Raw genomic sequence first — 72089 nt, forward strand, 5'->3', positions numbered from 1 at the left:
GGCCAATCCTTCCTCCTGAAATTGACTACCAAGATCCAGCTATCAATGTATTGAAGACCAGCAATCCAAAGCCCACTTTGGCTCACCTAATTAGCATGCCGAATTAAAATTAAACACCTCACCCTAACACACGGTCTCCCCTGCACCTTTATGAACTGCTATTTCCCTAGGTGTCACAATTGTCTCCTCTCTCTCCAGAAGCAGTTTGTTCCCAGGGACAAACACCCCTTATGCCTCTCCTTTGCTTCCCCTTCTTCCTCTTCCTCTATCTTCTGTCTTTGTCCCTCATCCCTGCTCTTTGTCCCTCTGGGACAATATGTCTCCTTTGTACTGAGAACTTTGTGTGAGAACTTGGTCATGTGGGTCCTGGGCTGACACTTTTCCTTTCAGCCCTGTCTCAATAAATAAAGTAAAGGAGGGCTCCCAATGCAGACCTTCACATGCATATGTGCCCATGCACACAGATGTGCTCACGACACGGAAACTTGCATACAATCACCCATGTACCAAAACCAAACTCTGAGTGCAGGCCTGGAGATACGGCTCAGTGGTTAAGAGTTGGAGTTCAGTTCCCAATGCCCATGTCTGGTGGCTCACAACTATCTGTAATTCCAGTTCAAGGAGATTCAACATGTTCCTGGTCTCCATGGGTACCTGCACTCAAATGCGCTCGCGCGCGCACACACACACACACACACACACACACACAAATAAATGTTAAAAAGAATCTGAGGTAGGGGATGGAGAGACGGCTCAGAGGTTAAGAGCACTGGCTGTTCTTGAGGAGGAATTAGGTTTGATTCCCAGCACCCATACAGTGGCTCACAACTGTCTGTAACTCCTGTTTCAGGGGATCTTCTGATGCCTCTTCTGAACTCCCTAGGGACCAGACACATACATGGTGAGTAAACATACAAGCAGACAAAACATTAGTACAATAAAAACAAATAAAAAATAAGTTGCTTTTCAGTTGTTTCCAACACACCGTTGAGGGTGCCATGAGTAACACAGGTAGGTTACATTTCTTAGATTAGTGACCCGCATCTCTTCTGAGTAGCAGGCACAAAAGGATAATTCTCATGCTGATGCTTTCATATTACATGGTACCGACCATATCAGAAGATGCCACTGGAGAGGTTTCAAACAAAAGACTGGTATTTATTTCCCACTTGGCCATTACACTAAGAATCATTTCTCACATTCAAAAGGCTCCAGTTTTTCAGTCACTCATCTTGCTGAGAGTTGATTGTCAAAATTTCATGAATAGTAAGATATTTTCACGTTTCCTAATGTTAAATACAAACAAAGGAGTTTGTGTCAGATTTTATTGAATAGAGCCTTTGCAAAGCTCTCAGAAGATAAAGTAAAACCAAAGTATATGAGAACAGTCAAAGTTGTATAAATAAAAGCACCTATTATTTTTGCAAGTCACAGATCCTCTCTACACATCCTCTCTAGGGCCTTCCTTAAGACACTCACTGTCATGTCTTTAGAGCTGGAGAAATCTGGTTTCTAATGATCATGTATGGCATTCCTGGGTAAATAGATAGGTATGGAGAGCCACATGCATGCCAGTCCTGTTCATCTGAGTTTGAAGGCTGAAAGATTAAACCAGGAAAGAGCAGGGCCAGAGGGTTTAAGGACTGAGTCCCCCTAAGAAAGGCATTGAGCTGAGAAAAGTCATGGGAGAAATAAAAGTAGATGCATAACATTCATTTGGGCCAATAAGTTATAACCTAATGAAGAGAGATAGTGGGGAGCATTATCAGGAAAGAAGGTAAAGAGACAAGGCTCTGGAAAATGGGTCCCACAGAGCCATTTGCCTATCAAGCCTGCGTTCCCAAGTCTCCTCTGTGAAAAGAGAACACACTATTGTAGTTTGGGGTATCTTGCTCTTCCTTGCTCAGCCTCTTAGCGTGCAAGCCTCAGGTGTTAGAGAATGAAGCCAGCATCAGAGAGAAACAGAGCAGGAAAGGGCTCTCCTGCCCCACTTCCCACCACTATAAAAGATTCCAAGAGCTGAACGGGGCATTGTATATTTCATTTACAATGACTGTACAACAGCTGTATAATCGATGTTGTTGAAGATGTGAGTGTTGCTCAGAGTGAAGCATAAATGTCCACAGCGAGCTGCAAATGTGAATAAGAATGGCCCTGCCTGCATAGTAATTGGTATTATTACTGGAATGAATGAGAAAGCCACATATGGACGGATGGGTGGGGCTGCAAAAGGGTAAAACAGGAGAGACTAATGGTAGCTTTATTTTCTCTTACCCATGTCCCTTCTTTCAGTCATTGTAGGTAGAGGAAAAGGGATGAGAAGTAGAAAAACCAGCAGGCAGAAGATAAAGCAGTTTATCTGTAATATGCCCTTTCCACTCCTATTAATTGTAGTAAATTATAACACACATCCCCTCCTGCGGGGGGGGGGGGGGGGGGCTTTTTTAAAAGGGGGGGGAAAGAGGGATTGGGGGAAGGGGGGGGGGGGGGGGGGAGACATAGGAAAGAGAAACACTTCAGGTTAATTGGAGCTAAGAATATAAAATACTCATCGTAAAGTGTGTGCTTCAGTTACGAGAAGGAAAGTGTTGAGATCAAAATGTTTTCTTTGCAGGATTCAACACAGCATGGGTGTTTTGAAACAAGCGGTAATCATTTCTCATGGAGAAATCAGAAGCAGCGGCTCCGGGCAGGACAAGCGCAAGAGACCAATTCTCCTCTCCCTGGGGACCCTGGGAGACACACAGGCAGGCAGCAGAGGAGTCCCTTGAACCAAGCGGCGGCAGTAGTGACAGACAGTATGAAACAGTTCAATTGCTTAATCCTTTATTCATACAGAAGAAATGATACAGAATTCCCTAAAACTCCAAACATTAGGAGGGAAGAAATTTTCAGTTTGGAAAAAAAAAAAAAAATCAGTGTGGCTCCTACACAGTTCTCGAAGCAAATGAATTGGTCAACTCTGTCATCAGGAATAAGAAAATGTAGCGATGATTCCCTTGGCAAGCCGGCTCTCTGAAATGCATTGAGAATTTTGAGCCTGATACAGAGACAGCCTGTGCCCAGCTAGACAGAGCTCTGATTTGCTTGCTCTCACCCTGACGGCATCTGTGTGGCATCGGAACCTCCATCAGGACTCTGTTTAAATATTTCTTTACTAGAAATAATTTCTCCAAAGTAATAAACAATGCACCAAACAACACCAAGTTAAAAATTCTTAGACAGAAATACCGAAAAACGTGTTACAATTTTCACATAGTTCTCCAAAATGGTAGCACATGAGAATAAAGAGGGGTCCCTCTACCCTTTTCTTTGAAGACCATCTTTGTTTACTTCATTCCCAAGTATGAAGAGATTGCGTGATCCATTTGCATAGGATAACTAACATATACCACATCATTTGCACGTCTGCAAGTACACGTGAGTAACCGTAATTACACGTGACACCAATTACTCTATTACTTTGTATTAAATTATAATGGAAAATTCCACTAGAGAATTGAAGCCTAATTGCATCTTAATTTGCATAATTTTGCATATTAATTACATCTCCGATGAATAATAAATTTCAGCAGATTTTTAATTTATGCATAGACACAAAAACAAGTGGAGAAATAATTTAGAAAAAAAATACCAGCAACTATTACTTAGGGCATTCAACTAATTTTGCTTAGTTTAGCAAAACAAAACTTGGTTTGTTTGATATAGCATCTTTAAGGCTGATTGCTGTTTATTGCATACTATGTCAGTCTAAAGCATAGGTGCAGACATGGCTTTTCTTAATAAAAAAAAAAGGGGGGCTCAATTATAGCATTTTAAGTTTAGTGATTTTATATTTTGATAAACCTGTCTTGGGGGACAACACCGTTTAGTTGAAAATCTTTTTAATTGTTATTCCTTTTTTAAAACTGAAGATTAATTTCTGTTGTTGCTATTTTAAATGCAAGAGATTACAAAACGTAGAATGTAAAAAATGCTTTAGTGAAGGTGACCACTTATAAAATGCATCAAGTGCTTTCACTATTTCAAGTCTATGTTGAAGGAACCCAGAACTGTTTTTGTGATTTTATGTGAACAATTCAAGGAAAGAATTCATACGCAGGTTGCTGTTTTGTTGGTAATTCACAACGTAGAAGAATGGCTTTTAAGGTGAAATGTTATTTTCTTTGTTTATCACTGTCTTTATGTAAGCAGTAAATTTGTTCTTGAGACCTCGATTTTAAATTTCTTACCCTTTGCTTTGCATTTGTTAAATAAATGAAGTAGTTTTCTATAATTATCTAATACATTTTAGGCATAAAGCTTTGCTTACATCAAAAGTCACAATAAAACATGACTTGATATTTTTCAAATGATAACATGCCCGTGAAAATTCAATTTGTCCACCTTTGCCTAAAGCCTTCCTGTTTCACTGCTGAAGCGAATACTAAAGGAGAGGCCTGGGGTGCTGCCTGCTTAGGTCTCATACTATGATCATTTGGCAAATTATACAAAAGGAGAAGATGACAACATCCCAATAAATCAGGAAACTGTCAAGATTAATAATCTCAGCCGTCATCTGCTTTTCTATGAAAGCTACACCGGCATCGAGCACTTTCCAGTTTATTCTGCAGTTCTTCTGGTTGGGAAACTGGACCTGTGCCAGCTGGGTGGCACACGGCCTCCAGGAAGCCATCCTATATGTCTTTTATCACATTAGCCTGCCTTTTGCCATCGTGCTGGTTCACAGGGCTGTAAGCAAGAACTCCTTGCGACATATGCTTGCCTTCTCCAGTTACTGAGCAGGGTTATTGCTAGAGACGGCAGACACTCGGAAGCTTAAGAGTCTGCGTTTGTCTTTGTTCCCTTATATTCTAATATTTGCTGTTTGGTTTTAAAATTTAGCCTTATTTTAGGCAAAGTGGAGCCAATGGGAGGAATAAAATATAGACCTGTCACCGCTATTGTGAGCACATGAATTCGTACCAAGGCCTGACTCTTCGGTCTCTGTTGGGTGACAGACCTTTGGTTATTCAGGTATTTAAAAGCTGATTGTTCAGCCATCCAAAATAGAACTGTGTCCATGATCACATCTGTCTCTACTTTTTTGTTCAAGCCTTTTGATCAGGTTCTTGCATTAAAGAGGGATTTGAGCTGGCTGAGTTCCTCGGGGAGGGAGGGAGAGGAAAAAAAAAAAAAAAAACAACCTTCCAACATTTGAACAATGGTTCCCTCTTGTGGCCACTCTTCAGGACTGCAGTTTGGGAAACTGAGGGACAGGAAAACCCTCTGCTGAAGCTCAGACTTATGAAGAGCCACCAGCTGTGTTAACATACTGGCACCTTGTTTGAAGGCCTTCCTCTAGGTCCCAGTTACTGATTCTATTTTTAGGATCAGTAAGCTTTGTAGATTGGGAAGGCAGTGGAACAGACACTCTGTTCATCCTTACTCTTACATAGGAAAACTCTTCCTTTAGAACATAGTGTCCATATTATAGGAAAAATTTGAAGTTGTTAATGAGCATTTAGGAAAAGGCTGTCTGGCTTTCATTATAGGGTTGAAAAATGTATTTAGACTTCACAACTCAAAGCATTCATAATCTCCTGAGGGAGCATTTCTGGTGTGGAATTAAGTCTAGACTGTGCTTATTCACTCAGGCATTTTTCTCTTTGAGGGTAAAAGTTGCTCACAGGGACACTCCCAAGCACCTTTCATCTCTTCTCCCACAGACTTATTTGAATCTGACTTCTTGAGGGGACAAAGCCTGTCCTAATGCAGCTTCTGTCAACAGCCCTCACACTGAGCCTTGGTGTTGAGTTATGCTCAGAGCTGTGACTGCCAGAAGAAACCCCTTTATGTAGACTTTTACCCCTTAAGATCATAGTTACGCAGAAGTGAGCTATTGTGACATAGACAAGAATCTGTCCCTGCATGTGTGATACTTTAAATATCGAGAAAAAAATTGTACCTATCCATGCAAGATAAATATTTATTCATATTGTGCATGTTAGAATTCTGGTATATAGAATTCTGGGTATAGAAACACCCTCTTTCAAAGTTGCTCTAAGGATCCCATTTAAGGAATGAAAGCATTTGTATTTGTCAAGGCATTTCCAAGGCACAATTCTCATTTATCTCAGAGTTTGATTGGAAGTTTAACAAGGTAAACAGTATTCAGGGTGGAAATGGATGCAGTTTTGCTTGTCCTGAACAACATGCTCAGTTGCTGAGAATCAAGAATACAGAGCATTGGTAATTATTATTTTTTAATTGTATCTTTGAACATGTAATGCATGTGTATGTGCATGCACAGGGGCCGTGGTATGCATGTTTACGTCAGAGGGCAACTTTAAGAGTCAATTCTCTCCTCCTAGCATATGCATAACAAGGACTGAATTCAGATCCGCAGTCTTGGCAGCAGATGCATCTACCCACTAAGCCATTTCACAGACATACCCAGGTGTAATTGTTAATGTATTACTTTTTCTTTCGATTCCAAACAAAGCTTTCCTCCTCTCCCTGGCCTACCTTGGATTCAGGCATCAAAACATGAAGGATCTCTTGATCTCCTTCACTTTATCGCCAAGTCTGCTCAACTCTTCTCCACGTTCTCTAAAGAAGGGCGCACTTCTTGTTATTAAGATAATGACAGCAACAGAGGCCTCAAACAACAGAGGGCTATGATTTATGTAGAAAATAAGACTACTTCACTTTGATAGTTAGCACAAACTTCAACATTGGAAAAAATGGCTTTTTTTTCTTCAAATAGTGAACTTAAAAAAAAAAAAAAAGACTTCCTGTCATTGTTTTCATTATTTGCTCTCCTTTGTTTTACTGCCTGCTGAGAGGTGTCCTATGTGTGCTGCCTTCTTCAGGTAGCATGTGCCTGGCCAGATGCTCCTCAAAGAGATGATGCCCCATCTCCTCTCACTGCTTGCCCTTTTGGTTCTACCTGTTTGTTTAACAGAGCAGTGTAAGACTGAACGGAATCATCGCTATGGCAGATTCCCCACACATGCGTGGTCATTTAAAAAAAATAATTGCCATCATCTGAACTTCACAGGAAATACCCCCTCAGACCTAGTTTCTTCCTTTGTTTGTTTGTTCCTCTTATCTGTCTCTGCCTCTATCTACTTCTCCCTCTCTCCTCGTGTCTCTGTCTCTCTTCCTGCCCCTCTCGTGAGATTAGCAATCTAATTCATTTGCACAAGAATAATAACAAACACAAATCCATCTGGCTCTTCATTTTCTTTCTCTTAAGAGAACCCCTGAAGGCCGCGGAAGTTAGCAAAAACAAATAAGGGAAGAGAAAAAGTGTAATTTGGAGGAACCAAATTTTTATAGGTAATGATTCAATCAAGTTTTTAGTGAAATATTCAGGGTTTGGATTAATAGGTATTTTCTGGTGCTTTACTTTGTCAAATGAAGTTTAGAAAGAATTCAGAGACTGACCACTCAATAATTTAATAAAGGATAGTTTTAAAAACAGAAAAATACATAGAACAAAAGAAGCATAAAAAGAAATCTTTCTCTCTTGCCTCCTAAGCTTTAGAAAATGGCAGGTACATCTCCCTCGTGTGTCGCTCCTTGTTGTGATTGGAGCAACCGAGCAGATGTCTCCTAGCCCACTCTGCTGGAGCTCACCCTGGCCGGTCTGTCCTTCAGGAGCTGGTCAGATTCACCTCTTCTAAGAGACTTCCTTGATTTCCCATACAAGCATGAACAGCTCTGTCATCTAAGCTCTCATTAGGCATTGTCTGATTTTCATCCGCTTTATTTTGAATTTGATTGCTTTTTAACATATCTCTGTCTCCAGGTTGTAACTCCCATGGGGTCAAGAATTCTTAGCACTGGCTTGTCTTTTAAGCAGCACTCCACAAATGTCAATTGACCAAACAAACCCAAATTTAGGAGAAAGTAGTATGATTGAAACAGGAGTTGATTATTTTTTCCCAACAGACCAATAATTTCTTATAGAAATAGAAAAAGGAGATTAGAAGTGCTGAGAGGAACAGCTGAAAGTTTCTATCCTGCTGGAGATAAAGGCAGAACTCTCCCCACTCATGCTCGTAAAGTTTCCAGAATGTTGATATAAGACCATAATCTTGGGTTTATGTATGAGGAGGAAAGCATGGATTTTTTTTTTTAACTGACATTCCTTTGTCCTGCTAGTTCCTTGCTTCCTGTTCTCCTTGATGAATGAACTTCTTGGTAGTGTGGTGATCAGAAGCCCCTGGAAGTCACAGGTTTATGGTCCTTTATCATGACAAAGATAACGTTCTGAATAGAAGAGGGGGGGTCAAGTCACAGACCGATCTAAGACTGTTTTCTGACTGCTCCACTCTCAACTAATCCCCAGGAGGAAAATCAAGTAACACAGTCTATTGTAAAAGAGGGTTTTACCAACATCATCATTTTCATTTCACCTTAAGAGAGGAAGAAGAAAAGACAAGCAAGTGACTAAACCAGAAAGATGGCTATAGAAAACCTGGTTGCCATCAGCTGGCTGTGACCTCGAACACCAAGTCTAGGACCTAGAGAAAAATCCACCACTAATTTATTCTTGGCAAAAACTGTTCTTTCGAGTGACTAAGAAGCCGCCTACTAGCCTTTTTTTTTTTCCTTCCCATCTTCTAGATAAAAATGAGTGTTTAAAAACTGTGCTAAAATTTTCAAAAACACCTTAAAAAGATTCCATTACTTAAAGTGATTTGGATAATTGTGTTCAATGGTAGCCATTATTTAAAAATATAATTAGTTGCTGAACTCAGAGAAGGAGGGAAATTTCTGCAGGTGTTTCCCATTATTTGCTATGCATACAAAATATCTGCATAAATTACCATTATTATTCCAATGTATACTAAGAGACAATAAAGCATTAGCAAGCAAAGAAGAATGCTGTTGACCTGCAGACTGTGAGGGAGGTCTGGAAGCGCAGGAACAGTGTGCTGGCCTTCCGGCACTCCTGCTGAACATGTGCAGCCATTCAGGATTGAAAGGAACAATTTTGCACCTGTAACAATATTACGTATGGAATGTAACTCCATCAGAAAGATATTGAAAACAGAAAATGGGGGCAGGGAACAACAAAACAAGCAGACAGGAGCAGGGGGAGCTGCCATTGTTTCCAGAGGTTGGCACACTCTGCAGGTAGATGGCAGTTTGAGTTTCGAGCTCCCATAGAGCACACACCTGATTTTTTAAAGGATATGGTACATTTCACATATATATATTTTTATACTATTTCTGAGGTTTGGTGGCAGTTGGCTGGTGTTAGCACGGTTCAACAGAGGTTTCGGGGTGATGGAAATGTTCTGTGTCAGCAGTCCCAGCGGCTTGTAGAAATCGTGTCAGCACACAGGAGACTTAACTCTACTGAATTTCTCATGTCAATAAAAACAGTAGTATCTTTTTAATCCCCGCTTTCTACCAGGCATGAGGCTAATATTCCATTACTATACCAACACTGAAGTCAGGGCTCTTGTGGTGGAGATAAAATTCTGTAGAAATTAAATGTTTGGAGGGCTAGGAAGATGACTCAGTAGTTACAAGAACATAGTGCTCTTGCAGAGGACCTGAATTCTGTTCCTAGCACCAACTCAGGTGGCTTACAACAGCTTGTAACTCTAGCTTCAGAAGATTCAGCATCTCCTCTTTATCTTGATGTCACCAGGCCAGCATGTGAAGAGTCAGGGTAAAATCAGGACATTCTCAATCCTGTTCTCTCCCATGACCTTTTTTTGTGCAGAATGAAGGAACAGCCCTCGAGTTCATTCTGCTTGCCTGCTATGTGTGGATGCCTGTAGGCCTACAGCATGTGATAAGTGAATGACATAAAAAGGTTTTTCATTGCAGGTGAAGATTACCGAGTAATTGTTCCAACTCTTTAAAAACAAAACAAAACAAATTTTATTTTTGTTATTTCATTGGTTTTATTTGTTGAAACAGAATTTTACTGTGCTTCACAGCTACGCCTGGAATAGCAATCCCACCTCAGTCCCTTCAGTGCTGGAATTATAGGTGTGCCTACTCATATTTGTCTTGATACATTCAATTTTTGATAAGGGAAAAAAAGAAAAACAAGGTCTAGAGGAGTTGAGTTCAAACACATGAACAATCAGCAAGCTGAGAACCAAAGTCACTGTGATATATAAATGTGCCAAACATCCCAAGTAATGTGTCACAAAACAAACACTCATGAAACGGTGTGACTCAATCAGTAGAGACATCAACCACAGCATCCAAAAAGGGAGCCCATGATTTGATGACAAATAGCAAGAAAAAAAATCATGGGTCATTCTACTTCCTGCATGGTAAAAAATAATGTGCTGCCCTGTATGGTCCCTAGACTCCTGCTTCAGCAATCAGCAAACTCTCCAATTCCAAAAAAGGAATGAAGCTAAGGTGTTGGTCCAGGAAACAAGAAAGGCAGAAAACTGATCAACTCCAGTTTGGCACTTCCATACTGCTACCAGATAGTAACAAAGACATGTTTGGGTCTTGTAGTCATGGTCTTGGGTATTTTTTGAGGTTCCATACCTGTACTTTTTTTTTTTTTTTTTTTTTTTTACTAGAAGGAAGACAGAGTTCAGAAAGTAGAAGAAGTTTTCTTCTACTGAACTATGTTCTAGTCCCATTTATTGTATACATTAAGTAAAGTTTGTTCTCATGAAAGTTCAGAAAGGTTCGATAACTTGCCCAAAGACACACAGCAACTCCATTAGGAAATCAAAATCTATGCTCAGCCTTATCATGTGTAAACAACGGACATCCTATTACTTGATATTCTGAAGATAATCCAGCATCAATTGTCATGAGCAACACAATTAGAGCTTTGAGAACCCAAACTTTTTTTTTTCTTATTAGTTACATTTTGTTAACTCTGCATCCCAGCTGTATCCTGCTCCCTCATTCCCTCCCCAATCCCACCCTCCCTCCCTCATCTCCTCCCTGCCCCTTTCCAAGTCCACTGATAGGTGAGGACCTCCTCCCCTTTCATCTGACCCTGTTTTATCAGGTATCTTCAGGACTGGCTGCAAAGTCCTCCTCTGTGGCCTAACAGTACTGCTCCTCCCTTGGGGGGTGGGGAGGTCAAAGAGCTTGCCATTGAGGAGAACCCAAACTTTTAAGTTTCATTTTCTTTGCTGTGATAAAACACTGACAAAAGCAATAAAAGGGTAAAATTAGCTTATTTGGCTCACAGTTCCGTGTCACAATCTATTATTGAATGGAACTCTAAGTAACAGGATCTTTGAACGGGTCATATAAGACAAGAGCACAGAGAATTAATGCATGCTAATTTGTGCTCAACTGGCTCTCTCTACTCTTAAACAGTTCAGGTTCCCCTGCCTAGGAAATGATGACACCCACAGTGAGTTTTCATGCATCAATTAACATAATCAGAGTAACATTGGGAATGCCCACAAGGCAGTCTAGTCTACACAATATCTCACTGAGCCTCTCTTCCCAAGGGAACCTAGTTTGTGTGAGGTTGACAATGATAATGACCCATCACACTAACCAGTTCATCAGACATGTGTAACAAGCCTCATAATTTTTGCTGTCACTCTTTCTCCAAAGCAAATAAATATCTACACTCTGTCCCTGTTTACAACCCTGTTCCATTTCCCATAAAACATGCTTCATATATTATTCACAGCAAATGTACTCCTCACCTGCCCTGACGTCATAGGGATACTATATCAGCCAGCCTAGCCATTCTTCTGTGTTCAGAGCTGTCTACTGCCTCTCAGTTATCTGTTTAGGTGCTGTGTCCTTTGCCCAGCACTCAAGGGTTTATTCTATTTCTGTTCTTTTTCATGTTTCCTGAAACTGACAAAGCACCTGCATGATGGATGCTTAAACATTGGTTGAACCTGAACACACTAGAACCACACAGCAAGTTCACACAAGTCTCTCCTCACATTGAAAGTGCCATGGAGTGTATTTAGTACTTAATATTTATTGTAAACAAAATGCTTGACAGAAACAATTTGAGGGAGAACAAATTTATTTTAGCCCATGACCCCAAAGGATTTAGCTCACAGTAGCTTGGCCCTGCATTTGAATAAAATGCCATGGCAGCACAAGGAGATGGCCAGGGAACAGAAAGAATAACAGGAAGTCAGATGAGACATAACTCTCAAAGGCCTGCTCTACAGACCTACTTATACTATCCAGTTTCTGCCTCTCAAAGATCCCACAGACACCCAAAACCCCTGTGGAACAAGTGTTCAAGTCATGAGCATGTAGAAGGAATTTCAGATTCAAACCACACTAGTAAGCTAGCCACAGCAAGAGGACAGTGACCTATTTCTTTATAAGACTCTACCTTTCTCTCCACAAAACTATTAGCCTTTGAAATACGTGTCTCATTCACATCCAAGTGGTGTGTATGCCAGGGCCCAAACCCTGCGGACTAACTCACATCCTTAGTCATACTTTCACTCACTGGAGTACAAGTCTTAACTTATAAAATGGACTGAGTACTGACCCAGAAAGATGAGTGCCCTTGGAAGGGAAATTTAGCATTGCTTTAAAACGAGAGGCATGGCTCTCACAGAGCTACAGAGGTTGGATTCCTATACAGTCAGGAAAGTTCCTATGGTGTCAGAAGAGTTGGGCCAGAACTTTCACTGTGGCTTTTGTGGTAAAGCCAGTGGGGTTAGGTAAAGGGGTTAGGATTGATGAAATGTGAATACTTGCAGCAGGCTTTTGGCTGCAGGAGTGGTCTCTGTTGCTTGACACCAGGTTCTGACGGAGAAATATTACTTAGGGTGTGAGGTAGCTAGAAGGGATCCCTGGGAGAAAAGCATAGGGATTGCATGCTGAAGGGACACACTGCTAGCTTTAACTCCTTGTTAACTCTAAAAGTTACCGTCCCTAGAAAGGGCAGTCTCCTTATAGGCAAGATCCTTAAGACTAAAAGCATTATAAGGCCCAGGGAATAAAAGGCATGGCCAGTGCAGTGACAATGGACAAGGTGGTCAACCTGACTTACTTTACTCCTCTGTAAACTGGGTACAGTAATAATCATGACATCATAGGGCTACTGGGAGTACTAAAAGAATTAATATAAAGAGCACAGAGAACAGAGTGTGACGTGTGGGAATACGATATTAAAATCATCAGTAGGTGTTAATGTAGCACCTCTGAATGCCTCCCAAAGGGACAAGGATGCTCTGAGAGTTCTGTGTGCATGCTCTCATGGCTACACACGCGCCTTTCTGTTAAGGAACTTACATTTTTAACTTCTTAGAAGGAAAATAATGAGTTCTTGAGCTAAGTCGGAACCAAAGTAAAGGCAATCACTCTGGAGAAGGAGACTCCCAGGTTCTGCAGCCCGTGCTGCCGTCTTCTTACAGTGTTGCTTCTAGGCCATCTATCTCTGTCCTGACATTTAAGGCAGACATTTGTCTTTCAGGTTTCTTCTGGCATCATCGCAGTCACCAAATGAAACCTAATTTCTCCCATCCATAATCCAGTGAGGTTTAGTTGGACTGGGTAGCATTCCTAATTTGAAAGAGAAAATTTGCATCTTTAGACATCAGCATCACAAGGCACCTGAGAAATAAGTGAGTATTATTGAGGCCTCTGATAGGCTCTCCTCTATTAGCATCTATGTAATGAAAAACGAAGCAACATCATCTGTCTTTTCTTCTGCTGTTACAGTGAAATCTAGCAGAGGCTGCCTGTTTTGGGCCCAGGGCATATCCCAGTCTCTACATTTTACTTTTTTGAGAGAGGCTTTGCTGTAGTTGGGGCTGGTGCCAAGCTCCTGAGCATCCTGCCTTTGCCTTAGGTGCTCGCATCATATGTGTGCACGCACCTCCCCCGTTCTCTACTTCCAATGAATCTGGCATTTCGGGTGTCTAGGCTAGATAACTGGATGCTATTTAACCAGACTCCCCTCCCCCCGGATTCCCAAAGAAGAGAATAGTTTTCATGCCTCCACCAGCCAGCTCTTGTTGGTGATCTCTAGAAAGGATTCATCTGTATAGATTTAGAACACCTCAATTCCTTAGGTACCCATGATATCTAGATCAATGCAAGCAAGCATTTTATTACCAGTAAAAGTAAAGAGCCTGAAGAGATCTGTCTCCCGTGTCTTGATACCAGCAGCAGAGACCGTCTGCATATCAACCGCTTTTCCCCTTCACAGGTGTCATAACTATTAGAGATAATATTCAGGGGATACCCTGGGTGCCTAGACCTGCTAACCTCTCCCTGTATAACTTTATATGTAGAATTTAAAATGTCTCTGTTTTCCTTTAGGCAAAGAAGGTTACAGTCTTACATCTCATGGTTTTATGAGGGTCTATGCAATGCTACTTCCTTCTGCCACTCACCTGCAGGGCACTGTAGCACATCCGACTGATCATGCCATGCCACATGAGCCCAGGACAGAGGGAAACCAACTGCTTGGTGACCTTATAAAGGCACTCTTCAAGTACTTATAATCTTTCTAAAAGTTTTCAAGTTATTTCCTATAACAAGAGGCTTAATTTAAAAATGAGTTGCGTTATAGGCCTTTACATAGCATTCATTTCTACACACTTGAAATAGGAAATGTTAGCTATTTAATCAGTCAGGTTTGTAATTTAGTTTGTAAACTCAGAGACCATATCTAGGTTTTACATAATATTGATTACATGATCAGGGCTCATTAAAGGATAATAATTTAAAAATCACATCTAAGTGTTAACATTTTCTAGCTAATTTCCTTCCATGTGAATGCTTCATATTTTAATATATCACCATTTCTCCTACTTATTTATTTATTTGCTCTAGAAAACCGGTGAGAATTAATCTAGAATTATGACAAAATTAATGGAAATTTAAATGAAAGTATAATCTTATTGGAATTTCATTTTTGATGACATAATAATAGGCTTATATAGCACCTTTCATCTATGGACCTCTAAGCACTTTACAAACATTAGTTAATTCCTACAACAATCCTGTGAGGTTGGCAATTATAATCAGCCCATTATGTAAATTAGAGAAGTGCATCACAGGGAGGTTAAGTTCCTCAGGCAATAGGAAAACCAATGGCAGAGCCAGCATCAGACCACCAGCTCAGTGAGCCCAGAGCTTCACGCTAAGAGAACCTCATAGGAAGCCTACCACCCTTGTTAGGAGCCAAGAAAGGCCACCGTTCAAAAGATATGTCTCAAAGGCACATTTAAGGTTGTCACCTTATCACTAGCCCACAGTGACTGTGAAAGACCAGGAACAGAAGAGCAGGGAAAAGGGGAGCTGCTTTGAGACATGGGAAGAACTTGTTTCTTTCTGCATTTTCTCAGCAGTGTTAGACTCCAGCCAAGGAGGCTGTGAGATGTCTCTTTCGTCAATTATATGTCCCTCTTTCTTCCATACAACGGAAGAAACATTAACCCAAATACAAATGAGGAGATTGCTTGTATTAACAGAATTCCTTAAGCAGTGCTTTTTGTGTATTGGGAATGATGTACAGTATTTTGTAACTTCATATAATCTTTATAATAATCTCTGTGTAGTATGCTAGTTAATCATTGCTGTGTAACAAGGTCTCTCAAAGTCCAATGACCTAACGCTATATTCGTTCTTTCTTACATGCATATGAGTCAGGAGGCTTAAGCTACAGATTGGATCAGGCTCTGCCGTACCAGCATTGCCTACTTCTTACGTAGCAGGGTAGCTGACTCCTCTTTCGTCATGGCCAGCATCACATCTGCAGCTACCCCAGTGGCTATGCAAATCGCATGGCCAATCTCAAAGCCATGTACAAGAACACTCTGCACTTCATGAGGCCAACCAACTTGAACCACAAAACCCAATATATATGGTGTAGAAAGGTTGATTCTGCAAACGAAGTTGATGGGGCAAGGGTACTTTCAAACTGTAATCTGGGCTGAACAAATGAAGGCCACGCACAATCACACTCAAAGCACTGTTGTCAGGGTTTTTAATTTCCATCATGTAGATGAGAAAGCAGGCTGGGGCAAGGCTGATCGGCAAGTTACGTTTCTGTGTTTCCCAGCCCCAGCTCCATTGCTGCCACTCTTTAAGGACCACATGCATGATGGGCTGCTTTCTCATTGCTCAGATCATACTCTGACGTGGTATACGTTCTGCTCCCCGTCTTCACTGGAGACTGATGAAGATCTAAATTACAAGGTCACAGACCTCTTTGTCCTAGTTACAGCTTAAGTAGGACTAAATAGCCTTTTTTAATTCCATGCCTACAGTTCCTCATGGCACCAAAGAGCCCTGAGCCATCCTCAAGCCTTCATCGCTAGAGCATTTAAACCATTAAACCAGCCTGCTACATTTCAAAGGGTGACGCCAATGATTCACAGAAAGTGCTTTGGCTTTGGATGTATGAATTAATCATTCCAGCTAACTAGACATAGAGTTCACCTAGGGTCTCTGACCTCCTCCAGATAAATATTAAATGGATCAGCCTTTCTCAGTGGGCTCAATGCAAATTACCAACAGTTCCTGGGTCAAAGATCTAAGAAACGATCAGAAGTTTAAATGAATCAGTCCCTAAGGGCAGACAAGAATTTTATTACTGGAGTGAATATTGCACATGGGTCCACAGGCTGCACTCTCCTCCGGCATCAGCATGGATGACAGGAAGTGTAACATGGAGAGTTTCAAACCCTGTACTTTTTCCAGCTCCTGTAGTGTTTTACCTCTAGTTACTCTGTAGAATTATGAATTTGAGAAAAGACTAAAATTTATAATGTTATTAGCATAGATCTAACTGGTTTTGAAGGAGCTAATAAGATTTATATCTGGGAAGCTGTGAGATGCATGAGAGCTGAAACATTCCTGTATTTTCTTTTCAAATTCCATGCTGCAAAGTGCAAGGATTCCATGGCAGGGTTACATGAGCAGCTGCAGGGCAAACACTGAGGCAGAGGTGCCATGCCCTTGACCTCTCCTTATTGAACCAGAGCAGCTGCATTTTGATCTGCTTGAACAAATGAGCGCCGTGCTCCATCACACTCAGATAAAGCACTCTGCTCCTGAGAAACAAAATGGGTAAAAACCTGTTTAGTTTTGATCATGTCTTCTTCTAATATATAATTCATACTTTTCATTCTAGATGAAGCAACTGTGCTTATCCCAAACATGGGTAAGATTTATTTGTTTAATGCTGAGCTCTTCATATATCAGCAAAGTGTAGGACACTCATTGCTATGTTGTCAGTGTTGTTTTTTTTTTCCTTTTTTTTCTAAAACATCCCATTTTGTTTTGATTGTTTTAATCTTTGTGTTCTCATTTCCTTATGTTCAGGATCAAAAAATTGCTATTTCATTTCTAGCCTAGGGATGAGCATGTTTGATATCATTGCAAACAAATAATCTAACTTGATGTAGGAGAGGAAAAAAATTCAGTTTCTCAGATTTAGGAATGAGTGAGTGTGTTATACTGAAGTTCTGACATTTCTGTGTCAAAATCCTTGTAGGTTTTCCTTCTGAAGCTTGACAACTATTCTTTAGGAGATAAGAATTTCCTGGCACACACAGTAAGGCTGAGTAAAACATAAGGGGCCCTTTCCACTCACTTCTAATTTTCTTCTCTTCTAAGAAGATGGCTAGAGGACAGAGGCCCTTGGCATAAGGACTTTTGTGGATACCCTGAGATCCTTTAGAGCAGTAGTGTTCAAGCTGTGGGTCACGACCCCTTTGTGGTTGAATAACACTTTCAAGAGATTGCCTAAGACCATTGGAAAACACTGATATTTACATTAAGATTCATAACAGTAGCAAAATTACAATTATGAAGTGGAAGCAAAAATATTTCATGGCTGAAGGTCATCACAACATGAGAAACTGTATGAAAAGATCACAGCATAAGGAAGGTTGAGAACCATTTCTTTAGACAGATATGGTAGGTTTTCATGGAGAATCATCTGCTTTCCCTTTCTCTACAATGTTCTAAGCCTCTCTCTTCTGTCACCACACAAATAATTCCTAACATTGATATACCCTCAGTTTTTCTGGTGTTCTGAACTATGTCATTACTTTATATAGTAACAGTCAGAACAAGGAGCATCAATTATCTCTGGTGCTATCAAACAACTTCCACCTCTTTGGTGCTCTAGCTGGTGAAAACTCTGAAATACGTAAGTCACTGTCTTTTTTTTTTCCTTTGCCTCATTGAGTTCGTTTGTTTGTTCTCTTACAGTCTGATCCCAGCTCCCTCCCTTTTCTCCTCCCAGTCTCATCTTCAAACATCTGTTCCCCTATTCTTCCCTCTCCCTTCACTCAGAGAAGAGGAGGCCCTCAAGGAATATCAATTCATCCTGGCACCTCAAGTCCCCACAGAACTAAGCACATCCTCCCCCACTGGAGCCTGACAAGGCAGCCCAGTTAGGGGGAAGGAATCCAGTAGCAGGGAACAAATTTGGGTTCATCTCCTACTTCTATTGATAGGGACCCACATGTTGACCACCCTACAAATCTGCTATATATGTGAAGGGGGTCTAGGCACAGGCATGAATGCTCTTTGGTTGGTGGTTCAGTTTCTGTGAGCCCCCATGGGCCCAGGTTAGGTGCCTCTGTAGGTCTTCTTGTGGTGGCCTTGATTCCTCCTGTTCCCTTTATTCTTCCTCTCACTTTTATATAGAACTCCCTGAGCTCAGCCTTTTGTTTGGCCGTGGGTCTCTACATCTGCTTCCATCCTGTGCTGGGTGAAGCCTTTCAGAAGATAGTTATGCTAGCTTTCTGTCTCCAATCATAGCAGAGGATCATTAATAGTGACAGGGGTTGGCTCTGTCCCACGGGGTTGGTCTTAAGTTGTCCAGTCATTGTTTTGCCATCCCTCAATGTCTGCTTTATCTTTACCCTTATACTTCTTGTAGGCAAGATAAATTTTGGGTCAAAGGTTTTATGGGAGGGTTGGTGTCCCCCTCCTTTCACTGGAAGCCCTACCTGGCTACAGGAGGCTGGCTGCTTCAGGCTCCTTAACCCTGCTGCTAGAAGCCTCAGATAGGGTGACCCCATAGACTCTCGGGAGCCTTCTGGGTACCAGAGATATCCCCCCACAGACATCTGTTCTCTCCCCATCTTACACCCCACCCCGTATCCCTGCTCTCCCACCCCTGCTACCCTCCCCACACCCCTCCCACCCAGTTCCTTCCCTCTGTCTACTTCAGATGTCTTATTTTATTTCCCCTGCTGCATGAGATTTGACTTTTTTGGGTCTGTGAGTTGTAGCATGGCCATCCTGTACTTTATGGCTAATATCCACTTATAAGTGAGTATATACCATGCTTGTCTTTGGTTACCTCACTCAGGATGATTTTTTCTGGTCCCATCAATTTGCCTGCAAATTGCATGATATCTTTGTTTTTAACAGCTGAATAGTATTTCATTGTGTAAATGTGCCACAGTTTCTTTATTTGTTCTTCAGTTGAGGAACATGTAGGTTGTTTTCAGTTTCTGGTTATTAAAAATAAAGGTGCTATTAACACAGTTGAGCAAGTGTCCTTGAGTTTCTTTTGGATATATGCCCAGGAGTGGTATAGCTAGGTCTTGAAAATTCCCAGTTTTCTGAGAAAACTTCAGATTGATTTCCACAGTGGTTGTACAAGTTTGCACTCCCACTAGCAATGGAAGAATGTTCTCAATTCTCCACAATCTGCCTCCCTGGGATGAAGCCTATTTGAACATGGTTGGATGATATCTTTTATGTGTTCTTGTATTTGGTTTAGAAGTATTTTACTGAGTATTTTTTGCATAGTTCATAAGAGAGATTGGTCTGAAATTTTCTTTCCTTGTTGAGTCTTTGTGTAGTTTAGGTATCAAAGTGTCTATGGTTTCATAGAATAAGTTTGGCAATGTTCCTTCTGTTTCTATTTTGTGGAGTAGTTTGAGGAGTATTGATGTCAGCTCTTCTTTGAAAGTCTAGTAGAAATCTGCACAAAACTCAGCTGGACCTGGGTTTTTTGTTTGTTTGGTTTGGTTTCATTTTTGGTTTTTTGGCTAGAATATTTTTGATGACTGCTTCTATTTCCTTAGGGGTTATAGGATTATTTAAATAGTTTATCTGATCTTGATGTAACTTTGGTAAGTGGTATCTATCTAGAAATTCACCAATTTTCTTTAGATTTTCTGATTTTGTGAAGTATAGGTTTTTGAAATAAGACCTAATGATTCTTTAGATTTCCTCAGTCTGTTGTTACTCCCCCTTTTCATTTCTGATCTTGTTAATTTGGATACTCTTTCTCTGCCTTTTAGTTACTTTGGCTAAGGGTTTGTCTATATTGTTGATTTTCTCAAGGAACCAGCTCTTGGTTTTATTGATCCTTTGTATTGCTTTCTTTGTTTCTATTTTACTGATTTCAGCCCTGAGTTTGGTTATTTCCTAAGATTCCTCTTCTTATTGCATTTGCTTCTTTTTGTGCTAGAGCTTTCAGATGTGCTGTTAGGTCACTAGTCTGAGGTCTCTCCAATTTTCTTATGAAGGCTCTTAGTGCTATGTACTTTCCTCTTAGTACTTCTTTCATTGTGTCCTGTATGTTTGGGTAGGATGTACCCTCATTTTCATTGAATTCTAGAAAATCTTTAATTTCTTTCTTTAATTCTTTCCTGATCGTCGAGTAGAGAGTTGTCAATTGCCTTGAGTTTGTAGGCTTTCTTTTGTTTCTATTCTGTGGTTTGCTCTGTGATTAATTTTGGAGAAGGTTGCATGAGGTGCTGAGAAAAAGGTATGTTCTTTTGTGTTTGGATGCAATGTTCTATAGATATGCAATAATCATAATGTATGTTAGTTTCATTATTTCTCTGTTTAGTTTCTATCTTGATGATATGTCTGGTTGTGAGATAGAGTGTTGACGTCTCCCACTATTAATGTATGGGGTTCAATGAGTGATTTAAGCTCTTGTAATGTTTCATTTACAAATGTAGGTGCCATTGTGTTTGGGGCATAGATGGTCAGAATTGATATTCACTTTGCTGGATTTTTTTCTTTTATGAATATGAGGTGTCCTTACCTATCTTTTTTGATTAATATTGGTTGAAGGTCTATTTGTTAGATATTAGAATTGTTATTCCAGCTTGCTTCTTGGGTCTGTTTTTTTAGGAGAAAAAAATTTTTCTAGCCCTTTATCCTGAGGTAATGTCTATCTTTGTTGCTGAGTTGTAATTCTTTTATGCAGCAGAATACTTTTTTTCTCATCCATTCTGCTAGTTTGTGTCTTTCTATTGTGGAATTGAGTCCATTGATGTTGAGAGATATTAATGAACAATGATTGTTAATTCCTGTTAATTTGATGGTAGTGATGTTAATGTGTATTTGTGTGTGTGTCTCTTCTTTTGATTTTGCTATTGTGGAATTATTTATTTCCTGTGTTTTCTTGTTAACATTGTTTCAAGTTAACCTCCTTGTGTTGGATTTTTTCTTCTAGTATCTTCTGTAGACTAGGCTTATGAATAGATACTGTTTAAATTTTGTTTTGTCATGGAATATCTTGTTTTCTTCATCTATGGTGATTGAAAGTTTTGCTGGGTATAGTAGTGTGGTCTGGAATCTATGGTTCTTAGGATCTACATGATATGTTCCCAGACCCTTTGTATCCCAGCTGTGGCCCCCTCCCTCACCCCCTCGCAATCTTACCCTCCCTCCTTCCCTCTGTTTCTCCTATGTCCCACCCCTATCCCAATGATAGGGAGTCCTCCTCCTTTTCCATCTGACACTAGTCTATCAGGTCTCATCAGGACTGGTAAGGCTGCTTCCCCCTCAGGAAGAGGTGATCAAAGAGCCAGCCCATGAGCTCATGTCGGAGACAGTCCCTGTTCCTATTGTTGGGGAACCTACTTGGACACTGAGATGCCATGGGCTATATCTGTGCAGGGGTTCTAGGTTATCTCCATGCATGATCCTGAGTTGGAATATCAGTCTCAGAAAAGACCCCTGTGCCCAGATTTTTTTTGGTTCTGTTGCTCTCCTTGTGGAGCTCCTGTTTCCTCCAGGTCTTTTTATCTCCCCCTTCTTTCATAAGATTCCCTGCACTCTGCACAAAGTTTGGCTATGAATTTTAGCATATGTTTTGATACCTTATTGGGTAGAGTCTTTCAGAGGCCCTCTGTGATAGGCTCCTGTCCATTTCCCCATTTTCTCCCTCTTCCGATGTCCTTCCCCTTTGCCTTTCTGAATGAAGATTGGACATCTTACCCAGGGTCCTCATTCTTGATTACCTTCCTTAGGTGTACAGATTTTAGTATGATTATCCTATATTATATGTGTAATATCCACTTAGAAGTGAATGTATACCATGTGTGTCTTTCTGCTTCTGGGATACCTCACTCAGGATGATCTTTCCTAGATCCCACCATTTGCCGCAAATTTCATGATTTCCTTGTTTTTAATTGCTGAGAAGTATTCCATTGTGTAAATGTACTACAATTTCTGTATCCATTTCTCCTTTGAGGGGCATCTGGGTTATTTCCAGGTTCTGGCTATTATGAATAAAGCTGCTACGAACATGGTTGAACAAATGTCCTTGTTGTGTACTTGAGCATATTTTGGATACATACCTAGGAGTGGTATCACTGGATCTAGAAGAAGCGCTATTCCTAATTTTCTGAGAAAGCACCAGATTAATTTCCAAAATGGTTGTACAAGTTTACATTCCCACCAGCAATGGAGGACAGTACATCTTTCTCCATATCCTCTCCAGCATGTGCTTTCACTTGAGATTTTGATCATAGCCATTCTAATGGGTGTAAGGTGAAATCTCAGAGTTGTTTTGATTTGCATTTCCTTGATTACTAGGGATGTTGAGCATTTCTTTAAGCTTTTCTCTGTCATTCGATATTGAGAATTTTCTGTTTAGTTCTGTACCCCATTTTTTAATTGGGTTACTTAATTTTTTTCTTTTTAACTCTTTGAGTTCTTTATATATTCTGGATATTAGCCCTCTATCAGATAAAGGGTTGATGACTATCCTTTCCAAGTCTATTGCCTGTAATTTTGTTCTGACAACAGTGTGCTTTGCTTTACAGAAGCTTTTCAGTTTCATGAGGTCCCATTTATTGATTGTTGATCTTAGAGCCTGTGCTGTTGGTGTTCTGTTCAGGAAGTTCTCTCCTCTGTCAAGGAGTTCTAGGCTCTTCCCCACTTTTTCAAGAAATGCATTTTCTATAACAACAAGGAAAATCAAACCTCCATAAATCTTGTTACCTAGGAAGCTTGTCAATTACTCAGGAAAATATACTGTGTGGCTTTTTCTATAGTAATAGATGAAGCTTACTAATAATGTTTACTGTAACTGGCTTCAAGTGGCTTGTAATAGGTTCTGAACATGTAAATGCTCGTTGCTCACAAGTCATACATCAACTATTTCCTAGATCAAAAGACCAACACAGGCTCTGAATCTTACTTTGAGTGTCCAAAGTGGAATTTACAAATTCATTCGAGGACCAGCTAAGGTAGATGACGCTTTTCAGTAGAAGCTGTACTCAGAGCTGAAGAGATCTCACCTAGATTTTAGACATTATACTGTTTTTTTTTAATGTTGATTTTTCCAGTCTAAACTGAAAAAATTAATTCAGTGAAAACATTGAAAAGCGGAGCCTCATCTGAGAGGTTAGTGATTACTGGGGCAGCGAGGCAGTGGCAGTTCTCTTGCCGGTTCTCAAACCTTACTATTGTCTAGAATCTGAGAATGGTTCATGAATATTGTCTCCGACTTCTTCAATCCTCATTGCATATTCCGCGCTTCCCCTATGTCACAACACCGAAGACAGTGTTTCAAATAATTAAAACTAAAGCTTCCTCTATCACACAGGTTCTCCTACAACACAGAAGTAAGGCACAGCACCACGTGATCCAAGAGTCCTGTTCAGAGGATTCCACAGTGAGCAGCAGAATACAGTGATGGCCTGGTGATATGTTCTGAAGGCAGCCTTCGTTCTAGTGCTTACCACAGCCTGATCTTGACGGTGACACTGGACCTCTGAGGGACACATCTGCTGCCATGCTATAAAGAGGACCTCCTTTTGATGTTTTTGTTTAACTTGTACACATCCTGCATACTTCTGGGTGTCTTGAGTTAGAACTTATCTCCCTTCAAGGAGAACCTTCAGCAACAAAATGTATTTGGGAGCTAAGAGGTGGCTCAACTGGCAAATAAAATGTTTGCCATGAAAGCGTGAGAACCCTAGTTCAGATCTCCAGCACCCATGTAAATAGAAAGGCGTGGCAGCTTTGAGAAGTTCTACATAGGAAAACCCTTGAGACAGTCTATGCAAATCAGTGAGCTTTAGGCTTGTGGGGAAATCTGATATAAAAAAATGTACATATGACGACACTCAATATCAGCCTTCATGTATACACACACACACACACACAGTGCAAATGCACCTGGGCAAGCTTCTTCTGGGTAAACAGCTAATTTCTGGCAGTGGGTTTCTTCTCATCATGGTCTTATGATCTTCATTGTACTGAAGTAGAAGAGGGAAGACCTCCCGAGAATGAATACTGCCACTACCATCCACTACGTATGAGATGTGGGCAAGTTGCTTATTTCATTCTTCATCAGTTTCCCAGGCAGTAAATTAGGACAATGGCAATGTCTATAGAATAAGGTCATTAGGGAGACCAAAGGAATTCATAAAAAGTACTTAGAATTGTGTTCGTTGCCTAGTAAGTACTTTATAACTTTTATGTGGATAAATGTATAAAATCGACATAACATTATGACTGCTTAGTAATGATTTTATTAAAATGATATGTTTTCCTCCTAACTTCATACTGAGTCTGTGAGAGGGTTTACAATCAGTGAGATCTGGAAATCCACAAAGCCCAGCATATCAGTTATTTTTATTTTTCCTGTGTCCAAACACCAAAGAAGAAGCAACTTAAATGAGGGCTTATCCTGGTTTATATTCCAGGAATCCAGTCCAGCATGGTGGGAATGGTGTGGCAGAAGCAAATAGTCACATTTCATCCACAGTCCGAAGCAGAGATGGACAGACGAGTGAGCTATGAAGTCTCATGTCCTACCCTAAGTGACCCACTTCCTCCAGCAAAGCACCACCTCATAAAGAGGTTCTATAACCTGTACTAGCAACATCCACCGGGGACTAATAATGTGTTCCAACATGTGAACCTACGGGAGACATTTCCCATTCAAAGCAACGCCCAGTAATTAAAGGAACACTGAAAATAAGCAGTGTGAAAACGGCTAGAGAAAATGGAGGTAAAATGCACAGAAGGTCAGCTCAGGGCTTCTTATTAGCCAAGGCTGGTCATCAGAGGCTGAGCGTGAAACTGACTTGCACTTTATACTTCAATAGGCAGATGGAATTCTGAGAGAGTTGAGGAAAACTGCAGGTGGGGCTTGTCTCTGAGTGCAGGCCTGGGTCACTATCCTGCTGCACTTTCCTGGCTGTGCTGTCTGCTGGAATGAGGAAGAAAGGTCAAGGTCTTCCTCATTGCCCTTTCCAGAAGGTCTCAGAGTAGAGATTTTGGACCTAACACGAAACAGATGGATGGAAATCCTGCAGAGACTCAGTGGCTTCATGGGCCTGGTGGGACATGTCCGCCACCCAGGTAAGCAGGGGGCTGAGACCAAATCGCAAGTTTTTAGCCAGCTAGAGCTTCATAGCAAGACCCCTTTTCAGGAGAAAAAAAAACAAAGCTTAAAAAGAGAGATAGAAAATGTTAAACTACTGTGTCTTCAATGATATCTATAAAAAGCTAGTTCCATGAAATACATGTTATTGTGCTGTTTGCGTTTTTATATTTTTCTCCAAACTGTGAAGTTTTAACAGCAAATAGTTTTCAAAAGAGGTTCAGTTGTCACTGACAGGAGGTAAACACAGAGGTAACCAAAATGGAACAAATGTCCTTTTTTTTGTCTGTTATTTTGAAGTAGTAGATATTAGTTATATCCAATGGGCTTTAACATGTTCATGGCCTTGTATAATCTATTTTTGTCCTGTCCATACACTTACAAACACCCCCATTACACTTAGTTCCCTTCCACTTTTTGGTGGTCCCTTTCCCCTTCCCTTCTGGTCCTACCTGTGTGTTTGTAACCCAAATGAGTTGCATGAGCATTACTTGAAAGAGCACCTGGGTATGAATTTACAGGAGCATAAGTGTATTATCAAGGACCTCACCACTGAAGAAAATCTGCTCACACACTCCAGCTACAATTAGGTTCATATAAATCCTTAGGGAGGCATGGCGGCTCAGGAGCTCCTGACCTCATTTCAGCAGCATGTCCTGTCCACAAACCAGGTCTTATGCAAATCTCATGCTGATAATCATAGATGCCTGGAGTTCAGATACAATGACCACATCATGCCTGGAAGTCAGCATTCCACGCCACTCCTCACTTTCGTTCTGCTCTTTCATTCTTACTGCCTCCTCTTTTCTGTCATTCTCTGAGCTTTGGTGGTGTGCAGGGCTGTCTACATGTCCCACTTATGGCTGAGCACTCAGGTGTCACTTATTCTCACACTTTGACCAGCTCCAAAGCTACCACTTTTCACTGCAGGGGAAAGATTATCTAATCAAATCAATAATCTATGGGTATGAGCATAGTTATTGAGAAGGCATCTTGACAGACACATGTGTCTTTTATGCAGTTTTTTTATTTATTGGTTGCACAACGTACTAGGTTTATTATGGCATCTTCTGACATACACATATGTACTTTCATCATACCCACAGTTTTTTTTTTTCCAGTAAACATCCCAATAGGCAAAAGGTCCTCTTCTGAAAGGAGTCAGTTCTTGCTAGACATACCTGAGCACAGCAGTGACAGCCTCTGTGGTACATTGTGGAGTGGGAGAAGGAACAGCAGAGAGCCGACTGCTACAATATTTCATTCCTGTGGGTAAATAGATGGAACAGCTGACTAGTTTCACCCTCTGTACTTTCCAAAAACTTTATCTTAAGTATTATAAGCTCCAATCCCTCAGAGACAACAGGAAGTAGTGAGTGAGGTCATTCTATAGACAAATAGATCCTTGCAGGTTGTGGGTTCTTGATGTTACATTGAAGACCCGGCCCCATCATTGCACTCCGTATTCTGTCAACTACCCACTTATTAAGGATCTATGTAGCCCTTTCGCTTTATACAGGCTGAGCCACCCCTAGATATGTGTGACATCTACTGATCCGTAGCACCCTGGGTCTTGAGGATGGGGTAAACTGGCAATGCTCTTTTTAAAGGCCCAGCAAACAAAGCGACCACATCTGCAGGGCAGCCATAAGACACACCTTTTAGTGTGGATAGATAAGGGCTGCTAGTGAACTGTACCTCTGAAAACTATCCTCTGTTGAGAAGGTGACCAATAAAAGCTTTATTGGCTGAAAATCACTTGCACTCATTGGGGGATGTGAGGCCCGTGGATCTGTAGAGTCCACTAGTGTCAGTGAACTAGCGCCCACAAGCTGATTATCAGCTTCCAATTCTGACAGGCCACGAAGCGTTTGGCTGGGGTGAAGGCAAAGTAACTGTGGGGCTAACTGTTTTGACTTCATTCCCTTTAGAGTGCTAAGGAGAAAAGCATCCTCGGTGACGACTGCTGGCTCCACCCAGCACAGTAGGATAATTGAATTCAGCACAAGCACATTTCTTATAGGAATCCACCTTCTCACCATCCAAGTCTCCAAAGCTGAAAGGAATGCACACAAAGTCTAAACCACAGCTTCAGGAAAAAGAATTCTATGCAGGCAAAAGCCAACTAATCTCATAATGTATTTTTGTATGCTAAGTGATATTTCAGGTTGTAAGTTGTCTCAGCCACATGCACTGGATTGCCACCAGCCTCCAGAACGGTAAGAAAAGAAAATGATCACTTATGTATCTTGGTGGCTTATCACAGAACATGGAAGAATTAATGTATTTATTCTTTCTTCTGAGATTAAATGTAATTACTTTAAAAAGATAATCATGCCATTGTTTGAATTGTATGCATTTCTTATGAAGTGCTAAGACATTTTCCTGTAGTCTGACAAAGTGTATAGTCTCTTATCCGCATTTCCCTGTGGATAAATACTTTGTTAATTAATAAAGTATTATGTGAGCACTTAGTGTCTGCATTTAACAGTGCAAGGATTTCATTCAGATTATGGTAATAGATTGTTCACATCATTTCTTGCATTAATTACAACTTCTTTCTGTGGTTTCATCACAAAACACTGTCTCTGTGAAAACAGAGGGCCTTTGGATTATAGCCTTGTTTGACTGCAGAGCACCACCAAGAAAATATTATTATATGGAAGACCTCTTTCTAGGGCTTGGATCAAAAGACAGAAACTGAGATTCAATTATTTCAAATCTTAGAGGCAACACAATTAGTCTGCTCTACTTGAATAAAAACCAAACAAGTTGGTAATTTTTCTAGAAGCGGATATATCTTAGGAACAATTTATGAAATTGGTATTCCACATCATGATACCTTAGGCATAATTATGAGAGAAAAATTAAAAGGTTTCCTTGTAATTGGAAAACGAGGAATTCAAATGAGGCAGGTATGTGGTGTGGGTTTAAATCTCAGGACTCAGGTGTGCAGGAAACTTTACTTTCTTTAGTTCCCCAAATTAACTTAATGCGACTCCTGCTGCGCTGGTAAGAATCTAATCATAAGTATTAGGCCAAGCCCCCGTGTTGAACAAAGGTTCTGAGGTCTTAGGTAACTGTTAGAAATGAGGGAAACTTGTATCATCTGCTGTCCGTCTGTCGTGGGTACTACTGAAAGAGTGTACAGTGCAGGGGGGCCTCAGATTTGACTGTGTTGCATCTGTGTTTGGGCAATTTGATAATCTGTGGAATGAAGGGAACATCACATATATTCTGCAAGAGCGAGCCTCCTTCTACCATACCTCTCACTGCCCTGCTCTGCATGTCACCTGTGCTGGAAACATTCCCTTCTTCCCTGCCAATTGCCTGGGAAGTGCTTACATTCTTTAATTCTTAAGGCTTTTCCTGGTCAAGTGAACAAGTCCCAATGGAAGATATCTGCCAGGCCAAACATCTCAGAAGAATATTTGCAAGAAAATAAACTTTACACTTCAAATAAAGTCAAGAGAACTGAATATACGAGGAAAGCACATACAAATGCTTATCTTGATAGAAAATCCTAGAACACAATTATTTTCCAAAGGCATGCAGTTTTGTTTTTTGTTTTTGTAAAAACCACATTTTATACAACAAAATTCTGCTATCATTATTTCATATAAAATGAGGAATTATTTGTATAAGCAAGACTATTATAGATTCAGAATTTACAAAGGCCCTAATTTGATGTTTAAGAGCCATGATTCTCAACCCGTTGGTCACAATCCCTTTAGGTGTGGAATGATTCTTTCACAGGGATTGCCTATGACGACTAGAAAACACAGATATTTGCATTAGAATTCATAACAGTAGCAAAATTATAGTTATGAAGTAGCAGCAAAAATAATTTTATGTTTTGGGGGACACCATAACATGAGGAACTACTTTAAAGGGTCAGAGCATTAGTAAGGCTGAGAGTTAGTGTATTAAAGAGTCATGCAATAAAACATTCCTGTATAATATTTTATGTGATGATATTTGTTTATAAAATGACTGATATTTTATTTCATTCGCCGAGTACCCCCATGAAGTATAACTCCTGAAATTAATAGCATCCTTTCCCTTCGTGTATATCCGCCAATATTGTCATACTTCTTGCTCCTGCCTTTTGGGAACCCCTCAAGGTGGACCCATGTCACAGGCATCTCAGTCACTGGGATGTGCCTCTTGTCCATCATGTCAGGATAGCACCCATATCTGTGGCTATAGATTTAGAAAACAAAAATATGGGAAAGTTTGCTAAATTTGAGTGGTAGATAATTGATGAAGAAATTATTAGTGTCTCGTACATCCTAGATATCGCCTGGATCAAACTTGATTACAAAATGATATTAAATGCCCTCAAAGGCATGAGTGTTACAGGCCTGGCATCCAAGATGGTACTGGTGGAAGATGGAAGGTCCTTTTAAATGAACAGCCTTATGGAATCTCCCTGTGCCACAGAGGATGGGGTTGTGAGGCCCTGTTCCTTACTCTCTGCTTTGGCCATGAGGAAGCAGTTTCATTCTACTCTCTGGTCCCTCCATGGTGCCCTGCTTCATTACATGCCCAAACAACCTCTAGTGTTTCCCTCAGAGGGAAATATTCCATGTGAATATTTTTCTCTGAGGTAATTCTACGTTCCTGACCATCTTTAACTGAGTGCCTTCCTACTATCCCAGGCCCCTGCTTCCTTTTGCTCCTAACCTTTCCTACCTTCTGCCACAGGAAGCCATGCTGTGTTACTGGTCAATGAACATGAAGTAGTAATGAAGCAGGTAGAATGTGTGCTGGTGGCTTATGAACCTGAAACTCATCATACAATGATATCAAATGCAATTAAAGCTTAAGGTAGCTGTGTGCCATGATAAGAGCTATTAGAAGAATAAAATAAAATTAGAAAAAAAAAGCTATTGGATCTCAGAATCTTGGAAATAGTCCTCAACCATGCTCTGAGGAGCTCAGCCATCTTAGAAGAGGAAAGGAAACTGCTCAGAGGGCAGACCATGAGAGCGTCAGGACTACGCACTTTGGGTGCCAATTGAGTCAAGATGATGAGAGTTTTCTCACAAGACAGTTTGTGTCAGATAAGAAAGGAGCTTGAAGAGTTTATAATACCAGGCATTCTGAGTTGAAGAAATGAAATGAAGACACTTTCCACAGGACAGTTGAAGTGTGTGTGTGTGTGTGTGTGTGTGTGTATTAAACTTAACATTACTAGATGTGATGGGGTAGAAATATTGACTAGTACTATTTAGAAATCATCCCATTTGGAATATAAATGTTTGTTGTGGAAGAAAAGCGTGACTGGGGAGGCAAGTGAGCAGTTAGGTTTGTTGAGCCATTAATATGGCTGAAATGTTGACTCTATGTAAAGACACTCATTTGGTATATGTGGGGCCCTGTGTTTCAAACGTATATAAAGTGAAACATCTTCCAGAGAAAGAGACTGTCTACTCAATGCTACAAAATCTCTGCTGGGCATTTAACTGGAACAGGACTAATATTTAAAACACATAACAATGACAACAACAAAAACCCTACCAAAACAACAAATAGTTCAATCAACATGTGGCCAATTAATTCCACAGAATATCTTTTTTAATTTTAATTTTTCTTTTCTTTTTAAATTTATTTCACATCCCAAGGGTGCTCCCTCCCTCCTCTTATCCCAGTCTACACTTTCTCCTTTCTTTCTTCCCCTCTCTCTTCCCCTGCCAGAAAAATAGAGCCTCGTCTCCCCATATCAACCCTCCCCAGCACATCAAGTCACACCAGGACTAAGCATATTCTCATCTCCTGAGGATGAACAAGGCAGCCCTACCAGGGGAGGTGATTCAAAAGCAGGCAATAGAGTCCGTATTGGAAACAGTGCCCCATACTCCTCTACTAGTCAGGCAATCCGTATGAAGACCAAGCAACCCCAGTGGGTTGCTTCATCAAAACCTGTGATCCAAAAAATTACCCTGCCTACAAGAAGTACAGGGATAATGAGGGAACAAAGACTGAGAGAAAGTCCAAACAATAATTGGCCCAACCTGAGACACAACCCACAGTAGAAAGCCATCCCCTGACACTAGCGATGATATTGTGCTATGTTGGCAGACAGGAGCCTAAATTGACTATAGTCTGGAAGGCTCCAACCAGCCACAGATCAAGATAGATGCTGGGACTTACTGCCAAGCCCCAGAAGTCCTGTAGAAGTTTGGTGGGAAAGACCACAGAGGACAGGAACCTCACAAGAAGGACAACAGGAACAACTAACCCAGTCCCATGGGGGCTTTCAGAGACTGAGACATCAACTAAGGAGCATGCGTGATCTGGACCTAGGCCCCTGCACGCATGTAGCCAATAGGCTGCTTGGTCTTCAACAGAATATTCTTAAAGAACAAGTGTAAATAGCCAGTCATGTGGATTTAAAAATGGTCAACACCTTTAGCCATCAGGAAACGAAATGCAGCTTAAACCTGCTTTGAGATTTCTTCTCACTAGCTGACTCATAAATATTCAAAATCAATAAAACAAGCAACAACAGCCTGAGGATGCAGAAAAAAAGGTGAACCTCTATCTGCTATTAGATTGGTGAGATTGTTAACTAGTCCATTTACTGTAGAAATTAGTAGGAAGCTTCAAGTCTTTACTAATATTTAGCAAAAATTTCAAGAACTTAGAACTTATCTATTTTTATGTACAAGCACCAGTTAGTACTTAGGACAGGACTGGTTTTAATATGACAGGCATCACTTCATCTTTGTTTGCATTGGGGATAGAAAGAGCAAGCAGAGAGGAAGGGTAGCTATACTGAGAAATCCAACACTTCCCAGAAATCCTCATAGTCTTTATTGGCTATACTTAATGTTCTAGTGCCAGCCATAGGTGAATTATTTTTTAGCTGGGTTCATTGCCACCCAGCACAAAGAAGAAGGGATTGAGGGTTAGTTTGAAGTCAACATGGTCACTGTCTTCCATGTGAGGGGATTATTTCTAAAACCTCAGGGCTGCCTGAGAACATCCCTTAAAGGTCATCTGCAGAACCAATTTCTGAAGAATAGACCGCAGGGATGTGTATGTGGCTCTTCTAGTGCCTTTATGCAATCCAAGACCACCAGCTTTGATGGGGAAAGGCAATAACCGTAACCAGCATGTGACTATTATAAAAATAAGACAACTGTAACTCCCCAGGAACATATTAAGAACAGAAGGAACTAGAAACAGACAGAAGGGGACAGAAATAGGGACAGAAGTTAGACTTCAAAACAGTAAAAGAAGCTATAGAGCTAATTCCCCAGAATCAAGTAAAAAAAAAATGATATTTCCACTCACATTCACAGCTGTGAAACTTAAACACAGAAAAGAGGAGCGTTTCCCCACAAACCTCCAGAAATTCCTATCGGTTGTCTAGGATTGAGGCTGAGAGACTTTAAGGAGGGAAAAATGAAGTTCCACCTTAAAACTTCCCACTTTAATTGCAGAAAGACTGTATTAGCCATGGCTTCCTGCTGTGCTCACATGGGGTGTGCCCATACTCCCATGTGTAAGTGTGTGGGAGGGCACCTGAACCCTCCAGTGAGTGGTATTTTCTAGGTCAGTCATGCCAGTGTCAACACACATTGCTTTTACCTTTCTGTGAAAGCAGTCGCCTCTGACAAACCATTCTCTTGAATGCCCCTCAAAAATTCACCTCAAAGTAATGAATTACACCTCCATTAAGATAATTGCATCAAGTCCACTGATAGGGGAGGACCTCCTCCCCTTTCATATGACTCCGTTTTGTCAGGTATTTTTAGGACTGGCTGCAAAGTCCTCCTCTGTGGCCTAACAGTACTGCTCCTCCCTTGGGAGGTGGGGAGGTCAAAGAGCCAGTCATTGAGTTCCTGTTAGAAATAATCCTTGTTCCCCTTACTATGGGAAACCAATTGATTACTGAGATATCACGGGTCACATCCAAGCAGAGGTTTTATCCTCTCATGGTCTTTGGTTGAGTGTCCATCTCAGAAAAGACCCTGTGCCCAGATATGTTTGGTCCTTGTGGAGCTCCTATTCTTTCCACATCAAACTCTCCTTCTTTCATATGATTCCCTGCACTCTGCCGAAGGTTTGGTTATGAGTCTTAGTATCTACTTTGGAACACTGCTAGGTAGAGTCTTTCAGATGCTTTCTGTGGTAGACTCCTGTCATACGTTCAATGCATATCCCATTTGTCTTTCTAAATGAGGATTGATCATCAAACCTCATGTCTGCTTTCTTGATTATCTTCTTTAGGTGTATAGATTTCATTATGTTTATCATATCTTTTAGGTCTATATAAGCGAGTATATTCCATGTTTGTCTTTCTCCTTCTGGGATACTTCACTCAGAATGATCTTTTCTAGATCCCACCATTTGCCTGCAAATTTCATGATTTCCTCTTTTTTTATTGCTGAGTAGTATTCCATTGTGTAAAAATACCACAATTTCTGTACCCATTCCTTCGTTGATGGACATCTGGGTTGTTTCCAGGTTCTAGCTATTACAAATAAAGCTGCTTGGAAAGGGGCAGGGAGGAGATGAGGGAGGGAGGGTGGGATTGGGGAGGGAATGAGAGATACAGCTGGGATACAGAATTAACAAAATGTAACTAATGAGAATAATAAAAAAGAAAGAGAAAAAAAGATAATTGCATCATTATGCTTCTGATATTTTCTATTTTTTGTAATGTGTACAGTAACAGTTTAGACCTCCCAAATGGACAACAAAATCCCTATGTTGTGAGAAACTCTCCTCTGAGCCAAGCAGCCTCCACCTTAGGGAGTTGAGCTGGGTCCTCTTTTTATTATTTATTTATTAATAATAATAATAATAATTATTATTATTGTTTGGATTTTGTTTTCTGGAGACAGGGTTTCTCTGTGTAACCTTGGCTGTCTTAGACTCACTCTGTAGACTAGGCTGGTCTTGAACTTGACTCATCCTGCAGGTCTGTCACCAAAGATCCTGAATGGGGGAGTGGAAATAAAAAAGAGAACAAGGGCGCAAGAAATGAAGACCAAGAAAGTTTCTCTGATCAAAGTCTCCGTTTATTATTTTTGGTATATCCTTTATATAGGCAGGGCGAAAGGAATGTAATTGCCTTTGGCAGGGTTACTAAGTGACTAGAAATCACAGGATGGCCCACCAAGATGTGTGGTTGTTTGGAAAGTTCCCCAGAAGTGTTACTTAGGAAGCCCTGAGGGAGAGGAGAGTTTAAGGTATTTCAGGAAGATGATCTTATCGAAAACCGCACTTCAGCCAGGAATGCACTATTGTATCCGAGCAATAGGCCGTCAAGCCAGACGCCAAAATTCAGGGGGCAGCAAGGTGCCAGAAGGTCCCCGACATGAACTCACAGAGATCCACCTCCCTCTGCCTCCCCAAGTGCTGGGATTACATGTGTGTGACAGTTGTGTCCTCCCATCTGTATTGGTTGACTGTTTGCATCCCTTGAGAGAGAAGTGCAAAGGATTATGGGACTTTCATCTGAGCATCAAGAAGCTCCCAGCTTTCTATGCAATTCTGCCATAAGTGTTCATGCCCTCAGGGGCAGGGACAGAAAATATAGCTCTGGGAAGCCTAGAGGAGGGTGGCTGCATCTACACAGCTATTTAGAAGTCCCATCCTTGCTGGATCAAGGCTTTCCAAGTTTGGCCTCATTCCTATAAGTAACCTATCACCTGTACTCTGTAAGGAAGCCTGATGAACTCATTGGTTCCCAAGAGTGAACTTTGGCAGAATTATGCCTTGGTCTGCATTGGTAGACATGTAGGGGATAGAACTGATAGACCATTACCGTAGGAAAGGGATTTTAGCAACAGATTATGACAGAACAATAATTTTTCTGGCTTTCTAGCTTATCTTTGTTCTGCATACATGTGTGTCTCTTTCTCATAGCATGCACAGCAGAAGGTGACAAATATACACTTTCTAAGCAGAATGAAAACTCCTCAGGACAGTCATTGGGACAATGCTGGGATGTGCATGCCCAAGCATTACTGCTCTTGCTGTAAGGATGGCATTTAGAGTTACATGATGATTGCTTGTTCTGAGAGGTGGGAGCTTGCACCTCTTTCTGCCAGGTGCTTTCAAGCAGAACTGCTCGATAGCATGCTGGAAGCATAAAGAAGCTTCCAAACTAATTTCTAGATTTTATTATTAAAAAAACTGATCTGCCCATTAGTATGGCTTTTCATATTACAAAATGACAACAGGAGCTGCTTCTATAGGAAGGTCTCACAGAATACAATGGTGGTTATAGACTATTACAGTTCCATTGTGTTATCTCACTATCCTTAAAGACAACAACAAACCCTAAAATGAGGATGTATTGTTGCTTCCTTCTGTTGTTCAGCAAAGGAAGTTCTAGAAGATTTGCATTTAACGTTTCCTTCTGGGATGGTTGAGTAAAGTTGCATGGAGGCTTTTGGAGCACTAAGCAGGAGAACAAATGCCCTAGGTCTCCTGTTGTGTCACCTGCATTAATTGTGATCTCACACTTGACACAAATTTCCACAGGAAAAAAAAATCACAACCCAAATCTCCTCTGCATTATGCTATCAGGATCGCTGCCGAGCTGGTATAGATTCGTTGTTCAGGGCTAACTCTTCTATCTGAGAAGCAACCAGAATACCACAGTCTTCATTCTTCAGTCCCTTTCCTTCTCCCCTCTACAGTAGGACAAATGATTATATCTGCTTCATTGGTTGTCATGGAGATTGAGATAGATTGACATACATGAAGTATTTAGAATACTATGGGTGTCAGAAAAAACACTTTGCGTGTTCGCTATTATTAGTCTCTACTCAAAAGCTTCCTGTTAGGCGAGACTGCACTTTGATGGAGCTGGCACCTGAACTGTATCACAATGAGCTTTTCGTACACAAGAAAATAACAGTATAAAAAATAGAACAGGGAGTAGATGCCGGTAAGGTGTACCATCCTGCAGGTAGGGAGGCCTCATGTGTCACCATGCAGGGACTCCATCCACATTGCTCTAGGTTTATATTCTCCAGTGGGCTTGAAGAGTAATGTTAGGGAAGCACAGGAACGCCAAAATGTTTATCACAGCACCTGGAAGCAAGCATGCTGTGGGCAGGTGCTGAGAAATGTTCTCCATCCCGGTGCCAGAACACCTTAGCCCTGCCACAGCCACCAAGCTGGACTTGGACCCCACAGCGGTAGCCCCTGCCAACCCAGTATGCCTGGTTGCTGGTGCCATGTTGCAGGAATGGAGATTATAAAATGAGCGTTCTGGCTACATCCCACAACCTGAGCTTTCTACACAGCATGTGGGATCTGAGCCCATCTCTGAGCTCATTGTAGAAGGGCCAGGTATGGAATACTCAGGCTGGCCGACTTGGGGCCACAATTAGCAAGAAACTATTCCTAAAGATCACACACAGTACCTAAGGAAGACTGTTGTCAGTCCATTAGGATATATCTTGTCTTATGTAGAAGGTCACATGTACTTTACCAGCTATGTATCTCACCATTTAATAGATCAGTCACCAAAAATACTTGATTCCCAGGTGACCAACACTTTTCTTCTGGGTTATAATCTGTGAAGTTGAGGCTCTTTTGGGGGAGAGACCCCTGGAAAGCTGGAGAGTTGGACAGATGATGGATGATGGAGTCTCAAAATATCAACACTAGGGTCAGGGAAAGGAATCATGGCTGGTTCATTGCTGTCTTATGCAGCTGCTTGTCCTTAGTTACTTATGGAAGCAGAGAACCTAGTTGGAAAAGATAGAAAGCTTGCAAGCAAAAACAATAAAACAGTGCATTATGGTTGGGCTGGATGACAAAGTACAGTGAGGGTAGCAATCAGGGACATTTCAGAGAACTAGACAAGATTCTCAGTGCAAGTCTGTGCAACCAAGATCTACATCTAACCAGGCTGAGAAAGCAAGGTGTTTCGTTCATAAAACAAGGGCTTGGGATTTTTTCATGAATATAGATATAATAAATCCCTAAATTAATCAAACCAGACAAAAATACTTCAAGCTTCCATTTTTTTACACAAGAAAAAATACCAGCATTAATACTCATTAATATAATTTTAACAAATGACACTTACTGTGAAGTTCATCTTTTAAATAAAATTGGTATTTTAAAAAGAATAAATAAAAATATGCCTAATAATGTTAAAATTACTGTAAGAGACATTTGTGAGTAAGCAGAATTAATCATTATGGAGCCCTCTTTACATTTACATGTTTAATATATGTTTTATTTCTTTAGCACCTTAATATATACATATGTATGTATACATATATAAATACACATAATATATGTATATATGCATGTATATGTTTATGTTTTATATATAAACATATGTTTAATGTTTTATAAACATTTTTGTGTGTGTTTAATATATATTTTGTGTTTATTTCTGTAGCATCCTAAGACATATATACACATACATCATTCACATACAATATACACATAATTATGTGTATATATGCCTATATACATGTGTGTGCTTATATATATACACACATGTGTGTTTATGTCTGTATATGTTTATATATGTCTGTATATATATATATATATATATATATATATATATATATACACATACACATATGTATATATACACATATAACCTTAGGGTGTGTGTGTGTGTGTGTGTGTGTGTGTGTGTGTGTATCCTAAGTCTCAAAGAGGAGAATCTCTGTGGCCTCTTCGTAATACTTCTCTAGAGTTGGTGAAGGCTATAATTACCATTGATGCTTATTGTGGAATCAGTGTATCTCTGAAAACTCATTTGTTGGGAAACGAACCTGGTGAAGGGCTGGACCCTGCTCTCCTGCTCTCACACTCTAGGGGCTGGCTCACTTTTTTGCTTTTGACATCAGGACCAGCTCCACTTGTTGCCCAAGCTAGGTGCAGGGGTTGCTCTTCTGATTGCTGCAGCAGTGTGAGGGCACGTTACCTCTCTTAGTCTTCTCGTCTCATGCCTAGGGCCCAGCTCTCCTAACTACTGCAGGTATTGAGGGGTGTGGGCAGCGGAGAGAGGGCATCATGGCCACACCCACACCAGAGAGGTGGAACTTTTAAGGGGTGCTTAACCTTCTTAAATGTCATTACCTGGGGAATAGACTTGTCATGAAAGGATGAATTTTGTGTCCCTTCACAGACTTTAGAAGTGAAAGCTACATAAGTTAGTTCTGTTCTGTGTATTCTATTACTGTAATAGGAAACAGTCTTCCCTAGTTTGCCTTAGTTGTCAATTGGACATGGACTAGTCACCTGAGGAGGAAATCTCAATCACATTATCACACAGATCCTATATCATTGTGGGCCCGACTGTGGGAGGCTGGCTTGATCGTTAGTTGATTAAGGAAGACCAAGGTCACTGTAGGTGCACCATGCGCTGGCATGTGATTTTGGGCTGTATACGAATGTTAAGTCAGGGTTGGCTCCTGGGAGGATACAAGGGGGACTCAAGCAGAGACTCCTAGTAGCAGAAGCCATAGAGACTGAGGACACCCTCCAACTAGACTAGTCTCCTAGCAGAGGGAGGGGAGCACCAACCCTTCGCACAAAAACTTGGACAAGATGTGCAGTGATAAAGATAGAGCAGGTGGAACAGAGATTGAGAGAATGTCCAACTGATGCCTGGCCCAACCAAAGACCCACTGTATCAGAGAGTGCCACCCTGGACACTATGAGAAATACTCTACTAAGCCCGCAGGCAGGAGCCTGACAGAGTTGTCCTCTGAGAGGCTCTATCTAGCAGCGCCTCACAACAGATGAGACTCACAGCCAAACACTGGGCGATGCAGGGAGTCTTGTGGAAAAGTGGAGAAAAGAGAAAAGGACCTAAAGGTGACAGGAGCGCCACAAGAACACCAATGGAGTCAGCTAACCAGGGCCCAGAGGTGCTTGCTGAGACTGAAGCACTAGCCAAGGATCATGCATGGACTGGACCTAGGCTCCCTACAAAGATGTAGCAAATGGGCAGCTTAGGCTTCATGTGGGTCCTCTAATAAGGGAAGTATGAACTGCATCTGACAGGAACTCACTTGCCAGCTCTTTGATCCCCCTGGCAGGACTGCCTTCCCAGGCCACAGGGGAAGAGGGAATGCTCAGTCCTGATGCAATTTGATGAGCTGGGGTAGATGGGAAAGGGAGCTCTTGAGAGGGAGGAGAGAGGGAAGAAAAGAGAGAGGGAAGGAGGGTGGGACTGTGGAGGGAGAGGGATGGGGCTACAAAAAGGATGTAAAGTGAATTAAAAAAAAAGAATGCTAGCTAAGCAAGGGTGAGAGATGGTGCTAAAGAAATAAACCCAAAACATATTAAACATATATATTCATATATACAGCTTCATACTAATTAGTTCTGCCTATTCACAAATGTCTTTTACATTAATTTTAACATCATTAACTATATTTTTCATTTATTCTTTTTAAAATACCAGCTTTATTTAACAAAATAACTTCAGAGTATCATTTGTTAAAATTATATTAATGGATATTTATGCTGATGTTTTTTTCTTGTATAAATAATAGAAGCTGAAGATATTTCTGCCTGATTTGATTAATTTCTTTAAGGACTTATTATAGCTACGTCCAAGAAAAACTGGCAAACCTTTGTTTGTGAACGAAACACCCTGCTTTCCCAGCTAAGCACGGGTCTGAGAACGAGCCAACATTCCAGTACCGTCTTTCCTTTTGCAGTGAGTTACTTCCTTGCCTGAAGGTTATGTTTTATAGAGAATCAGCAGACCTTCTTTCAAATTCCTGCTTGAGTTTCTGCCCTGCTTTCCCTCGCTAATGGACACAGCTGATGAACAGAAATAAACTCTTCCTTACAAGAAGCTGCGTATGGCCAGAGTATGTTACACCACAACAGGATGAAACCAAAAAAACAGATTAAAACCACACCCCACCCAAGGATGCAGGATGCCACAGCCCGGGGTACTCGGAGTTAAACAGACTTTTTCATTGTTGTAACTCTGCTAATTCTTCTCAGAACCTTTAGCCAATGAGTTTTACTGTCTCTGACAACAGCTGGTAATTTAGAAAATCCGTTTTCCAAACTTGTTTGACAATACATCGTTTTGAAGAGGACCAACACAGTTTGAGAAATGTTAAAAAGAGAACACAGAGATTCTCTTCTTTGAAGTTTAGTATATACTAATAGACTTCATTAAACAGTAGGTATTGTTGTATATGAAGCACTCTAAAATACTATATAAAAACTTTAACTGTCATGTATGGAAAGCATTTTATTACATGTAATAATTAAAGAAAAAAACTCAAAGTATTACCAACTCTAACCAAATCTATGTAGTCAGTATATTATTGAGATAGATTTTTAACAAACGTCTATTTTAATTTTGTGTCTTCTCTGTTGTTTTATATAATAAAGACCTCTTTCTGCATAAATATTATTGACTATCCAAGGTCCTCTCTGTACTTATTCTTATATTCTATAGAATTAATGACAGTAAAGGATATTCCTGTTACATTTAATGCTTGCTTTTAGAGGCTGGTGTAAAAGTCAGACTGATAAGAAAAACAATGGAATGAAATTATTCCATACAAAGCAGGAACTAACCAGATTTCGTTGTTGAGTAAGACTTGAAAATTCTGTTCTTGACTATAGTAAAATACCAGCTTCTGGCTTCTCCCACTTTGTATTGTTACCTAGCCAGATTCAGGTTTGATTTAACAGGCAGCAGCTAAAGAGAAAACACCTATGAGCTATCTCTGCAATGCTAAAGGTCCCGGACACATTTTGTACCCAAGTTACATTGGCACAGACCTCATTTTGCCATCCAAATAAAAACCTATGTAACTCTAGTCCTTGAGCAAATCTCAGTTTCAGCTTGTTTAGTGGTAGGAACAATTCCTACTCCCCCCTTTATTTTTATTTATTGACATGAGTTACACAAAGCAATGGATTTCATTTTGATATTTTCATGCACCTCCTTCTGAATCTTTTAATTCTTTTAATTTTATTATTTTTTATTTTGTGTGTGCGCGTGTGCGCGCAGATGTCAGTGGCTGTGCAGACAGCATTAGATTCCCTGGAGCTGCAGTTAGATTTAGGCATAGGCTAATGACCACACTGCTCAGCATTCTACTTGTTAGGCCTTTATATCAGCATCACGCGTTAGGAAACCTTCCTTGAGGAGGAGGCTGTAGCCTTCCAATTTAGCTGCATTCTGGCCCGCCCCACTGTGGCGGAAACTCACTAGTGGATGTGATTCGCAGTGAGCTGCAGGAAAGGCAGAGCATCTTTTGTAATGTATTTGGGTCTCAAATGAACAGTTGAATGCTCGGACAGAAGAAAGTAGACACTCAAAGACGAGGGTTTTTCCAGCAGAAAGCTCTCAGAATTATCTACTCCCCCAGGAACCAGGGGCTCTTGGAACCCAGACTTTTCATTGCAACTGAGCCATTAGCTCTTTGTTTGTTTTTGCCTGCCAGTCTATACTGCAGATACAGACTTTTCTGCTCTCTAATTGTGCGAGCCAATTTCTCTTGATAGACAGATATAATGTAAATAGAGTGTTTTACTGGTTTTGTTTCTTTAGAGCCTTGACTAATTCACCAGCCAAAACAGTTTGTGAACCAGGCCCATGCATTTAATCTTTCCAATTATTAGGTAAATTCACTTTAATTCTACACCCATGTGTTAAAAACAAACCTCAGGTATGTCCAGAGAGACACAGTAGGATTTCTGAGATAGAGTTACACCAGACTCTGTCACCTTTGGAAGTCCCTTTTGCATCAGAGGTGATACAAAGACGCCACTTTGTAGCTATTTGATTTCAGTGCTATCTGTGATTGTATACAAAAGAGCTATCAAAAGACCTTAATGTGTTTTCCAGAGTCACTTTGCCAATTAGCCATAAGGCCCTTTAGGGAATGACTAGGTAAATTGCTACTGCATGTCCCGGCTACTGAATTGCAGGATAGTTCATCAAGGGATTTGGAAAATCCTTTTATTTAGTAGTAGAACTGCCACCTGCCTGATGGTAGAACTGTTCCTGTGTGAAACTATACGAAGTTTTTTTTTTTTTAATCTTTCCTGTTTTTCATCAGTTTTCTGGATACTCACTTTTTTGAGACAAAGACTCCTGTAACTAGCTTTGCATTTATTATGTATTCAAGGCTGGTCATAAACACTTTCTCTTCTTGCCTCACCTCCCAAATGCAGAGACTGCAGATGTGCACCACCATGCCTGGCCTGACTGTTCACTTTTGATCTTTGTTGTTCTATTAGGCAAACAACTCTCTTATTGACTGCCACTCTGCCTCGCTCTTGTGTGCACCTGCCATGTATACTTTTGCTAGAGATATAGAGTGAAGCCATCTGATTCATACTGGCCTTGATGCTTACCTTGCGACTGCATCTAAGTTGGCGTTATCCTCTCTGTCCTGGTTCCCTGTTATTCCTGATGTCATAGACAAGTCTACTCCAATAAGTAGCAGGAAACCATTCCCCTGAGCTTCTCAATGATACCAGTGTCCCTCTCCCAAGATTTTCCTTACCACACTTGTGATGAAATGTTCCCAAATCCCTTCTGAGGAGCAGTTAGCCAGAAGGTTTTGTGGTCTGCCAGATTAAATTTAATAAATTCATTTTAACACAGTTTCCTACACTTTTAAATCCTGCTTGGTATTTAGTTTTCGACATCTGCCTTATGTATGCATTATTTCTGGCCTCACGGAGCCATCCTGGTTCAGGAACGGTAACAACATGAAAGCCAAGAAGAGAGAGAAATTCTTCCCATTTTTTATTGATTCTTCATGTGGTTAGGAGAACCACATGACAAGTTAAGTTTAAATGATTTTTAATTAAATCAAATTTAAAAGTCATTTTTTCAGTCGTTCTAGCCTCTTTGTAAGTGCTCAGCATCCATTTAGTACTAACAACTGCTTTATTAGACAGAGAAAACAAGATTTTCTTCACAGAAAATTCTATTGGAAAGTACTGCTCTAAAGCACATTATAAAAATCCTTCTTGTCTAATGCTATTACTAGTGACCATTTATTTGGCCACGACACTATTACCAGTTCTTTAGAATTCTTTCTTAATAATAACCCTCTAATAAATACAGCATCATCAATACCAGAGGGAAAAATCTCAACTGTATGAAGATATTGCTCTGATATGATATGCTTGGTGGCCCAAAAACTCATGGGTAGGAATCTTGGCCCTCTTCTTAGTGATGCTGAGGTTTAATGGAACTTATAAGATAGTTAAGATAGTTTAATCATTGTGAGCAAAGCCTTCAGTACAGAATGACAAACTGATATTTATCTTGTGGGTTAACTTAGCACTTACAAAAGAGGACGCTAAAAAAAGCAAATTTGATTCCTAAAATACTTCTGACTTCCTGTGTGGTCCAGAGATTCCTCTCACGTGCATTTCCACCATAACAGAAAGCACCATAATGGTGTCACCAAAGCCCCCAACCCCTGCACAATAATAAACAAACAAACAAACAATAGAAAGTAGCCACTTGATTTTGGAATTCTAGCATCCAAAACTGTGATATCTTTTGTTTACATGTTACTCAGTCTCAGGCATTTTGTTAATAGCAACAGCAGCGGACTCCATGGGTTTGCATAGACAATAGCATTACCCCTGAAATACAGTCATTTGTCTTCAACAGCAGACTTTTGAATTGACTCAGATTTCTCACTTATCATACACTGTTATTGTTGGGATCCGTAAGCAGGCATCTCTATGGCCAGCCCCAAGGGACCTGACAAACTGGTTATCTGGCATCTGTGAGGCCACCTAGAAGACCACCCACTGACCACTGGAAACTACCTGCGCATGCTCTGGGTTGCCTTATAAGAGAACTCAAAGCTCCTTCTCTCTCTCTCTCTTTCTCTCCCTCCTGCCTAGTCCAGAGATGGCCTCAGCGACCCGGTCTCATGGCGTGATTTGTGAACCCGCCGTGTAACTCTCTTTCGCATGATTCTAGCAGTTATTACTTCAACTAGACCTCTCTGGTACATCACAACAGCCCACACAGTTATGAACCCAGCAATTGATCAGTCCCTTAATGCGGTCAGAGCTCTTGTGACATTCCAAAGGCTTCACCTTTGAATACTTCTGTATGAGGGACAAAGCCTCTACCCCTCTGAACAATGCCCCAGAAAGGCAGAGCCTTCCATCCCACTGAACACTGCCCTGGAGGACAAAGCCCAAACACAGGAGTTCTGGGAACCACAGTATCAATTAAATAGGCTTTTTTTTTCTACTAGAAAATCTTAGTACCAGATGGGGTTGCTTGAGAATTGTGCTGAACAATACTGCATAAACTCTCCAAAGAAACATTGTACCTTATTTGTGAGGACACTTAAGTTCCTGTCACCTAAACTGAAGATATTACTCAGAACAGTAAAGGTAACTAAGACTTACTATAGACTCAGAAATTCTCAACTGAATTTCAGCAGTCAATTTTAGGAATACATAAAAAGGTGGGATTAAGGGGGCTGGAGAGATGGCTCAGCAGTTAAGAGTACTGGCTGTTGTTCCAGAGGACCTGGGTTCAATTCCCAGCACCCACATGGCTGCTCATCACTGTTTGTAACTCCAGCTCCAGGAGTTCTGACTTGTTCACACAGATTCACATGCAGGCAAAACATCAATGCGCATAAAATAAAAATAAATCAATAAATAATTTTTAAAATGTGGGATTTATATCAGGAGGACTTGCATTTCTTGACTTTAAAACTTAGCAATCAAGATTGTGTAGTGTTGTGACAGACATGCAGACAGACAGATTTTTTTTCCTGAGCAATATATTAACCATAAATGCATCTAAATTTAAACTTTAATTAATTAAATGGGATATGATTAAAAATTCAGTTCTTTACGTGGAGTTATCACATTTTTAATTACTGACAGAAATTTTATTATATTTTTAATCTTTAATTAAAATATAAATACATCATTTCTTCCCCTTTGCCTCTCTTCAACCCCTCCCACCCTCATTCGCTCTCAAATTCAAATTCATTACTATATATATATGTGTGTGTGTGTGTAACAATAATAATTTTTAAAATATTTTTATATAAAATATATATGCAACTTACTGAATCTGTTTACTGTCTCTTGTTTGGTTTTAGAACGAAACACTGGGCATTTGGTAACTAATTAAGGATTCATCCCTGGCAACATTTATTGCCCCCAATTGCTTATGGCTCCTGAGGTAGGGATGGGCCCAGAAAGATTTTCCCCATCCACATGACATGGCAAGGGAATTAAGTATCATAGTACCAGAAGGTGCTTTGCAAGATGCCAGAAGAGGAAAGCAGTGAGATGTGCTACCCAGCTGTGTAGCCTATGAACTCCAAGGAGGTCCAGCATGGTAACATACCCCTTCATGTACAATAGTGGCACTCATGTCTTGGTGGTAACCAACATTTGTCTAATTGGACTTAAGGCATGCTTAACAGGAAGGAGATTATGCCTGGTACTATAAACCGGGCCGATTACTCCTGGCTTCGAACTCATGGATCTTAGAGTAGAACCGACTACCACCAGTTTTTAAAAGCAGTGTAAGTTGCAATTGCATTCTAAATTCTCATGCTTACATCCCCACATAAGGGAAGCTATCATCCTTCATCAAAAAGCTTCCTTTCCAGCTGATAGAGCTATCACATTTTAAATTCTCACTACCTACACATGATAGCAACTGACTCAGTATTGAACACTTCTGCATAGCATGTATCCATCATTCCCAAAGTCCTCTTGGGCAGCACTGACAGCTACAAAGGCTGGTACATATAGAAATGTCACAGTCCACAAACACTGAGTCCATTTTAAAACAAGGGTGCACGTTAAAGATTTTTATTCTTTCTTGCTTAAATGGTTTACCTGAATGCATATTACCTAAAACAGACACAAATAGATTTCGCCCTGAGAAAAGACCACTAGTTTATAGTAATGTCCATTCCTCCTTTCAAATCTGCTCACAACACGTCTGAGACTCTGAAGCACAGTGCCCTGGGTGCCTAGTGCCCTACTGTGCAAATCTGTGCAGAGAAAAAGTAGTTTCTGAGAGTGAAGGGTAAAGAAAGACAGGAGCTGGGCAAATTGGTATGTAAATATTGGGTATTAATTTAGAAAGAAAGGTAATTTTGACAGTAAAGTGCCAATATTTCAAGCTCATTTAAGGATAAAACATACAGCTGATTGAATCAAAGGCATTCAAATGGAGGGTTGTTTCAATCACCAAGACACTAGAGAATAAGAAAAAGGTAAAAGAAAATATTCTATTGATATGTGTTGTCACTTGGGTCTGCTTTTGTGCAGTCATCTCTTTCATGGATTTGATTGTTTTATGTCACCCTAGTGAACAATACTGCAAATGTTAAGACCACTTAGAATTCAAACACAAAGAAGCTAAGGAAAGAGTCTGGCTTTCTTGTCAATCAGCATCTTCTGCTTAGATTGGAGGCTTCAAAATTAACTCAAACAGTGTAAAAAAATGTCTCAGACACAATGTCTCACTCGCAGCTTCATAAAAGGCTTCTTATGGCTCATCAGAGTAAATTTTCTGTCAAAATACTCCCTGCACCAAGTGGGGTTATCTATTCACATGAACACCTGACTCAGAAAATCAACCAGGGCACAGTAAGAAAGATGCCTGACTTTTGCATCCATTTGAGTTGTTGCCTCTGTTAACTTCCAAAAATATATTTAATTTTTTTCCGGTCTGCTCCACATAACTCATTAACATCACAATCGCCAGAAATAATTACCAGAAGTGAGCAAAGAAAATCATCAAAGAGTTGAATTACCACTTAATGGAAGAAGAGAAGGAACACAATTTGAATCAACACTCTTAGATGTTGCCAAGATCCCTCCTTGAGAGAGAGAGAAAGAAACATATAGCAATTGTATTTCCTGGAGTCTGTGGGGCTTATAAATGAGGGTCCTCAGACAGAAAATTCTTAGAATATTTGTAGTTTAACTGATGGTTGTGAATAGGAAAACTTAAGAATATCTGCTCAGCAACACAAAACTTCAAATTATAAAACGTATTTCAAAATCATCCTGTGGTAGTTAGAAGACCCACACAACAGAATATTTCTTGGAACTTCAAAGGTTCAAGGCTTTCTAAGGTATATCTGCTCTGTCTGAGGAATCTCATGGCTGCTTATTTAGTATATGCTTCTTAAATGGAGTTAGTTTTCACTTCCAGAGAAAACTGAATATGCCAGAAAAAAAGCTTTGTCGCAGCTTAGAGGGTGATGGTGGGAAGTGGGATGGTTCCCTGCAACAAAGAACCTTTAGCTCAGTGTGTCAGTGAACCAAGGTTGAGGAGTGATTTGTAACATCAAAAGAACTGAAGAGATAATTATGAAAGACAGCAAGAGTTGTCTCTTAGATGGCTAGGGTAGCTCAGTAGTAGAATACTCGCCTGGCATGTGCCACATCCTAGGTTTGATACCCACCAGTGCAAGAAACAAAAAAACAAAAAAACAAACAAACCAAAAACCAAAAAAAAAAAAAAAAAACAAGCAAAAGAGACACAACCCCCATTAACAAAAACAACGTGAGAAATCTGAACAAGGCTTTAGAAGTGAGAGCACTGTTTTATGAGCGAACAACTTCTTTTGAAATTCTGAGAGCAAGCTGAAGACAGGGAGATGTGAGAGTGTACAGAGAGGCGTTCCTCCTGCTGCTGCTAAAGGCCAAAACATGTGCTCATTTATTGGCACATGTTTTGCCATGTGTCAAAATACTGACAAATGTGAAGTACTCTGGTCTGCAGCCAGAGCTTAGGGCTGGTTTCTCATTGCTATTTGTTAAATCTTTAACCTGAACTATTATGGGAAATGGCACAGGAGCTACCAGCATTATCCAGATGTGCATAGTGTGGGATATATAAGAGTTTCTTAAATAAAAGGTTTCAGGTCAGTGGTTCTAAGGGGAACACTGAGGCAGATTATCCTTTTGGGGTGAGAGATTTATTGGTAGACTTATTAACAACAGTGTTCCAGGACTGAGCAGAACATTTCTCCCTGCGAAGTCAAGAGCTGTAGCATGAAGATCAGTGCAGCAATATTGATCCAAAAAGGAATGTCTCACTGTGTGTGGGTCTCTGTACATGTCCTCTCCTCGGAGTCCACCCACAAATGTTCTCAGCTGGCCATAGTTGTGGCCCTTCCACGAGAGAGCTCACAGCAAAACATCACGTGTCCTCTCACAGCCAGCCTCCAGCTCAACGTCACGGTGCCCAGCTTGCAGCAAAACATCGCATGGCAAAACTGAGTCTTCAAAGAATCCAGAAACTTCCACTTCAGAGAACAGTTGGCCAGATGAACAACAAAAGACTTGAGTGGTCAGTGCCAGAGAATTAATCTGCATTATTGCAGTTCAGGAATGAAAATGAGTGGGTGAGTGTCAATATGTAGCAGTTTTGGCTTCTACCCTAAGGAACCTGCAAGGAAGAAAAGAACATTAGCAAGGTATCATTGGGTTCACAAAGATAAGAAGTGGTGTATCGGCTGTAATAAAGATGTTTTTTCTTCATCAAGGCAACGACCAATGACAGAAGAGAATAGTCTTTCTCCAATGGCCCACTTAGTGATTTCAAAATTTTCATGTCAAAATACCTACCAAAGTACAAGGGCATTCCTTTGAGGAATATTTCACCTTACTCCATCTTCTTTCCTCTCTACTGAAAAAGTCAGTTCCAAGAAAAAATGTTAGACAAATTAAATGTCTATTTAGTTCAGTTTATTGGAGCACAGAGTGATTCCTCTACTCAATGTACACATAGTCCTGTTAGCTAAGACAACATGAGTAAGAGAGCTTTCCTGAGCAGCTCCAGCCTTGACATAGAGATAACCTCACAGCTAATGTTTGACGGCCACAACTGAGAGCACTGTAGCAGGAACTTGGGATTTGTAGGATTTTTAAAAATACAATACAATATTGTTGTTTTATAGAAAACAACAATATATGTACATAAAAACAAATCATCAAGGGCTTAACAAGAGACAGACTGAAGAATGGACATTACCTTGAGAAAAACACCCTAATCTTTTCTTTAAAAGTTATATTTTGTAAACTCTCATTAAAAGCCAATTTATTTATTTATGCATGTGATGCATATCTGTGTAGTTTGCATACATGTATGCAGAGGTGCATGCTTTTATGGGCACAGAGGCCACAGGAGGACACTGAGTGTTCTGCTTTATTATTCTCCACTTTTTTCTTTAGGTAGGGTCTCTTATTGGACCTGAATGTATGAGTCAGGCTTCTCTAGAGTAGCAGAACTTACAGAATAAACCCCTATTATCTATCTGTCCATCTCTCTGTCTGTCAGTCTGTCCATCTGTGTGTCTGTCTGTCTACCTATCTGTGTAAAGGGGATTTATTAGAACTACTCACAGGCTGCAATTCATCTCTACCAACAATGGTGAACTATGAACAGAAAATCTAAGAACCCAGGAGTTGTTCAGTTCACAAGGTTGGATGTCTCACCTGGTCTTCAGTAGATGCTAGAATTCCAAAGAAATAGGCTTTAATACCAGTGAAGGAGTGGACTCTCTCGAAAAGAAAGAGCAAGCCTGCAAAGAGCAAAAGCTTCTTTCTTCCATGTCCTTATATAGGCTTCCAGCAGGTGTGTCCTACATTAAAGGTATGTCTTCCTGCCTCAGAATCAGAATCAAGATCCTGATCAAAGGTATGTGCATTCCTACTTCAAAGTTCCAGACTGTAAGTGGATTCACTCAACCAAAAATAACCTCTTACGGGTATGCCTCTGTAATGGAAGTTTTGTATGGTTTTTTTTTGTATGTTATGTAAAAATATTTTTACATGTGCAAAATATTTATTGCGTTACTGTCTCACTAACATGTTTTTTATTTTTATAATAATTTATTTTTAAAATTTATTTATTTATTTATTACAGCTTATTCATTTTGTATCCCAGCTGTAGCCCCTCTCCTGTACTTTCCCAATCGCAGTTTACGTCCCTTATTTCCAACCATGCCCCTCAGCACGTCCACTGATAGGGGAGGTCCTATTCCTCTTCCTTTTAACCCTAGCCTTTCAGGTCTCCTCAGGACTGGCTGCATTGTGTTCCTCTGAAGGCTGCTTTCTACTCTGGTGGAGGTGATCAAAGAGCCAGCCACTGATGTTGGTATAACATTCTTTTAAAATGTATACACCTTACCCTTGTTCATTCAAATGCTGATTTCTACCCCCACTCTCTGGTTTGAATTCGGATATTGCATTGTGATACTCATTCTAAGCATCCTGTCTCAAGTTGGTGCAAACTTCCAAAGAAAGCAACTAGACACAATGTTGAGCTGGGAAGAGCCAAAGGACAGGAAATGAGTGGGAGGAGAAGGGGTGAGAGGAGAGCTGGAGAAGAGATCTTGGAACTACGTGGAGAGATAGATTGGACCTAAGATATCACAAAAAGCAAGTATAATGTGGGGAATCTAAATGTTAGGAAACTAAGAGGGCTTGGAGGTTTAGGATGGAGTAGCTATTGCCCAGCATTGTGTTCTAGGTTAACTAAATAAACCCAGTGTCTGTGTGGTGATTTGGTTATGCAGCTGTTTAGGACTAACAGCAGCTTTACTAAAAGATAATTATTAGTAAATATTAATCACCACTTAACAACACACTGAGTTCATGTCAGAGACAGTCCCTTACTAGGAAACCTACTTGGACACTGAGCTGCCATGGGCTACATCTGTGCAGGGGTTCTAGGTTATGTCCATGCATGATCCTTGGTTGCAGTATCAGTCTCAGAAAAGACCACTGGGCCCAGATTTTTTGGTTCTGTTGTTCTCCTTGTAGAGTTCCTGTCCCCTCCAGGTCTTTCTATCTCCCCATTCTTTAACAAGATTCCCTGCCCTCTGCGCAAAGTTTGTTATGAGTCTCAGCATCTGCTTTAATACCCTGCTGGGTAGAGTCTTTCAGAGGCCTCTGTGTTAGGCTCCTGTCCTGTTCCCTGTTTTCTCCCTCTTCCAATGTCCATAGCATTTACCTTTCTGAGTGAGGATTGATCATCTTACCCAGGGTCCTCCTTCTTGATTAGCTTCTTAAGGTGTACATATTTTAGCATGATTATCCTATATTATGTCTAATATCCACTTATAAGTGAGTATATACCATGTGTGTCTTTCTGCTTTTGGGATACCTCACTCAGGATGATCTTTTCTAGATCCCACCATTAGCCTGCAAATTTTATGATTTCCTTGTTTTTAATTGCTGAGTAGTATTCCATTGTGTAAATGTACCACAATTTCTGTATCCATTCCCTCCACAGAGGGACATCTGGGTTGTTTTGAGATTCAGGCTATTACAAATAAAGATGCTAAAAACACAGTTGATCAAATGTCCTTGTGTACTTGAGCATATTTTGGATACATACCTAGGAGTGGTATAGTTGGATCTCGAGGTAGCACTATTCCTAATTGTCTGAGAAAGCACCAAATTGATTTCCAAAGTGGTTGTACAAGTTTACATTCCCACCAGCAATGGAGGAGGGTTCCTCTTTCTCCACATCTTCTCCAACATGTGTTGTCACTTGAGTTTTTGATCTTAGTCATTCTGATGGGTGTAAGGGGGAATCTCAGGATCATTTTGATTTGCATTTCCCTGATGACTAAGGATGTTGAGCATTTCTTTTAAGTGTTTCTCTGCCATTCGGTATTCCTCTATTGAGAAGACTGCTTAGATCTGTACCCCAATTTTTAATAGGATTACTTGATTTGTTGCTTTTTAACTTATTTAGTTCTTTATATATTCTGAATATTAGCCTTCTGTCAGATACAGGTTTGGTGAAGATTCTTTCCCAGTCTGGAGGCTGTAATTTTGTTCTGATGACAGTGTCCTATGCTTTACAAAAGCTTTTCAGTTTCATGAGGTCCCATTTACTGATTGTTGATCTTAGAGCCTGTGCTGTTGGTGTTCTGTTCAGGAAGTTGTCTCCTGTGCCAATGAGTTCAAGGCTCTTCCCCACTTTTTTCCTTTTTAAAAATATTTATTTATTATGTATACAAAGTTCTCTCTGCATGTATGCCTGCACGCCAGAAGAGGGCAACAGATCTCAGATATCCGTGAGCCACCATGTGGTTTCAGGGAATTGAACTCAGGTCCTCTAGAAGAGCAGCCAGTCCTCTTAACCTCTGAGCCATCTCTTCAGCCCCCCCACACACACTTCTTTTTCTAACAGGTTTTCGGTGTCTGGTTTTATGTTGAGGTCTTTGATCCACTTGGACTTTAGTTTTGTGTAGGGTGATAAATATGGTTCTATTTGTAGTTTTCTATATGTAGACATCCTGTTAGACCAGCACCACTTGTTGAAGATGCTGTCTTTTTACCATTGTATGGTTTGGCTTTCTTTGTCAAAATTCTAGTATCTGTAGGTGTGTGGGTTTATTTCTGGGTCTTCTATTCAATTCCATTGCTCCACCAATCTGTTTCTATGCCAGTACCATGCAGTTTTTATTACTATTGCTCTGTAGTACAGCTTGAGATCAGGGATGGAGATACCTCCAGATGATCTGTTGTTGTACAAGATCGTTTTAGCAATTTTTGTTTGTTTGTTTGTTTGTTTTTCATTATAGAGCAAAGCTTTATTCATCCTCAGCGACGAGAGAAAGGCAAGCTCACTGGTGAATCACTTCAAGATGCTGTCATCTTCAGCTTCCGCCCGTTATCTCTCAATGCGTTTCAGCTCATCTAGTCGCTTCTTTTTTTTTTTTTTAATTTTATTTTTTTCTTATCAGTTACATTTTATTAACTCTGTATCCCAGCCGTGTCCCAATCCCTCATTCCCTCCCAGTCCCTCCCTCATCTCCACCGTGCCCCTTGCCAAGTCCACTGATAGGGGGAACCTCCTCCCCATTTCATCCGATCCTGTTTTATCAGATATCTTCAGGACTGGCTGCAAAGTCCTCCTCTGTGGCCTAACAGGACTGCTCCTCCCTTGGGGGGTGGGGAGGCCAAAGAGCCAGTCATTGAGTTCCTGTTAGAAATAGTCCTTGTTCCCCTCACTATGGGAAGCCAATTGGTTACTGAGTTACCACGGGCTACATCTGAGCAGAGGTTCTAGGTTACATTCATACATGGTCCTTGGTTGCATGTCAGTCTCAGAAAAGACCCTGTGCCCAGATATGTTTGGTCCTTGTGGAGCTCCTATCCTTTCCTCATCAGACTAACTCCCCTTCTTTCTTATGATTCCCTGTACTCTGCCAAAGGTTTGGTCATGAGTCTTTGCTTTGAAAACACTGCTAGTTAGAGTTTTTCAAATGGCTCAGTAGACTCCTGTCAATGTTTAATGTGCATCCCATGTCTTTCAAAATGAGGATTGGGAAAGAATCTTCACTAACCCTTTATCTGACAGAGGACTAATATCGAGTATATACAAAGAACTAAAGAAGCTGAAAAGCAGCAAACAAAGTAATCCAATTAAAAAATGGGGAACAGAGCTAAACAGAGAATTCCTTGACAGAGGAATATCGAATGGCAGAGAAACACTTAAAGAAATGCTCATCCTCATTAGCCATCAGAGAAATGCAAATCAAAACGACCCTGAGATATCACCTTACACCCATCAGAATGGCCAAAATAATTGGTTCTTTTCCTCTGCTGCTATTCTCCTTTCCTCCTCTGCCCGAGGTTTCAGGTAACTGTAGTGCTTGGCGCCATAGGCCATGCCAAGGATCAGGGCGGAGTATCGGCCGAACTTGATGAGCTGAGAGACCTGAACAGGGGGCACCATCTTGTCCATGACCTTCGTGTTTGTTTGTTTTTCCATGTGAAGTTGAGAATTTTTCGTTCAAGTTCTGTAAAGAATTGTGTTGGTATTTTTTTCATTTTTAATATTTCTTTATTTTAATTTTTATTAATTACACTTTATTTACTATGTATACCCCCGTAGCCTCCTCCTTCCTTCCCTCCCAATCCCACCCTCCCTCTTCCTTCTCCACGCATGCACCTCCCCAAGTCCACTGATAGGGGAGGTCCCCCTCTCGTTCCTTCTGATCCTAGTCCATCAGTTCTCATCAGGAGTGGTTGCATTCTCATCCTCTGTGGCCTGGTAGGGCTGCTCCCGACTCGGGGAGGTGATCAAAGAGCAGGCCAATCAGTTCATGTCAGAGGCAGTCCCTGTTCCCATTACTATGGAACTTTGATGGGAATTGCATTAAATCTGTAGATTGTTTTTGGCAGGATGGCCATTTTTAATATGATAATTTTACTGATTCAAGAGCATGGGATATCTTTCCATCTTTTGATATCTTCTTCAGTTTCTTTCTTCAGAGACTTGAAGTTTTTTTTCAACAGCTCTTTCACTTGCTTGGTTAGAGTCCCACCAAGGTACTTTATATTATTAGTGGCTATTGTGAAGGGTGTTGTTTCCCTTCACAAAATATGGAATATATACAATTTTTTTCTCAGCCCTTTTATACTTCGTATATAAGAGGGCTACTGATTTTTTTTTCTTTTAGTTAGTTTTGTATCCAGCCACTTTGCTGAAGGTGTTTATCAGCTGAAGGAGTTCTCTGGTTAAATTTTGGGGGTCACTCATGTATACTATCATACAGTCTGAAAATAGTGATACTTTCACTCCTTCCTTTCCAAACTGAATCTCCTTGATCTCCTTTATTTGTCTTATTGCTCTAGCTAGGACTTTAAATATTATGTTGAAGAGATATGGAGAAAGTGGGCAGCCTTTCCTTGTCCCTGATTTCAGTGGGATTGATTTAATTTTCTCTCCGTTTAGTTTGATGTTGGATATAGACTTGCTGTATGTTGTCTTTACTATGTTTAGGTATGTGCTTTGTATCCTTGATCTCTCTAAGTCTTTAAACACGAATGGGTCTTGGATTTAGTTAAATGCTTTTTCAGCATCTAAGGAGATGACCATGTGGTTTTTCTCCTTCAGTTTGTTTATGTGGTGGATTATATTGTTGGATTTCCATATATTGAACCACCGTGCATGCCTGGGATGAAGCCTATTTGGTCATGGTGGATGATATCTTTCCTGTGTTCTTGGATTTAGTTTGCAAGTATTTTATTGAGTATTTTTGCATTCGTGTTCACAAAAGAGATCGGTCTGAAGTTCTCTTTTTTGTTGTTGGATCTTTGTGTGGTTTAGGTGTCAAGGTGACTATGGCTTCATAGAATGAATTTGGTAATGTTCCTTCTGTTTCTATTTTGTGGAATAGTTTGAAGAGAATTGGAGTTAGCTCTTCTTTGAAGGTCTGGTAGAATTATGTGCTGAAACCATCTGGCCCTGGACTTTCTTTTGGAAGGGAGACTTTTGATGACTGCTTCTACTTCCTTGGGGGATATAGGACTATTCGATCTATTTACCTGATCTTGATTTAATTTTGGTAAATGGAATCTATCAAGAAAACTGTCTATTTCATTTAGATTTTCAAAATTTGTGGCATATAGGCCTTTTTAGTATGACCTAATGATTGTTTGGATATCCTCAGTGTCTGTTATTATGTCCCTCTTTTCGTTTCTGAGTTTGCTTATTTGGATAGTTTCTCTCTGCTTTTTAGTTAGTTTGGCTAAGGGTTTGTCTATCTTGTTGATTTTCTCAAAGAACCAGCTCTTGGTCTCATTGATTCTTTGAATTGTTTTCTTTGTTTCTAATTCATTGATTTCAGCTCTGAGTTTTATTTCCAATCATCTACTCCTCTTGGGTATGTCTGCTTCTTTTTTTTCCTAGGACTTTTAGGTATGGAGTTAAGTTGCTTGTTTGAGATATATCAAATTTCTTTCTGGAGGTACTCAGTCCTATGAGCTTTCCTCTTAGCACTGCTTTCATTGGGTCCCATAAGTTTGGGTAAGTTGTGCCTGAATTTTCATTGAATATTAGGATGTCTCTAATTTCTTTTTTTATATCTTCTCTGACCAAGCTGTCACTGAGTGAAGAGTTTTTTAGTTTCCACGTGTATGTAGGCTTTTTGTCATCTCTGTTGTTGTTGAGGTCTAGTTTTAGGCCATGGTGCTCTGATAGGCTACAAAGGATTGTTTCGTTCTTCTTGTATCTGTTGAGGCTTGCTTTGTGATCTACTATATGGTCAATTTTTGAGAAGGTTCCAAGAGTTGCTGAAAAGAAGGTATACTCTTTTGAGTTTGGGTAAAAAGTTCTGTAGACATCTGTTAGGTCCATTTGATTTAGGACCTCTGTAAGTGTCATTATTTCCCTATTTAGCTTCTGTCTAGATGATCTGTCCCTTGGTGAGAGTGGAGTGTTGAAGTTTCCCACTATTAAGGTGTTGGGACTGATTTAGGCATTAATGTTCCATTTGCAAATGCAGTTTCTCTTGTAGTCAGGGCATAGATGTTCAGAATTGTTATGTCCTCCTGGTAGATTTTTTCTTTGATGAGAATGAAATGGCCCTCATCTTTTTTGACTAATTTTGGTTGAAAGTCTATTTTATTAGACATTAGGATAGCTCCCCCAACTTTTTTTCTTGGTCTGTTAGCTTGAAAAACATTTTCCATCCCTTTAATCCGAGGTAATGTTCATCTTTGTTGCAGAAGTGTGTTTCTTGGACACAGCAGAGTGTTGGATCCTGTTTCCTCAACCATTCTTTTAGTCTGTGTCTTTTTATTGGAGAGTTGAGTCCATTGATGTTGATAGATAATAGTGACCAATGAATGTTAGTTCCTTTTATTGTGATGTTACTGTGTTTCTATGCTTGTTTTCTTTTATTTTTTTTTTATTGTGAGGTTATGTATATCCTGTGTTTTATTAAGTTGTAGTTGTTTACATTGGATTGGAGTTTTACTTCTAGTATATTCTTCAGGGCTGGGTTGCTGTGTAGATATTGTTTGAGTTTAGTTTTGTCATGGAATATTTTGTTTTCTCCATCTATGTTGATTGAAAGCTTTGCTGGGTATAGTAGTCTGGGTTGGCATCTGTGGTCTCTTAGAGACTGCTTGACATCTACCCAGGCCCTTTTTTTTTCATGGTTTCTCTTGAAAAGTCTGGTGTGATTCTGATAGTCTACTTTTATATGTTACTTGGCCTTTTTTCCTTGCTGCTTTTAATATTTTTTTCTTTGTTCCGTAGATTCAATGTTTCTGGTCTGTTTAGTTTTCTGGTCTAGTCTATTTGGTGTTCTATATGCCTTTTGTATGTTTATGGACATCTTTTTCTTTAAGTTGGGAAAATTTTCTTCTATGATTTTCTTGAAAATATTTTCTGGACCTTGGAGCCTGAAATATTCTTTCATCTATTCCTATTATTCTTAGATTTTGTCTTTTCATGGTGTCCTTGATTTCCTGGATGTTTCGTGTTTGAAACTTTTCTAAATTTATGTTTTCTTTGAGAGATGTATCAATTTCTGCAATTGTATCTTCAACGCCCGAGATTCTCTCTTACATCTCTTGTATTCTGTTGGTGATGCTTACCTTTGTGGTTCCTGATTTTTTTTATCTAAGTTCTCCAGTTCCAAGATTTTCTCCGTTGATATTAACTCTGTTTTCATGTCTTGCACCATTTCCTTCATCTGTTGGTGGATTTTTGTCTTCTATGATGGCTTCTATTTTTTTTTTTTTGTTAGTTTTCTCTCTAGATGCCACTAATTGTGCCTCTATTTGTTTGGCTGTATTTGCCTGTATTTCTTTGAGAGCTTTGGTTGTTTCCTCTTTATGTGCCTCTAATAACTGGATAAACATAGATTTGAGATCATTTTCTTGTGTTTCCAATGAATTAGAATATCCATTGATTTTTGGGGGTTGGTGGTGAAGCCACAATGTACTGATTTTTGTTGGATGTGTTCTTATGCCAACCTTTAGCCATCTGCTTATCTGTAACATTTGCTGTTTGTTCCTGGAGTCTATACTTCAGACTGGGGCCGTCTGTCTCTGGTGTCTGGAGTATTCTTCAGGAAGATGAGAGTGGTCCACTGGTTCGTGAGTGAATGTTGGTGTTTCAGCTGTAGCTAAGGGAGGAAGGTTGCAGGTGCATTCGAGCAAGCACTGACGTGTGCATTGAAGTGTTCCTTAAAGAACTTCTCTATGCTGGAGCATGTAGATACCTGGAAGGGTGCAGCTTAAGTGCAGGAAGAGGTGCTGCACAGTTCTTGGGCACAATGCACATGTGCAGGTGCCCTGAATACCTCAGTGGCCTACAGGCCTGTCATACTGTCCTGTTGGTATTCAGATCTGTCTGGGCTCCAGGAATCATTTGCCTGGACTCCACTGGTAGACCCACAGAACAGGGCCTTCAATGTTGAGAACACTGGCCCAAGGATCCCTATCTTGCCCTTGTGGGGGTGTAGGTGGGAGGAATCTGTTATCTGGCTACTGGATAGACGGACCCTGGATCTGAGGCTTTGCACATACTCACTTGAAGGCACACTCACTTGCTCACAGGCCTAATCGGAAAGTACATGGTATCTCCCTGTTCTCTACTCTCAGATTTTGGCCCACAGAGGCAAATGAGAGTGTAGGAGATCTGTCAGCTCAGTGGTGTCCACTGTTTGGACACTGGGCAGGGAGACCTGTACTTGGGGCAGCTGCCTCTGCATTCTTAGTCACCGAGCATGGAGGCTCCTGCTTGGTCTAGCCGCTGCCCACTGCAGCCATAGATGTGGGAGGCCCATACTGCTGCTGCCTCTGCTGTCTCAGTCACCAGTCACCGAGTGCAGAGACTCATGCTTGGGGCAACCACTGCCACCTCCCCCGATCAAGGAGGCCCCTGCTTGGGGCAAAGGGAAGTGCAGGGAAGTTGAATAGTCACCACTCCCAGGCCCTGGAAATGTCCATGGGTGACCTGGATCCAAAGTGTCTCTGCTCTTGGGTTGTCCCCTCTTGCCCAGGAAGCCTCAATGTGGATGTTCTGGCTTCAGCTCCCCATCCACTCACCCATTTCAGAGTTTCAGATCTTGTGCCCTTCAGGTAACTAAAAATATTTTTATTTCAATCCCAAGTGTGAAGTTTTAGTTGGGCTACAGTTTGTCCACACCTGTGAACTGTCATGTGTGGGGCGTGATCTTTGTCAGCTGGTTATGGGCTTCCATGTGCCGCACAGAGAGAGGCGGGGTCTAGGACTCATCATAAATAGGAGGCCGAGAAAGAGATTGTGAGTCATTTGGTGGTGTTTGGTGGACTTTGCTGTAGGCGTGTGGCATGTAGCAGTTTGGAGAGCAGAGATGATGTGGTGGTTTGGGGCAGACAGACGGAGGGAAACTCTGCGGGGCACAGAGGCGTGGAGGGGACTGCTCGTTTGCTCTTGCGGTTGAGTGAGGTTGGTATAGAACCCCCAAAGAACTCCTTGATCCTAAATATTTGCCAGAAGAAGTAGCCAAAAGGGGTCTGGGCCCCCTTTCCACAATAACCTTTTCTCTCTTCTACTTAAGTTTGGGGAGTTGGTGGAAAGGAGGCAAAGGCCTAATGACCCTAAATAAAGTAGAGTTTTAACAAGAGTGTCATAGATGGCTTTCCACTACATGCCTCCCATTTCTGGACTGTAGTTCATCCCAGATGTAGTCAAGTTCACAGCCAACAATAGCCCCCACACTGGAAATAGACAGGCAGGCAGCAAGCCCCAGTAACCAAATCCTCCTGTCCCCCCTCACGCCCACTACACTAGGATTACAGACATGCTTATAACCATGCTCAGTTTTTTATGTTGATTCAGTGGAGTTGACCTCATGTCCTCATACAAAATTATGTATTTATTAAGATTTATTTTTAATTATGTGTGTCTGTATGTGTTTGTGTGTGTGTGTATCCACAAGAGTGCCATGCCCACAGAGGCCAGAAGATGGCATTGAAACACCTGGAGCTGGAATTACTAGACTGTTATGAGTGATCTAACATGGGTCTAGTAACTGAACTTGGGTCCTTTGGAAGGGCAAAATGTGCCCTTATTCACTGAGGTATCTTTCAAACAGAGTTTTCAAATCTTTCATTTTTTATTTTAATATTTATTTATTTAATTTTATTTTATGTGAATTGGTTGGTGTAAGAATATCAGATCACTTGGAACTGAAGTTACGGACAGCTGTGAGCTGTCATGTGGGTTCTGGGGATCAAACCCCGATCCTTGGGAAGAGCAGACAATGATTTTAACCACAACTATCTCTCCAGCCTCGAGTTTTCAAGTCTTGTAAGTCAGATCCTGCATCAGTACACTGTTGATGTCAGTGTTCAATTTAAACCTCATGAATAATGCCTCTCAAATATTAGTCAGCCTGAGCATAAAATTGCTTTCCAAGAGTCCTTGTCTATAATCTTCACCTTTCTTAAACAAACTCAAGAGCTGGCCTTCTAGGTTTCTTTTTTCTCATGTGGAACAAGCACTAATTCTGCTCTCTATCATTTACCTATCTATCTTTATATATGTCATATAAAATATATATAATAATTCTGCCATATGTAATATAGTCTATAGTATGTGCCAGTGTCAGGCAATTGTGCTTAAATTGGTCCATCCTGAGAAAGTTCTGGGAAAGGGCTGTTCTGTTAATATTTAGTATGTGCTTACTGGCATTTATTTACATGTTTTTCTGATCATGTTTTTCTGAATTCAGACAACCTTCCTTGGCTCATTTCTTTCTATGTTACATTCAAGTATAAAAGTACACTGAAGTTGAAATAAAGTTATCTACAGCATTAGACTGTGATCCTCTTCATTCTTTCAGGTCATCAAATCTGAGGTCTCACAGACAGATATGTATAGGTTGATCAAAGTTGACAGGCACTTTATCCTTCTTTGGGATATATCTTACTTTCTAGCATCATTAGTCTTGTGTTTGGGGGTGTCATGAAGTAAACTGAGTATAATTTCAACACTCGCACTACAACATTGCAATAATCCCTATGGTAACCTCCATGGCTACTCAGAGATACAGGGGAGGGTACCATATACAGTGTGGATAGATGGGCAAAGGGACAATTTAAATCTAGGGTGTGATGGAAGAGACAAGAGACATCATCGTGTGTCATCATGCTACACAGAACAACATGAAAATTTTTGAAATTTTCCACTTAAAATATCAAGAGTGACACAGGTGGGCAGAAGACACCAGAGGCCCACCTGCTGCATGACCCACCTGTGTTGGGAGCCACTGTGATGTGCAAGTATGTGGTAGAGAGGAGAGAGACAGAGACAGAGACAGAACAGTTTGAGCACTGTGAAGAGCGGTGGAACTGGAGAAGAAAAGGTAGAAAAAATAGCCTGATGTGAGTAGCCTGCCCTGCTACCCAAGGCCATCGGGAAGCTGCTGAGGGCTCTGTTTGGGTCTGTGTTCATGCAGCAGCAAGGGTCTGTGTTTTTGTCAATGGCTCATATTACCCCCAAAGGGCATGTGGGTGTCCTGTTCTGGACTGCCACTTGGAACCATGTTGATATCCAATGGCTGTATAGAGCTGACTGTGCCTCTCTCTGGCCATGACACTAGGGAGAGCAGGTCCTGTACCATGCCTGTGTAGCACAATAAAGTTGGCCTTAGTGGTGGGGATTCTGATGAGCCATCCCCAAGGGAGTGAATGTGGGGGAGCTGGTCCTGAAGTCATGAGAGCTATCCCTATCCCTCAGCAGAGTCCTGAGCTTTGCCTGGGTACCACAGTAGAGCTAATCCTGGTTGAGGGAGTGAGGATAAGCTGCTCCTGAGAGTATGAGTATGGGAGAGTTTGCCCTGCCATTCTCTCTGCCATGAACTAGCATGGATGAGGATGAGATACCCTTCCAGCTCCCTTGCTCCTTGCCACCTGTAGCAGGCAAAAAGCAGCTCTGAAGGTCATGAGAGTGAGAGAGTAGGCTCCACATCTTGCTTGTGCAGCATAGTGGACCTGGCCCTGGTGACATTGGGATAGCTAGCCAAGGCAGTGCTGGAGAACTCCTGGTGGTATGGATGCGGGCAAGCTGGCAGGCTGACCAGCTCAGCCACAGGCCTACCCCAGCTCAAGGGCTTTGAGTTGGCCCATCCAACATTTATGCCATTTATGAATTGCTGGAGCATGTGAAGGGGGTGCTCCGCAGGCATTCACTGATTGGGTCAGGATTTCCTGAATGTTGAGGATGACTTCATTTACTTCACATGGCTAATTATAGACATTGTTCTACCTATAAAATCCCTTTCCAGCACCCCTAGTGTGTTGACACAGAAAACTGAGCAACAGGGCAACGTTATCAGAGCTCTTGTAATGTCTTCATACCACTTGGCACAGGATGCTGTCCCCTGAAATCCATGCTAAAGGAACTACAGAGAGACATGCACAACTTTTTAAAAACAACTCTTGAATCTTAACTTGCTTTCAATTATAATGATTGCAAGTAAGCATGCTGGAGCACATCTATATTACCTACACACAGGAAGGTAATGTGTAAGGATCATGAGTTCAAGGCTAGATTGGGCCACAGTGAAACTGTGTCTCAACAATAAAAATAATAATAGAGGTCATTTACACATTTCTGTTTCTATAAAGTGGCACTTATGACTTTCTTCCTTATGAAATAAGGGCAAACAAAATATTATTTATTTACTTATTTTTCATTTATCTTTTTAAAATTGTGTACATGTATATAATGACTTTTGCTAGTATTTACCCCTTACTTTCCATCTCTGCTCCTCCCAGAGTCCTCCCTTCTCCATAACCTTCTCCTGTTTTCATGCCCTCTCCTTCTCTCTCTCTTCCCTCTTTCTTTCTTTCTTTCTTTTTTCTTTTTTTTTTTTTTACTAACCCATGTGTCCAATTAGGTGTACAACTTCTAATTAATGTTAGTGACTGTGATTATTACAGCTACTCAGCTCTGTCCCTAGTCACAGGCAAGCTCACACCACCCAGAAAACCTATTTCCTTGGCAGCTTCAAGCCAAAGTCATTTGTGAATCACTGACTATTAAATTAAGTTTTAATGAAAAGAGAAAAACAGTTAAAGGGATAAATCTGCAGTTTGTGGTTATTTACGTCTTTTTGCTATAATATTTTTCAAGGATTCTATGGTAAGCATATATTTTTTAGGCACTTGAAAAATAAACCTTATAATATATATGTTTTAACTGTGAGAAACATTTTAATGTACCAATAAAAGCAAAACAACTTGTAGTTTAACTGCAGCACTCAAAATATGGCAACATAATTTGTATTTATCACCATGTTGTAATGCTAGCCTAGTGAATAACATACCATACAGTGTCTAATATTAGGTGCTTTTCGCTGAATAATAGTGAATTGAGCTTCAAGTCCTGTGTTCTACTAAAGAGTGATCCAGAAAAGACCCAAACAAACCCAGCATATACAACCTCCTCAGTGATGAATGGGCCCCCGGTAGACAGCTACTATTTACCTTGTACCCACCAGGCCCCTGAAAGCTGAATCTGTACCTGAGCAGATACTGTAGGTGGCTGGATCTGTTTTCTGCCCTATTCTCTTGGTACTGACTTGCTGGTGGATGAAGGTCTTCTCATTGCATCCTCTGAAAAACTGCCTGCCCCTCTCTAAAAGTTTCTGCAACTTGCCTTGTACCACGAGAGAGCATGCTTAGCCACAGCTCAGTATGCATCAGACTGTGTTATCTACAGTTCCAGGGAAGGCTGCAGCAGCTCAGCAGAAGGACCTTGACTGAGTCTTAAGGTGCCATTCATGCACAAAAAAGCCTCTTAAAATTCCTTTTCTATGCCCTGTGGCTGATTGAATATTTTTTTACTGGTGAGGCTCTATCTCTTGCTTTTTCCTTGTTCTTTCCTCATCATCCTCTTCCTCTCCATCCCCCAACACTATCACCAAATCCCAAAGTTTAGATTTGGAAGTGAGAGTAGAGCACAGATAGTTTGGTTTTGAAAACCCCCAGTTGGTCCTCCAGGTTAGGCCCCATTCTCCTGGGGCACTCGCGGGCTTTGCTTACAATGCGCGCTTGAACAATTTTCCGAATATAAATGAAGGAGCACTGTACATGTGTTTGTTGTTTGTTGTAAATACACTTTTTTTCATCAAATGGACTTAAAGTAATTAAAGTCAGGGTTCAGACATGCTCAGTTTTCTCACTCTTTTTCAGGCATACATTACTGAATAACATTAAAGTCTCAACTTTAACTTTCACAGGTTTAGAACTGGAGGTCCTCTGTTACTTTTGCCCCACATGTTTAGGTTACATTGATGTTAACCCCACATCACTCCTGAAACTGCAGAGAACAACAGCCTTTGCTCCGCTATAACTTGCAGCTTTCTGTGGTGCACCAGTGGCTTTGCTTGGCTATAGATTTCCTGGATGGAGTAGTGTAACCCTTTGTGATGGTTGATAGAAATGGCCCACATACTCTCATGTGTTTGAGTGCTTGTTCAGAGGGAGTGGCACTATTAGAAGCTATGGCCTTGCTGGAGTACGTGTGGCCTTAGTGGAGAAAGTGTGTCACTTTGGGAGACGGCTATGAGGTCTCGGATGCTCAAGCTCTGCCCACTGTGGAATCCAGCCTCTTTCTGGCTGATTTCAGATCAGGATGTAAAACTGTCGGCTCCTCCAGTACCATGTCTACCTCCATGCTGCCATGCTTCCTGCCATGACGGTAGTGGACTGAAGTTCTGAAACTGTAAGCCAGCCCCAATTAAATGTTGTCTTTTTTCTAAGAGTTGCCTTGATCATGGTGTCTCTTCACAGCATATAACCCTAAAACACCCAGATTAGCCTTGAACTTCAGATCTTCCTGCCTCAGCCTCTAGATACTGGCATGGCACCCCATGCAAGCTCCTTGAAATTCTTGATTTGCAATCTTACTCTGAGTTTGTGTTTTAATCTCCTTTTTGCAAGCCAGGTCCCAATATTTAACAGTGAATGTTTGCTGTGGAGATTTTAGAGAATTCCTTGGCTTTGGTGATTTTTTTTTTTTGGCCCAGTTTATCTTGAATTCTTTGATATGCAAAGTAATAAGGCAGTTGCAGACAAAACTCCTTCCTCCTGATGGTGGGTGAGGCTAGGGAGCAGAGTAAGCATTACCCCGGGGTTAGCTTCCATGATAGGACAAAAATCAGTGAATGTCTGTGGCTGTACCTAAAGCAGAGATCATTGACCGTGAGAAAATCAAAAGTATGATAGTCCCAAGAAGGCAGGTTAACCTAACAGAGTCTATTAAATGGTGAGAGAAAGGAGGCAGCAGTCTCCTATTTAGCTCAGAGACACAAAGTGCCATGTTGTGAAGAACTGGTTGTTCTCTACAAAACCAAGTTCTCTAACCACTCATCCCATGACAACTGAAGCAGAGTGCAAACTCACCTCTGACCCGCAGTACTCATCATCTACAATGCCCTCTTGTGCATTCCTGAGCAGGAGACTCATTTACAACGTGCACAGGACTTGGGAGATGAATCAGCAGAATCTCACATTTGTACAAATGGGAAAACCAGAGACCTGATCCCCACAAACTGCGTAAAAGCTGGATAGATGTGGTGGCCTGCCTGTAATTTCAGCGAGGGTGAAGTGTAGACAGCATTTCTGCAGTAAGCTAGTCAGACCAGCTCCAGTGCAGAGCTTCAGCTTCAGGAAAGACTCCTACACAACACATACAGGAGAAACCCGTAGAGGAAGACACTACGATTCAACCTCGGGATTCCACACACTTGTACACATTCATGCACACCCCCACTCACACATGTGCACACACAAATATGCACACACGTAGGAATTCACACCACACATACAAATAAAGTAAAACAAGCAAGATTTGTTTAAACAAACAAACAAGATAGAAGGAAAAGACAAGAGGAGGAAGAAGACAAACTTCAACCTCCAAAAGTGTGAGCTAAGTGTTACATGATGAAGTGTGAAGAGGAGGCTGGGATAAGTGAAACTGCAGGAGGGATGTAATGCACGAAAGAAGAATAAACGTTTTTAAAAGGAGCAGAGGGAGGGAGGATGGGATTGGGAGGGAATAAGGGAGTGGGATACAGCTGGGATACAGAGTTAATAAAATGTAACTAATAATAATAATAATAAAAAGAATTTGAAAAAAAAAGTTGCTATGTGTATTATGTCCTATTCCTACTGCAGGAAGCACGATTTTCCAGGCTGTAGCTTTACAAGAAGTGCAGCTGAAGATGACAGTCGTCCTCCCCTCCCCCATCTCCAGCTCCAGGGCAGCATTTCTTCTATTCTTGGGTGAGTTGAATCAAAAATTATACTCAGGTCCCTCTGCATGTGAACTAAGCCAATGCCCACAGAGTGTCCATCATGACTTTTTTTCTTCTTTTTTTTTTGAGTTTGGAGATAAAAGAACACAACTGAGGAATTCGCTTCCATTGACTATGAGAAAACAAACTTCATGCAAATAGTTCTGTGTTAAAACTCACACTCCTTTAAAAAGGTCCCAAAGACTTGTCCAAGGACAAGTGGGTATCTGAGGTGCCTATTTAACATAGAAAGCACACTCTGGCTACCGGGCTCCCTCAGCATCGCAAGTCCCTGCTGCAGTGTCCTGCCACCTTTCAGCCTGTCTCACCACAGTCCCCTGCCCTGAATCTCTCCAGACTCTCCTTCTGTTCCCCTAGCTTCTGATTTCTGCAGAAGCCTGACGTTTTGGCCATGTGTCTTCCTTATCCTCTTGGTCCCCCTTCTTTTCTCCTGGTCCCCTCTCTTTGCTCCCTCTCTCTTTTCTTCTTTTCTCACTCTCCCATCTCTCTCCTCTCAGGGTCTCTTGTCTATTCTGTTGACCAGGTTTAATCTGCTTCTCTCTCACTGTGATTCTTCTTTCAGATGCCTCTGGCTGAACATTTCCTAGTATTTTTTAATAAGATCTTTGTCCTAAACCATATCTAGGAGTGGACATGTCCTTCATCCACTATTCGTCATGAGCCAGTTGTATTACCTAGGGGTAAATATGCGACTTCCTACAAGGAAGGGCCTTACAGAAAATACAGTTCAAGACCCATTCCTTGAGCAAGACTCTTTCTCCTGTGTTAAAGTATTCTGGAAAACATGGGGAAGAGGAGGAAACATCACTTATAACTGGAGAAATAAATCTTTGAAAGCGAGAGATAGCTATCATCTCTTCAGTTCATCTATGTGAATATCTTTTTTCTCATTTTGCCTGTAAAATGGAAAATGATGTCACTATATTGGTTTCTTTTTTAGACTAACTGCATAATCCATTCCTTCAACATGTAAATCTCTCTTTCTGATCTGCAATTCCTCATGGCCTCTGTAATAAAACAAGGGAATCAACTCAATGTGTCTCACCTGTCCCATACTTTTTGAAATGCCTGTTCAAAGTCATTTTTCGGCTCTTTGACACTGCAGTTTCTTGATATATGCAACAGCATTTTTATAGCGATGAATTGTATTTGCTGGATAGATTCTGATGACTTGTATAGTGATTTGCAATACATGTCTATGAAAGCAACCATACAGAAATAAATTGCATTATAAAAACCGTATTTGATGCCTCCATCAACCCATTCATTATCATTTTGAAAATCCTAACATATATGTCTCAGTGCTTCCATAGGCTGGGAAATTATGAGCTTTTGACTACTGTCTAGGCCCAGTGGAATACCAATATTAGATAAAAGCTACTTGGCTCTAACTATTATAGTCACACAGTGTCTCTGACTTCAAAGAGATAGATCAGTTCCTTAATGAAAATATTTGCCTGAGGAAGTACTTGAGAAGGAAACATGTTAACTGGAAGGGGATCGATGCTGGGGTCCAAATGAAGAGGACTGAGTCTTTCCTTTTATCTTCCTGTTAGAAAAGAGTGAGAATGAAAGTATGATCATCTACTTTTTTAGTCATTGACAAATATCTATAAAATTGACTAGAGACTCGTTGGTGGAGGATTTGTCCTTAGTTTAACAATGTAAAGGTGGTAGGGCCTTCAGCAGGCTTTTGGGAACAATGCACTTAGAAAAGTCAGAGTAAGTGCCTGTTAACTTAAGGACCTTTAAGTTAATTTTCATTAAAAACAGACAAAAACAAAACAAAAAACCCCTTGTTGTTTTACAAGCCAACACCTGATACTTTCACTACGGCAGCACAATTTCTTTACCACACATCCTTCTGGTGTGTGGTGCCATATGCAGTGAAGAGCTAAGCTAACACCACAGACAATGGCTTCAAAATCTCAGAACTAGGAGTTAAGTAAATCTCTTATATTTATGAGGTTACCCAGCCCTAAGCATTTCATTATAATAATAAAACAGTCTAGCGTTTAGTAAAAATAATTTTGAAATGGTTAACAGAGTGAAGTGTTAAATGGAAAGAAAAAGCCTTTACCTTACGCTTCTCCATTTCACTCTGCTATGTTGGGGGCTGCAGTTTTAATACAGGTAAAAATGATGATATTCTCACTAACTTTTTATATTCATTTTAACCAAGTCTGGCATATGCTAGCGGCTGAGGTTTGAATCTGGGTAGTTTCATCTCCTCAAGAGGGTCAGCCCTCCAGATGGAATTCTCCAGAGACAATAGAATTTTTGAGAGTTAGGGCCTAATAGGAGTGTGAGAGTAGTTTTAATTGTCAACTTGGCATAAAGTAGAATCATCTGGGAAGAGCAGCTGAATGAGGGATTGTCTGGATTGTGATAGTTTGTATGTCTATGGTGGCTGGTCTTAATTACATTGCTTATAACGGTTCAAAATGAGAACGACCATTTAGATACGGCACATATATTATTCATCTCTGCATCACTCCAGTTAACTACATGACAGGGAACTGATAAGGAGGAAGGGGTTTGTTTAATTTATAGTTTTGAAGGTCCAGTGTCTGCATAGCACAGTACAGATGAGGTGATAGCAAGCATCTCTTGACCATGTCCTCTTAAGACGAATAGCAATGGTATCGGATTAGGAGAAGGATAAGTTGGTACAAGAATACGGCATTGTGACCCAGCGAGCATAGAGATCTGGGTCCTACAGGCCTCCTTGGAGCCCACTCCCAGTGAGCAAAGGACCTCACCATTGGTCCCATCTTTCGAAACTTCTGCTGTCTCACAATGGTATGAGGTTGGAGTCAAACTCTTTAACATATGAAGGTTTGAGGGAGCACGAATCACATTCCAACCAGAGGACATATTAACATGTTTACCGCCATGCCTTTAACTGGTCTTTTGACTAATTATTAAGCTCTGCAGATCAGAAGCAAACCACGCTGAAAGAGAAAGCAAGACCTGGTTTTAGCAGGAACAACAGTAATCAGAGACTGGTGGGGACATAGACACTACAGCATTAATTTAGGAAAACCAATGGCAAATAAGCACATTGGAGAACTCTCATGAGCCTCAACCTGTAGAAGAAATAGAAATCAGGAAAAGACTGTGTAATACATTATCTGAAATATCCATTAAAAAAAGATTAAGACAAGTAAATATTTCATATACAGAGGAAAACTCTGCTACATTAAAAACTCTGAAAGGAAGAGATTTTGGACTTTCCTGACAAAAGGAAGCCACCATTAGACATACACAAAGGCAAGAAGAAATTGTGTCCAGAAAATTACAAGACATTATGATGTAAGACTCCATCAAGTAAAGAATATAAATAGATGGAAATTATTTCAAAAGTTAAGCAAATAGGAGCTGGAGAAATTTCTCAGTGGGTAGAGTCCTCGTGTTTCTTCCAGATGATCTGAGTTCAGCTCCCACCACCTGTATCAGGTGGCTCACTCTCGTCACCTGTATCTTGAGGTACAGAGGATCTGATTTCCTTTTCCTGCCTCTGTGTGCATCTGCAGAATTGTGGCATTTACTTGCGCGCGCGCACACACACACACACACACACACAAAGTATCCAGGTATGACGGCACAGGCCTTTGCGTTTGAAATGCAAAGTCATGCAGATCTCTGTGAATTCAAGGCCATCTTTGTCTACATAGTGTAGTGAAGTTCAGGCTGTGTAGGACTGCATAGTGAGACTCTGTATCAATAAACAAATATCTTTTTAAAAATATTAACCAAATGGAATGATAAAAATACAAGATCATAACAACACAAAAGAAAACACCACTAGAACATTTCAGGTTTGGGGTGGCAATGGAGAAAATCAGCAAATATGAAGTAGAGAAAAAGTGATGACCAAACATGAAGAACTAAAGAAGTGAATGAAGAAAAAGTATACAGAACTTCAGACACATATCAAAGCATGCCAACTTGCATGTAGTAAGGAGTCAGCTAGAAAGAAAGAAGGCGGATACAGGAAGCCATAATGCCTGACCACTGATCTAAAACTTCATTATCCATCTTCCCAAAGCAGAAACATTGATCTATATACACAACAACAAACACCTAGTGGACAGATTGAAAGATGATCATACTCAACTACATTATAAAATAAACCAGAGGCAACATGAAAAGAAAAAAAGTAAGTTAATAAAAATAAAAAAGAGCCACCAGCTCATCATGAATGAGTAACCATATTAAAACTAGCAGATAAGAGAAAAATTTGAGGCCAGAGACAGGCAGATGGCATATTCAAAGCGTTGGAGTAATGTTGCCAACTACTAATACTATGTCAGTTAATCTGTAATTTAAAAAAATAAGTTGATTACTAGTCTACTTTCACAAGAAAAAAACACTAACAGGAAACCCTAGACTAAAAACAAATGATGCCACCTAGCCTCTAGAATCCATACAGAATTAGAGTATCACTAAATCTTGTTGGGAAAATATATTGTAAGCAAAACATGTTAACAAATACATGTATACTAAATTTTCTCTTTTTTTATCAATTAATTTAGAAGACAGTTGCATATAACAGTAATCATGGTGTTTGCGGGCTCAGAAGATACAAATATAAACGTACATGGCACTGATAACACCTAAAAAGAAGTGGATACATCTCTGTGGGATAGTTTCTGTGTTTCATTGCAGCTGAAGGGTGGGCGGGAACCGAACACAAAGTCGTACTGAGGGTGCTCAGTTTGTTCGGCACTTAATAGGGAAGGCACTGAAAAAAATTTAAATGGGTTAGAGGAATAAAAGTTTCAAAGTTTGAGAAAAATTGTTTAAGCAACAAGATAAACAGCCAGAAATGCAGGTTAAAAGAAAAATCTAAACAGATTGAAAATAAAGACATAACCATTGACATGACTGAAAATATTGATACATTATTGTAGATTTACTTAGCTTGTTTCTCAGACTGATAGCTAAGTGAAAACTATGTCACTGAGAACTGAGAGACCAACGAGTTAAGACTCAAACCTCCATCCCGCCCCATTTTCATCAATAACTCTTTTTGAGTATGCCATTAGGGATCCGCATCCCAGGAAAAGAAAATAAATATGAAAGGTGTCACCAGTGATGACAGTAGATTTATCTTTATCAGTTTAGTACTGTTCCCAATAATGACAATGGTGAGTCTGTGAGATGTATTTTATTGTGTGTGCATGTGCGTGCGTGTGTGGGTGCATGTGGGTATCATAGAGGCCAGTGCAAGATCTCGTGGAACTAAGGTGACGGGCAGAATGTGGCTGCTGAGAACTGTCTGTCTCCTGCAAGGGCTACACTCCATTTTGTCTCTGAGCCATCTTCTGCTAGAGTTTCCGTCTGTATTAGCTTCTGGGCCATCTTCTGCAAGAGCTGCACTCTGTCCTAGTCTGAGTCATCTCTGTTCCCATTGAACAACATTTCAGTTTGAT

The 72089-nt window shown here is 40.6% G+C and overlaps 1 protein-coding gene across 1 annotated transcript; it reads right to left on the bottom strand.

The window, feature by feature from the left end:
- Positions 1 to 27487: 27487 nt before the first annotated feature.
- Positions 27488 to 54289, bottom strand: LOC129682401 (ATP synthase subunit e, mitochondrial-like). Its single transcript, XM_055614766.1, has 2 exons — positions 54139 to 54289; positions 27488 to 27608 (listed from the first exon to the last, which is right to left on the bottom strand). The coding sequence occupies exons 1-2, from the start codon at positions 54285 to 54287 to the stop codon at positions 27488 to 27490; spliced, it is 270 nt and encodes an 89-aa protein (XP_055470741.1). The 5' UTR covers positions 54288 to 54289.
- Positions 54290 to 72089: the final 17800 nt, after the last annotated feature.

Source organism: Psammomys obesus, unplaced genomic scaffold (assembly GCF_907164565.1).
Source record: "Psammomys obesus unplaced genomic scaffold, mPsaObe1.curated_primary_1811, whole genome shotgun sequence".
NCBI lineage: Eukaryota > Metazoa > Chordata > Mammalia > Rodentia > Muridae > Psammomys > Psammomys obesus.

What these genes read in the sequence shown, in the direction of transcription:
- LOC129682401 (XM_055614766.1), bottom strand. Translation starts at nt 54,287, where the DNA reads ATGGACAAGATGGTGCCCCCTGTTCAGGTCTCTCAGCTCATCAAGTTC. An exon ending in AGGAGAATAGCAGCAGAGGA is followed by an intron (nt 27,609 to 54,138) that starts AAAGAACCAATT and finishes CATTCCTTTCAG; the next exon opens with CTTTGGAGACTTGGATGGTG.